At 35.7% G+C, this 72,089-nt stretch overlaps 1 protein-coding gene and 1 long non-coding RNA gene across 9 annotated transcripts; both read right to left on the bottom strand.

The window, feature by feature from the left end:
• Positions 1–2,682: 2,682 nt before the first annotated feature.
• On the bottom strand, positions 2,683–23,431 carry LOC131065676 (uncharacterized). Its single transcript, XR_009111455.2, has 4 exons — positions 23,268–23,431; positions 21,469–21,519; positions 21,310–21,386; positions 2,683–3,094 (listed from the first exon to the last, which is right to left on the bottom strand). It is a non-coding gene; the product is annotated as an uncharacterized LOC131065676 (long non-coding RNA).
• Positions 23,432–30,744: 7,313 nt separating this feature from the next.
• Positions 30,745–68,259, bottom strand: LOC131065703 (protein SWEETIE). 8 transcript variants are annotated; one of them, XM_059209267.1, is made up of 9 exons: positions 66,966–68,259; positions 66,727–66,868; positions 66,328–66,500; positions 59,061–59,109; positions 58,447–58,530; positions 34,907–35,115; positions 34,478–34,660; positions 32,809–32,916; positions 30,745–31,076 (listed from the first exon to the last, which is right to left on the bottom strand). In XM_059209267.1, exons 4-9 carry the CDS (start codon positions 59,061–59,063, stop codon positions 31,001–31,003), a joined length of 663 nt encoding a protein of 220 aa, XP_059065250.1. In that variant the 5' UTR covers positions 59,064–59,109; positions 66,328–66,500; positions 66,727–66,868; positions 66,966–68,259; the 3' UTR covers positions 30,745–31,000. The 8 variants fall into 8 exon arrangements, with proteins under 8 accessions (XP_059065250.1, XP_059065252.1, XP_057856273.1 ...); XM_059209269.1 differs by having other exon boundaries at positions 59,040–59,109; positions 66,727–68,259; XM_058000290.2 differs by having other exon boundaries at positions 32,816–32,916; positions 66,727–68,259.
• Positions 68,260–72,089: the final 3,830 nt, after the last annotated feature.

Below are 72,089 nucleotides of genomic sequence, written 5' to 3'. Positions count from 1 at the left end.
AATTGATCCACATAATCCACACAACAATTAACCACATGAGACTGTTGATGAACACTGTTCTACCAAAAACCAGTATACAAGACCTTCCAACTCACTCAATAATTATCATCAGAGGCCGCAAACTTGTAATATAGTAGATAGTATATACATGATGCTTCCCGAAGATCTACAACATAAAATATTTAACATAAATTAAACTTCAACCAAGATATTGTATACTACCAAATGTCTTGTTCTATCTCACCAAACCTTACCAAAGCTCAATCACACTTTCGGTATAAACAAATCATGAACTGCAAATGAGATTTATGACATCAAGTGCCATCAATGACAACATATAATCATCTATGCATTGTCTCTTGCCAACAATCTCCCCTTTTGGCATTGATGACAACACAGTGAAAAATGATTAAGTATCGAACCAAAACCAAAATACTATTCACTACAATACTTCCAAAATATAACAACCGGACTCCAAAAGACTCCCCCCAATCTTATTACAACTTTTTCCACTCTACTACACTCCCCATTTGACATTAATGGTAAATATGGGGTTCAAGATGTCAAAATTTAAGTCAAAATTCTATATACATATATACACACATTCCTTACAAAATTTTGAAGATGTCTACAAAAAAGTTCTTCAATGAATTCAGATGGTTATCCCAACCCTTCTTAAGACTCTCCAAAATAGTTATAAGGCTACTTTATACGTAAGATTGTGTTTCTATTGTTTTGAGATTTTTTGATTCACTGTTGGCGTGAGCATCTGTCAAGGCACTAAGCATAGTGTCCAACTTAGGAGAAATATGACTTAAGTTCACTAACTCTGCCAATTTTTCTTTCCTTGTCATAGCCCAAACTCCTAATATTTTTAAGTAAGGAAATTACTCAATCTTCATGACTGCTCATAGATACTGACAAGGGATCAACCGACTGAGATATGCGGGTTAACTCATCCTCATTCTCCTTAGACTTTTTCTCTATATCTTCAGTGAATTTTGACAGAGATAGGCATGATTTGTAGATGTTTCCTCCAGATAATACATCATGCATACCTTTGAACAAGTATCTAATGTGGCTCTGTCATCAACAATCATCCTCTTTAGTGTCCGAAGCCTTTTTGCATTGAACTCATTCTAAACCTTCACCTCAGCAGATTTCTCAAATGATTCAAAGTGAGTGTCCACTGAACTGATAAAAAAATTTAATTGTCTGGATGGGGTGTGTGAAGTATTTTTCTAAAATGTGGGCATAAGTTTTTCTAGAACACCGGATGTTAGGATAAGAATATCATTGTCTTCAATGTGAGACTTTAGGAGATCTTCACTGGCCTTAGCTTGAGTAAAAGATGCTAGATGAAGCTTATGAATGCAGGACAGAGAGGCAAGGTTGATTGGACCTTGTATAATTTCTAGATCATCAATAACTTGCTTGCCCTTCACTACCCTTGTAGTGTCTCTTTCTTTAGTATCAACTTAAACCTTAACCTCAACCTTCTACTTCTCTGCTACCTTTTATGTATCAACCTTAGCTAGGATTGTATCCTTCTCAATTGTCTCAATAGGATCAATAGTGTCAACCAGAGGATTCTGAACATCCTCAACCTAATTATCATCACCTACTTCTTCTTCACCCTTATCCACTACATCCTCATTTCTAACTTCTTTTAGATCATTCACCTTTGTTTGATCAGTTTGTCTACACTTTCAAAATATAGGAAGTGCCATCCTTTGTCTACTCACCTTGTGTTTCTAGATCATCTTGACCTTTTCCGAAATAACTTCATATTGTTTATGAAGTAATACCTTCCTCAAAATTGCCTCGGTATCATTTATAGCTTCATCTATTTTCTCAATCATGATCTTATTTACTCTAGTTTTTCTTTGGAACTCATTCTTTGCTAACTTAATAATTCTTGTAATTTCAATAGTACAAAAACAACAATATATGACTTTAAAAACTACCAAAAATTGTAGATAAATGACTAAATTTGATCACGTGACCACTGGTAGTTTATTGTCAATCATAAATCAATTTGGTCACATGACCCCTGGTTGTTTTGATTGATCAATTTGGTCATCGATTTGGTCATTGATTTGGTCATCGAATTGGTCACTAATTTAGTCATATATTTAGTCACAAATTTAGTCATATATATAATCACTAATTTAGTCACTAATTTAGTCATTAATTTAGTCATTGATTGTTGTTATTTGGTCATTTATTTAATCATAATAGTCACTAATTTAGTCATATATTTAATCATTAATTTAGTCATTGATTGTTATTCTCTGGTCATTTATTTAGTCATATTAGTGATTTATTTAGTCATTAATTTAGTTATATATTGAGTCATTAATTTAATCATTGATTGTTGTTAAATGGTCATTTATTTAGTCATCATAGACATTATTTTAGCCATATATTTAGTCCTTATTTTAGTCATATATTTACATGCATTGGTAGTATATTTAATCATTTTTATTTATTGGTAGTATATTTAATCATTTTATAATGCAAAAATAATATAACATTAAACTCGAACTAGATCATAAAAGCAAATAAAAATATTACATATATGAACAAGCTACATGTTAGAATTAAAAGATTCATTGAACATCATGACAAATAAGATAATATGCAATAAAAAAATATAATGCAAATATGTATATATAAATCAAGTTATAAGATGTCAAATTTGTCTAAGGGTATATATGTAAATATAATAAAAAATGTCAAAGTTGTCTAAGAGTTTCCAGCTCTTTCAAAATATTCAAAGTACTGCATAAAACAATAAGAAACATGATAAACATATTCAACTATATTATTTTCTACAAATATTTTAATGGCCACCTTGTGAAGGTTACCTCTTTCTCTTTTTCAGACGGATGACTCCATCTATTTTTTCTTCATAAGGAAGAGGTATGTTACTTTTGACCGTTAAAATGTTCACATTTGCGTTGCCTGTTCCTTTTAAGTTTACTCCATGTATAATAGATAGGGAGTGAATCCTCCCAATGCCAACAACAACAGTATCAAATGGATCCAACAACCTAACTTTATCACCTTCATTGAAATTATCAGTGCATTTCTACAAAAAGAAAAAATAACACGTTATATTAATACATATGTAATGATTTCCCTTATCTGCATAATAAAACAATCATTAATTTAATAATACGTGTTAAAATAACTACAAAAAGAAAATTTCAAAAAAATTGTGATGATTCTACAACTGAAAAAAAAAGGCATCTAGCAGACTAAAGTTATGAATTCACTGTAATAGTCATACAATTATAAGAAATGCGGCAATGTCAGTAAAAGTAGTTTTCAGCACACATTTTCTTATATTATTCTACATAACAGTCTGATTACAGACATTATTTCATGTCATAGACTTAGTGCCAGGTTCCGAAACCCATTAGGTTCGATGGAGGAATTAATGCACTTCATTTCGACTTTTGAATCACCCGATTCCATTAAGTATTGGCTGAGATATTTACATTTTAGTGGAAGGCTATCAAAACCCTCATTAGTGTAACCCGAGAGGCATTAAAATGTAACTAGAAAAGCCTTTCGATGAAAGAGCAATGTCGAGGAAATAAAAAAGGCGCCTAGCGACACTATGTTGGTATTTTGGATCTATTGCATTGGTTGTGTCATTGATGTCAACACTTGTCAACACTTATCAGCACTTGGAGATTCTTGATCATGTTCACCGACAAGTCAGTGATTTATGCACAGTCATCGGTATCTAGTTCACCAGCACTTGGAATGACTTGAAGACTACTTGGTTATGTCAAAGACATTATTTGACCAATTGTTTTTGGCAATTTGGTTATTGGTCTATTCGGGTTTACATATTTGTTGTTAGCGGCAAATAGGTCCAGGTTATGCATCGGCAAGCATATCTATTCCAGATCAGCACGACACGTTATGGAGATGATTTATTATTATTGTAAATGCATTGCACCGACATGATGCATCGCATAATGATTTTATTGTAAATGATTTTATTGTAATATCTTTAGTGAGCCGACCTACTCAATTGGTCTTAGGTTATGGTATAAATGTAAGATCTCATTTGTGAGATTGGTATGTGATTGAAAAAAGGATTTTAATAAGGTATATGCGAAAATAAGCAGAGCTATACATGTAGACATCATTTGAAGATTGAAGGAAGGTATTTGAAGAAGGCATATCAGAGCTAAACCGGTACTGAATCCAGCATATAAAGATGCTATTTTGTGTAGTACATTATCATTGGATTTAACCATCCAATTGTAGTCAGTGTGACTCCATCTTTGTGATTGAGCGGTGAGCTCTAGGCAGCTGGCCTTTCTGCATGTGCAGACTCCATATTGTACACACATATTATCTGTAGTAGTATCATCTGATTGTGGGTAAGGCTTCCCACCGTGGTTTTTCCCCTCATAAGGTTTCCACGTACAAGTATCTGTGTTCTGTGTTGTGGATGTTATAGTCTTTTTGTTTCATGCTTTAATCTTTACCGGTACTGCAATTAACTATTAAAATTGGCTACCGGCATAAAGTTTGGTTTACCAGCATTAAGCATTAAGTTTTGGCTAAGTTAATTTTGGTTTGAATTTATTGGACAATTGATTCACCTCCCCCCCCCCCGTCTCTCTCAGTTCTCTCTGAGACCTAACAATTGGTATTAGAGCCTAGCCCTCTTTTTGCATAAGTTTAACAACTTGAGGACGTCCAATGTCTTCTAACTATTTCAGAAAGGACAGTCTGAAACTTGATGGAACCAACTATGGCATATGGAAGATCAAGATGGAGACACATTTGAATTGCATTGGAAAGGACATATGGGATGTTACAAAGAATGGTTATACTGCTCCTACTCAAGGTCAACCTAATCCACCAACCTTGGCTAAAGATGAGGAAAATGATTGCAAAGCAAAAGAAGCACTTTTGAGCGTATTGTCATATCAGCAAATCATGGGATTATCAAATAGATCTACTGCTAAAACTATTTGGGACAAATTGGAAACATTGAATGAATGAGATTCCACAGTCAAAATTGCAAAACTAGAATCCTTCAGGGTCAGGTATGAAAATCTGAAAATGGAAGAAGATGAAAGGATTTCTGCTTTTATGGAAAGAGTAAATGAAATTGTTTTGGGTATACAATATTGTGGAGGAACCTTAAGTGAAGATGAGATTGTTTCTAAAGTTTTAAGAGCATTTCCACTGGCATATAAAATGAAAGTTACTGCTATAAATGAATTGAGAACAATGCCCAATGCATCAGTATCTAGAGACACTTTGGTTGGAAAACTTTCAGCTTTTGAACTTGAGGAATTTGGTCATGTTGCTACAATAAAGACGGATCTAGCTTCTAAAGCATCATCATCATCTGATAAATCTGATTGGAAAGCCTTTTATGCAAGAGAACTTGAAGAAATCAGAAAGGAGAATGAAGAACTGGAAGAGCTTGAAGCACTATTTGCAAGGAAAATGCCTGCAGGTCCAGTTGGAAGTAAGTATGAAGGTAAAGCACCATTTAAATGTTTTAACTGCAATAAAATTGGTCATATGGCTTCTAGGTGTCCTGATAGACATGCAAGATTGAGAGAAGAAGCTAAAAGAACATATAAGCCTAACCCTGATTATCAGAGATACAAATTTAAGAAGAATAGAGACAAATCTTGTTACTATGTTGATGAAGGAGTTACTAATGATTCTGATGAGGAACCGGGAGACAATGGATGGGCTTTTGTTGCTATAACAGAAGATCAATCGGCACCTACTGTTCAACCGATAGAGCAGGCCCTGGCAGCTAAAATTGAAGATAAGGATGAATGGATCATTGATTCTGGATGTTCACATCATATGACTGGTGATAAGAGTAAATTCTTAACCTTTCAGAAATACAATGGAGGTTTAGTAAGATTTGGAGATGATAAAGCTTGTATGATCAAAGGAAAAGGAACTATATCTTTTGATGGTAAGCACAATACTGATAATGTTTACTATGTTGAAGGTTTGAAGCATAATCTTTTAAGTGTTGGTCAATTAGTTGAAAAGGGATTTCAGTTACAATTCAACAATGGTAAATGCAAAATCCTAAATAGAACTGGTTTGGAAATTGCAATCAATAATCAAACTAGAGGTAATATCTTTCATTTGAATAACAATGAGAAAGCATGTTTGATTGCACATATTGATGAAAGTTGGTTATGGCATAAGAGACTTTGTCATGTAAAATTTGATTGCATTGAGAAAATCAGTACAACTAAAGCGGTAAGAGATTTACCTAAGATTATTAAACCTCACAATCCAGTATATAAGGAATATCAATTTGGAAAGTAAGTTAGAGCATCTTTTAAGAGTATACCAGATAAATCCAATAATGCTCTTGACTTAATTCATACTGATTTATGTGGTCCAGCAAGAACTAGAAGTATACAAGGAGATAGATATTTTATGCTAATCATTGATGACTATTCTAGAATGTGTTGGGTTACTTTTCTGAGGGAGAAATCTGAAGCATTTGGGAAATTCAAACTATTCAAAGTAATGGTAGAGAATGAAACCGGTAAGAAAATCAAATGTTTGAGATCAGATCAAGGAGGTGACTTCACATCTAAGGAATTTAATACATTCTGTCAAGTGAATGGGATCAAAAGACAGTTATTAGCACTTCGGACACCCCAACAGAATGGAGTTGTGGAAAGAAAAAATAGAACTATTTTGGATACAACTAGAAGCATGATATCAGAAGCAAATCTACCTCATATGTATTGGAGAGAAGCAGTGAATACAGTAATTTACATATTCAACAGTTCACATCAAAGGTGAAACCGGTAAGACCCCTCATGAACTATGGTTTGGTAATACTCCTACTCTTAAATATTTTAGAATATTTGGAAGTAAATGCTATATTAGAAGAGATGAGTATATTGGCAAATTTGATCCTAGAAGTGATGAAGGAATATTTCTTGGTTATTCATCTAAGAGAAAGGCATATCGATGTTTTAATAAGAGAATGCAGAAAATTGTTGAGAGTGCAAATGTGAAGATTGATGAACAGTTTAGAGGAAATTCAAGGTCAATGGACTCTGAACCAGCAATAGAAATAATCACAAATGAACCTACCATGAGTACACCAGTACAGAATGTTGATCCAGTTACACCGGCATCATCTGAGGATTCAACAGTCACTAAAGAACAGTAGCAATTAAAAACACCCATGTATGTAAGATTGAAACACTCTGAAAGTCAGATAATTGGAAATAAATTTCAAAGAGTTATGACTAGAGGAAGAATGGAAAATGAAGAGGTATGTATTATTTCTCAAATTGAACCTACATCTATTAATGAGGCATGTGAAGATAAATATTGGATTAAAGCTATGGAAGATGAATTGGAACAAATTGAAAGGAATAACACTTGGTCATTAGTTCCCCGGCCTAAAGACAAAAATGTAATTGGAACTAAATGGGTTTTCAGAAATAAACCTAATGAAGATGGCAGGGTAATCAGAAACAAAGCAAGATTAGTGTGTAAGGGATATTCACAGAAAGAAGGAATTGATTACAATGAAACCTTTGCACCGGTAGCTAGAATTGAGGCAGTCAAACTATTATTGGCTTTTGCAACTCACAAGAACTATAAAGTATATCAAATGGATGTTAAATGTACATTTCTGAATGGAGATCTTGAAGAAGAAGTTTATATTGAACAACCTGATGGATTTTCTTTGACAGATGACAAAGATATGGTTTGCAGGCTAAGGAAAGATTTATATGGATTAAAGCAAGCTCCTAGAGCTTGGTATGCTAGATTGGACAAATATCTTTTGAAGCTTGGATACACTAAAGGTAATGCTGACAGCAATCTATATTACAAAGTGACTAATGATGACATCTTGGTTATTGAAGTTTTTGTTGATGATATAATCTTTGGAGGAGAAGATGGATTATGTAAAGACTTTTCTAATAAAATGCAGCAAGAATTTGAAATGTATATGATTGGAGAGATAAAATTTATTTTAGGATTGCAGATTTCACAGACTAATAAAGGTATATTCTTATGTCAATCTAAGTACTTGAAGGAATTACTAAAGAAATTTGGCATGGAAAACTCTAAACCGGTAAGCACACTTATGACTGCAACTGATAAATTATCATTAAAGGATGAATCAGTACTTGTTAATCCGACTAGATACAATTCTATGATAGGAGGTTTACTGTATTTGACACAAACAAGACCTGATATTATGAATGCAGTATGTATTGTTTCAATATTTCAGAGTAATCCTAAAGAAAATCATGAATCAATAGTAAAAAGGATTTTCCGATACCTACAAGGCATTACAAATCTTGGCTTATGGTATCCTACAGATGAAAACTTTGATTTATGTTCATTCACATATGCAAATTGGGTAGGAGATGTAGATGACAGAAAAAGCACCACTGGCGGAGCATTTTTTCTTGGTAGCAGATTAATTTCTTGGCTGAGCAAGAAACAAAGTTGTACATCACTATCAACAACAGAATCGGAATATGTTGCAGTAGCAACTAATTGTACACAGGTATTATGGATCAAGCAAATGTTGAAGGACATAAAGGTAAAATGCAAGGAACCTATAACTATTTACCGTGATAATATTACAGCAATTGATATATCTAAAAATCTGGTATTTCACTCTAAGACTAAACATGTTTCTATCAAATTCAATTTTCTAAAAGAGAATGTTGAAGCAAAAGAAGCGAAATTGGTTTATGTGAATATTAAAGAGCAGATTGCAGATATTTTTACTAAGCCTTTGCCTAAGGAGACTTTTGAATATCTTAGAGAGCAGCTTGGAGTTCTACCCCCACCAGAAGACTTAGACAGTTGATGTTTGTCATCAACCGACAGAATTAACAGAGAAATATTTTTTCGGCTTTGATGAGGAGAGATACTTCTCAAGGGGAGTAGTTGGATAAATTGGTTAATTGGTATTTTGTAATAAGTTCTCTAAACTATTTGTATTTGGTTTTTGTATTACTTTGGCATTTGATGTCAAAGGGGGAGAGATATTATGGAAAAACACATTATCTTTTGAGGAGAGATTATTCCTAGGGGGGAGATATTATGTATTTTGATTTCTAGTTAATGATCTCTTTGGGAGATTGTTGGTTTTTGGTTTTTGGCATTTCTGTTTTGGCACTTTGATGGTTTTTCCAGCTTGTGTTGCCATCAATGCCAAAGGGGGATATTGTTGGTATTTTGGATGTGTTGCATTGGTTTTATCATTGATGTCAACACTTGTTAACACTTGTCAACACTTATCAGCACTTGGAGATTCTTGATTATATTCACAGGCAAGTCAGTGATTTATGCACAATCACCGGCAGGTTATATTATTCACCGAAACTTGGAATGACTTGGAGAATACTTGGTTATGTCGAAGACATTATTTGATCACTTGGTTTTGGCAATTTGGTTATTGGTCTATTCGGGTTTGCATATTTGTTGTTACCGGCAAATAGGTCCAGGTTATGCACCGGCAAGCATATCTATTCCAAATCAGCATGGCACGTTATGGAGATGATTTATTGTTATTGTAAATGCATTGAGCCGACATGATGCAGCGCATAATGATTTATTTGTAAATGATTTTATTGTAATATCTTTAGTGAGCCGACCTACTCAATTGGTCTTAGGTTATGGTATAAATGTAAGATCTCATTTGTGAGATTGGTACGCGATTGAAAAAAGGATTGTAATAAGGTATATGCGAAAATAAGTAGAGCTATACATGCAGACATCATTTGAAGATTGAAGGAAGGTATTTGAAGAAGGCATATCAGAGCTAAACCGGTATTGAATCCAACATATGAAGATGTTATTTTGTGCAATACATTACCATTGGATTTAACCATCCAATTGTAGTCAGTGTGACTCCCATTTTTGTGATTGAGCAGTGAGCTCTAGGCAGTTGGCCTTTCTGCATGTGCAGGATCCATATTGTACACACATACTATCTGTAGTAGTATCATCTGATTGTGGGTAAGGCTTCCATTGTGGTTTTTTTCCCTTACAGGGTTTCCACGTACAAATATCTATGTTATGTGTTGTGGATGTTATTGTCTTTCTGTTTCATGCATTAATCTTTACCGGTACTGCAAATAACTGTTAAAACTGTCTACCGGCATAAAGTTTGGTTTACCGGCATTAAGCATTAAGTTTTGGTTAAGTTAATTTTGGTTTGAATTTATTGGACAACTGATTCACCCCCCCACCCCCCCCTCTCAGTTGTCTCCGTAACCTAACACACTAAAGTTTCATCAAAAACCCAACATTGATAAAAATAACAACGGACTGAAAGGCTTTAAATATTTTATCAATTTGCACTCCTTTGGTGGAGGACAATAGGTGTTGTTTGTTGCATAGTTAACTTCAATAAATCAGACAATTATGGAACACTAGTCCTTGATTTATCCCCAATTCTATTTGACGTTGATCCTTACACCTCTTTCCATTCACTCATTTGTTTTATCCAGACAATGTCCAATATCAACAACTTCCCTCCAATGACATTACCAGAATCCAATGTGCTTTTTCTTTTAGGTTAAAGTTTCTCCCAAGGACATTTTATTTAGATGTCCTTTATCTAGCAACTATCTAACACTATCCTTAAGTAGACTACTTTCTGAATTGCTTCTTCATACTAAAGCATTCATTTTCCTTTACCTGTTTTTTGATGAAGGCATTCTGGTTTTGTTTTTATTTTCCTTATCTCTTTTGGAAAGCCTATTTAGAAGTTTCTACCTAACATTATGAGTGAACTATTGCATTCATCATCAGGAAAAACATTATTTGTCACTGATATTACTTCTCCACATTTCATTAAAACTAAGTAAGAAACACCGACTTTAAACATTGTACTCACCTTCTTATCTTGAGTGATATTAAACTAAATAAAATCTTGTTCTAGAGGAGAGTACTTCAAAGATGTATTGTTTGAAGAGCTAGATAACTGGAAAAACTATGCATTGGAATGGAATCCATCCCTTTCCTGTAGTTTGATGAAATTGATGGGAAATTGTTGCCATTTGTCGATGCTCTTCTAGATAACATGCATATAAGTTTTCATGTTATGTTTTTAGTGAACTATGAAATATGAATTGTTGTCACTATTTCTTTCCCACACTCCATTCAAGCAAAGTAAGAAACACTAACTTTAAACATCATTCTCATCTTTTCCTCATCTTGAATGAAGTTAAGCCAAATTAGTGCTCGCTATGGATGAGAGTACTCAAAAATATTTTGTTGGAAGCATTAGAGAATTGGAAAACATGCATTGGTATAGAATAAGTTTAGCCATACCATGGTCCTAGAATTACATGTTCATTTGTCAGACTATGTAGATCACTGGACTTGCTAGATTTGTTCCAATCTAGAGCAGATGATAGGTTTTGACAACAATAATTCCAAGGGTGATTTTCAACAATTGAACAGTTGTCGAGATAGTATTAAACTATTCATTGAACCATATTAAAACCAACTCTTAATCTTGATTTAATGATATGGAGGTTATTATATATTCACTCAAAGTTAAGCCTTCTCTTATGAAGACTTGGGAACATAGAATATGGTCTACATACTATATACTAGAGGTGATGGTTTTTGGAACTTGCCATGCACTCAAAGGGCTATTCCACACAAATAATTTATGCACATTTGGTGTAGCTCTTATATTATGCCTTTTTTAGTTGTATTATGCAGAACTTCTGAGATCTTGGAACTCAATTTTCAATTTTGTGTACATTTCCACTAGCTAGTTTTGAGTTTGTTATTTTGCCATTTATTGTTTTGCATGTAGCAGATGAAGGAACAAACAATCAAGAGGATGATGAAGACGCTCGCAGAGCAATTTTTGTCAAAACATTGATGAAAGCTGATCCATCTTGTTTGAAATCCAAAGATGAGAAGATGGAAGAGCCTGATCATAAGCAAGCTATTGTGGAGCAATTTTGACACATAGTTCACATTCAGTAGATGAGGAGAGTAAGTATTTCATTGTAAAATTAAAATATGTCACTAATAACTATTGAAAATGAAAGATGACCTTTTGTTGGTTTATTAAGGAGAGTGAGGAAATTCATTATATCAGTGTTTTGAAGAGTTATCAGCATTTTCTTTGTTTCTAAGTAAAATTTGTGGCTTTTGCAGGGGTCTTAGTCCAATCAAAATATCTTCAATACTACACATTTGAGTTATTCTTAGTGATAAAAAAATAGGTGTTGAAATATCAATTACTGTCAACCTCAAGTAATTACTATAAAACTCTCTGGACTGAACCAAAACCCTAGAGAGACTACTAGCAAGAGCAATAAAACATAACACGTCAATCCCAACCTGAAACACAAATTTATAAGACTATAACTCTAAACAAGTGACTTTTTGTCCTGTAATTTATAGTAGTTTGCTTGGATGAATTCTCAGAACTGTGTTGATTACACAAACTAAGATAGTTTGTACATGAATATATGCAGCCAAATGACAATAAATAGGTTTGAGATAGTGTTTCGAAAAGCCTAATAAATAGTGAGCATAGGGAAACATAATGAAATGCAATGGTAATTCTATGACACAGACATCATACAACCTCTAAAAGCAATCTATGAATAGAAAAATCAATCTTAAGAGATAAGTATTGATACAGTCAATGGAAGTGGCATAAAGATAGGTACCATGTAGGGATCAAGAATAGAGATCCAAGGTGCAAGAACGGGGACACATAAGTTTGGCAGTCCATTCAAATGGTGGTAAAGGAAAAATGAGTAGCCTTATGAGCATAAAAATTGACAAGCCTCAAGATCAATAAAAAATATATAGTCTCAGCGATAGAATAATTTGTGAGAGTATAGTCACAATACATACAATCAAGGGTATAGTCTTTACAAAACTCCAGGATAGTCCTTATTCATGAGAATAAAGTGGCAGCTATAAAAGATAGTGGATTGCAAAGATAATCACATGAACACTCAAATGAAAGCCAGTGTTAATATTAGAGCACCATGAAAGAAGCGAATAAGTGATTTGTTGCAGCTTATTTATAATAGTGAGCTAGAACAAAATCCCAAAAAGTCTTCTTAGTCACCAAAAAGTTATCATTATCAACCAATACCTTAGTCCATGGATGATATAGAGAGCACTAGCTCTTTGGAGAAATTAAATAAAGAATAGAGATATGGGTTCCTTGGAGCTTGATAGAAGCAAAAGATGAAGACAGCTTCTTAAAGAACAGTCATAGCAAAAACTCTAGCAAAGCTCTATGCAAATAAATAAAAGACTTATAATAGTCACAACATGAGGTAGAGATGGACAAAATATCATTTTAGTCATGAGCCAAACCATAGTAACAACAGTCCTCATGATCAAAACACAACCTAGTGCATAAAGCTTTCATGAGTAGCTTCTATTGATAGAATGATAGTCCATGATATAGTATTGGATCATTGGCAACCAACAAAAAAGGGCTAAAGCATGGTCATAGAAACATGATCTAAATTATAAAAAACACATGATTTCTATCAAAGTATTGATAGTGCTAGCAATAAGCCCTTGAACAATCTTCTAGAAAGTCACAAAGATGGGTTAAGGGTAGTGTTGAGCAAAGACAATCTTGCCAAGAAAATGGTCTATACATGAATATATGCAACCCCAAGAAGAGTGGGTTTCTCATGAACCAGTTGAAGAAAGTAATGTAAAGTTATAGTCAAGTGTTTAAGATAGAAGTCACAATCACCAAGAATACAATGATATGGTGATGCCCAAAACCAAAAGCTATCAAAAGGCAGTCAACAAGATTTAAGGGGATGGAGGTCTTAGGCCACTAAATGACCATATTAAATTTGTATGGTTTACATGGTCAAAACCAGAAACATTCAAGATCCAATTTAAATGGACATTTTACATCCTTGTTTTGGAAGCAAATAGACAAAAATTACACAATATAAAAGGACAAACAACAAAAAATAAGCTAAAATTGAGATATTAAACAAAGTAAACTCACCCATATGTATATACTTAATTAGGTTAATTCCTGGCAACCACCATTGCAAATAAATAAAATGACAGGACACCACAACCAAAAGTTAAATGAAAAACATCTAACACCAACCCTGTAAAACATGGTAAGAAAATTATCATCTCCACTCATACAAATAATGAAACTAAGCAATTTCATAACTCAAACAATGTACTTCTTTATGTTGTTTAATTTACATGAGACAAAACAAAGAAACAAAATCAAACAAAGTCTGTTAGCTAATTTCTAAGAGCATCCCTGATAAAGCAATATAGAATTTATTGTAAAATTGCTTGCAATATAGAATTTGTTGAAAAGTTTTGTGTCTTCTATTTCAATGAGATTACCAAGAGCATAGATGGTTCATTCCTAGAGATAAAGACAATTTTTTTTTCCTTATCAAATCTATTAAATGCAATCTAGAAATCATAATGATATTCAAAAGTCCATTGAAGGATCATAAAAGACAGTGATCATGTTTTTCTTGCCAGCATAACAGTCACGATAGACAAAGCACTCATCAATAAGGATGTCAATAGAACAACTAAGACAAATAAATAAGGGTTAACCACAACAAAGACTTAGTCTCAGTCATAGATCAATTCCTCACAACCTTTAAAAAAGATTTTAAAGAATTCATTAGCATGTTGAATAGGGCATAAAGGTTCAAGAACAAGTCACACATTCAAGACAATGAGAAATGATGCTTCAAAGAATCAAAGCACAGTAAAAAATGTAGGCATGTTTCTAGAGCATCCTATAACAACCCTCTGACAAACTTGAGAAGCAACTATAATTTTCATTGTTCAAGGCATTGAATTATTTCATCAAGGTCAAAAGCTTGAAGTCATAACAGTGAATCATCATCACAATCACAGATTGTTTGGAGCAGCAATATGTCAAAACAATGAAAGGCAAGAATGAAGGACAATGAATACATAGTAAGAATGGTAGAGAGAAGGAGGCATTCCAATAACATGGATAATTCAATAGCATAATTATAAATGGATAATGAAGATGACAAAGAATAGAGATAACAGTCTCAAGTACAAAGATCCTTCTTTGATAAATGACTTCAAAAGGTTCTCAAGCCTGCAATCACAAAGGAAGGTAGGAACAAAGATCAAAGGTAAGGTATTTTGAGAAACAATGTTGCAGCACTATGATATAGTTCTCAGAGCAGCATTAGGATAGAGCTTCATTAGGGTCATACCCCAAAGACACAATCATATCTAAACAAGTGCATTGATTACATTGAAGGTAATAAGCATTTGTGTTAAGCTTATGTTGTTGAATCTTTCATTCAAGTTTCAAAGTTGGAATTTTGTGTTGTAGAAAACAAGGTAAATTATGATCAAAATCAAACGTATGAGGATTAAACTTCAGAAAAATGCAGCAACAGATACAAAAACTCACTCAAACTTGATGTCCCCGATCTTATCTTATAGTACTTTTTTCACTTCTTCTGGGATACTTTCTATTCTTTGGATGATGATCTAAGAGACTATTTTAGTTTCCTATAAGTTATACAAAGCCCTTTATCTATTTAGTAACAAGCCTAGATTAGATGTATTGCCACTTCTTTCCTGAGAATGGATCTCCTTTTATAATATTTGGTCAAAAATTCCCTTGCCCTAGTAAATCTAGACCAGGGAATGTGATATTAAAAACAGTTGCATAGTTTTCTCCAAACCTTTGTTTGTCATCACAATCCAACCTTGGCTCGCATGCTAATGAAGCGAGAGATACAAGACTATAAGAATTTAAAAATATTAAAAATAGATTGAAGAATGGAGATGTGCATTACCTGAAGCCCTTTACCACGATGGATGAATATGCTTCCAAACACAATATCCAGAAGCACATAATTCAAGAAGGATTGAGAGGTAGGCACATTGATACATGCACAACATTTAAGATGATGAAGTTAAAAAGACATCAAATTTTAGAATAAAATATTAAAAAATTAATCTACTCAAAGGAAAATTGTTAGTCAGACCTCGTTGTGCAAGTTCAAAGGAGCAGAATCCAGTGGATGTTATCAACAAAGACACCACTTGCCCTAAAACCAGAGCTATAATAGTTCACCTCAAACACAAATCTCTTACACCCTTCATTCTACTTGCATTGATCAACCAATTGATTGTAGAAAGTAAATTACCTACTTCACTCCTCTTTGAAAATCAAATTGTTCCCCTTCATATCCACTTTATGAAGGATGACCTTTAAGAATGATATTAGAAGCCAAATGCCTCCAAACAGCCACTAGAAAATGTCATGATATTTGTTGTATCTTATAGGTATTTTATATCATATCTCAGAGTTTTACACTACAGTTTCAGAAACATACAAGAAATTACATCAAAGTTCCTCATGCAAGATCAACTTCATACAAGAAGATAAAGCTACTATGATCTTGAGAGATATCCAGATCAAGTCATAAGATCACCATTCCTTTCTTTAATAATAGGTGGTTTATAAAGTTGCTCATTGAAGATCTAAGCCCAAGATCCTATCTAAAGCCAAGGCAAAATCCTTTAGGGTTTAAGCCGATGAAAGAAACTATAGACATCATTATTCCTTTAACTTGTTCAATGTTTCTTGTCTTGTACATGTCCATGATGCAACATTGTACCTATATAGATGGCCAAGTATGGGGTTTTCCCAGAGATTGTGTGCAATCTACATCAGTGTTGAAACAAACTAAATTATTGTACTTAAGAGTTAGAGCTTATAACTCATCATTAGAGACCTAATAAAATACTGCTCCTTCGAATCCCCTATGGATCAACACTTACAAAACTGTTGTTATTGCTATTAACCAAACTCTCAAATTCCAGAATCAATCTCACATGAACTCCCATTGAACAAATACTAACTGCAATTGGATATTATTTTTCTCTTCATTGATGAGCAGCAGAGTTTTAGTCCAAGGTCTATCTCCTCTTTGTCACAACAATCCATATCCTTGAGATCCATAAAAAACATCGTGGTTTCAGTTTTGATTATCATCTCCATGAGCTAGAGTACATCGATAATTATGCAATGATTTATCCTTCACAACTTTACAATCGGGCACTTGAGAGCTAACCAAGAAGCATACCTTTATACTCTTCTTTATGTCTCTATATATAGTATCCCCATCTTGAAATAATGAATGGCTAATCCTGTGCACATCACTTATTCCAACATTTACAGCTAAATCCATGTTATCCTGTCTATGTTAAAATGGGTCTGTAAACATTTCTTCTGCCATTTAAGATAATTGCGTATCCCAAAGGTATTATTCACAATCTATCTTGGCTATCTAAAGGGAAATGTTCCCAACCTTCTTACCTCGTATCTTCCAAACTCCAAATTTTAGTTCCGTGTTGATATATCATAAATGTGACATTTCACTGCAATGTTGTATGATTCTATTTCGCCCCTCTTTGTTTCTATTTTTCTGTATATTAGTAGTAGATTTTGAAGATTTGGAGTTGCAATAACCAAAAAGCTTGAGTCCCGTGTTGTCCCAAGATATTGTCCAAAGCTCATAGGCATCAACACCCTCCCAATATACACACACATGGTGATTTGAGATAGTGGAGGGAACAAATGAGATAAAATGAAGACACATGTATGTGTATAAGTGTTGCTGATATTGAATCATTCCAGAGATATAGGAAGCGACCAACAAGCATTAATCCTCTGACAAGATTAGATTAATTGCGGAGATGGTCCCATCCACAGTATTGAATGTTATCATGGATACCTTTATTTGCCATACTGTCTGTGAGATAATTCACTTAACTGTAGCAGTGTGCAACCTCAAAGTGATCTAATAACTTAATTTAATCAAGAGCCTATTGTAAAAAGTAATTTAGTTGCCAAACCAAAGTAGATGACTGAGATAAAGTTTTGATAACCACCATTGAATCCCCTTCAATACACTGATTGATCACTATACATTTAATTGTCAGGGAGAGACCCATGATAAGAGCAAAGAATTATGCCATATTATTTATGGCATAAGGGATAATTTTACAGGCTACCTTGATGACATTCCCATAATGACCTCTTAAAATTGCCCCTGCCATATAATTTGTAGGAGGTGGTTGCCATCGAATAATCATTCTATCCACTTTTAGAGAAGGCTTTGTTGATCAATGGGGTGGAGGTGGCTTGATATATGGCCAATTATTAAGGATATAAACATCCCATGAAGAGAAAATTTTATTTGTATTTGGTGATCTAATCAAGAAATTCATTGCAACTTCTGAAATTAACTGTTCAATTTTAGAAAGAACTTGTTGCAACTCTAATTCCTTCCCATTAAAAATTTTATTGTTTCTCTCTAGCCACATATTGCAAATGACAATAGATGGAGTGTATGTCATGTATAGGCATAATAATAAGATTGTATATTGCTTCAGATAGCAGCCAAAACATTATGGTAAACCCATTCACTATTAGGATTAAAGATAGTTCATGAGAACCCAAGCCCATGAGTGTCACAAAAATTTGTAGAGCAGATTTGTGTGAGACAGTCACAGAGGAAGAATGGTCTCGGGTCTAGTATGCTACTACAGGCTCATTCATTGAAGGGAAATGTCAAGGGATCCAAACAAAAGATATTGTATTTGCATATCAAAATAGTAATACAGTCTCAGAGCAAATAAATTAAAGGAAAAAGACAAAACTCTTTAAGGCATGAATAATTCAGTATCAAGAACATAAAGCAGTACCTACAGAACAGTGTTGGGATATTACCTACAGAAGATGGATAATCATTTTTTCAAGCACAACCAATCCAAACATAACCAAATGAATTCAAAGGGAGTGTAGGCTCTATACACTAGTGACAGGGTATAAGTGCCTTCAAAGGTAAGTCGGGGATCAGTGTTCAAAGAAGTTTGTAGCCAAGTTCACGTGACATATTTGTAGCTACAAATTTATAGGAGACAACACAGTCATAGGGAAAGAGATAGTTTTTTTTTTTTCCGTTGGAAGTTTGTTTTGAAACCCTTGAAGGTGAGCTGTAATAAAAAAATTTAGTTCATAATGAAGGACAATCTTCAAAGTCAACGACTATGGCTTATTGCAGTCCAAAAAAATAGTACAAATGCCTTTTGATATTGCCTCAGCTCCATAATGAAGAATTGCAAACTTGTCACAATCTCAAAGGCTTGAAACAAAAAATGCACCAAAATAAGGGATTGTTAACCCTTTAGAGAAACACTCAAAGTTTGAATAACAGTGGTGGCTATATCAAAAGAGGACAACATAAATATGGCCAAGGAAACATCTACAAAACCCTAGACACAACCATGAGAGCCCAATATTTGAGACACAAGAATCTAGAACATTCAATGACAAATGACTTCCCAAAACAGAGAATCTGAGGGCAAAGTGTAGTCTACAAGAGATATAGAGCCTATAAAGATCATGCAATCATGTAATCCTTTGTCTCAAACCCTAGAGCAAGGTTTTGAAGATAGAGAGCAGTTAAAATTTTTAGGACAGCTGATGAAGATGAAGGCATCATTGTCAAAAAATAGTGAATAAGAGCAATCATAGAGAAGTTATGACAGTGAACAATCATAGCAATGAGAAAAAGACCAGCCATCCTCACTGTCAAAACATAGCTTGTAATTTGTAGTCAAGAAAAAAGATCAATAAATTATCCATACATAGGCATATATGCAACAACAATGCATGAGCAGATCAAGAGGAGATGTAGCCCAAATAACCCAAATGGTACCAATAAAAGAATAGTTTGGAGGTTTTTAAAACATTCATAACATCTGTCATCAAAGAAGTAGATAGCCATATCAGTATCAAGTAGACTCAATCCATGAGGTAAAATAAAGGATACAAAGGACAAAGCTATGAATAATTGATCGTCACAGAGAGTACAGTCAAGAGTCTTCCAAATACAAGTTTTGAAGCACACATATTTGTAATATCTTACCAATAAGGGTATAACAAAGAAAACATTAATGCAAAATCAAATTTAAGGGTTGTCACAGTCCTTCCACTAATAAGAGAGCAATATTCAAATCTAAACAAAGAAAGAGAGAGAAACTATAGATAGAGACTGTAAGAAGGGAAACAAGAAGATACTATATCTCAGTCAATCATGATTGCCCAGTCAAGGCAAATGATAGAGGAGCTAAACAGTCTTAATGCATTTCTAGCAAGTCATCAATTGCATCATTTCCATGGTCAGTACTTTCAATGAGTAGAATAGAAAATAGATTTATAAAAGAGGATAGATAGATTGAGATTTATGAAGTTCAGTGACTATATACAGTCAAGTAATAGTGTAAAAGGGTTATTTACAAAAGAGATGACAAAAGGAAAAGACTCGATGAATCTCACCTAGCATCCATCTAAAGCAATGATAGGAGGTTGCATCAATATAAGAGATCTCAAGTGGCCTCTACTTGTTGAGAAAATAATCAAAATTATGAGACAGAGGCATGAGACTGTCATAAAGATTCTAAAGCAAGAATATACCATTAATGACAGTTATAAGAGTCATAATTTAGACTTAGAGACATCCATCCTATATGAACTTTGAAGCAACTCTCATAAGCTTTATGACTGTTAAAGGAGGTGACTTCTTAATTTTAAATATTAAAAGACCTTATCATGCAAATAAAGGAAATGCAAATATCATCATCAATGCAAATAATTTCTTCATTACCAGTTCAAAGGTGGATTTATTTTACTTTTGCATGTTCAAGGCCTAAAAGGGAGGAATAGAATCAAAGACATGATAGAAATCCCAAAGAGTCAAATATTTGTGATTATTTAAAAGATAGAGATAAGAGCATAAAATGATGATTTGGTAATCAAATGGGCACAAGCTTTTCATGATCAACGGGTAGGTGGCGTCCTCTTCTTCTACTCCTATCATTGTCATACAGGTAGGTTAAAATGAAAGAAAATTAAAAGAAAAAAATTCTTGTGACTTAGGATTTATGGTTGTAGCTAAATGGCATGGCCCATGTGACCCTTATGATCAGGTAGGGACTTTTGTTAACTAGTATTTCAGTATTATCAAGTTTTGAAATAGCAACCCAAATATGTGTACCAATTATACATAGACATAATCAAAATTATTGAAGTTATTTTCATCTCAATTACTATTAGCTATACATTCACATTGCCCAGATCAACACTAACATTGGTACAAAAATAAAAACTTATGCACCCAATTTGCAAAACTAGAAATAAAAATTGTGAGGGATCATTGCACTTACTGTATGTCCCTAGGTAAAGGTATTTGTTACCAAATACTATACCAATTATAGCCTCCCAATGGCCATTCTGATGGTGTCTGCTACACAATAATGCATGTATTACTATAACGAAGCTTCATCTATAGAAAATTTATTAATCTTGCCTTATAAAATGGTTACCTAGAAACACAACGATATTTTGAGACTCCTCTTGAAAAACAACTACTCCTCCTGCACAAGAAAATTGAAGTTATTCATGAGCAACATGTGTTCCTAGCCCATATAAGTGATTAGTAGATTTTAATATTGTTTTGGTGTACAATATGCCTAACTCGTAAGAGAATCAAGATACTCCTCTTTTGAGATGTTTTGCATTTCCTCTAGCTCTTTGGTATATGTGCTCAACCACGGAGACATTGAAAGAGGGATTTCTTAGAGAAAAATATAATAGAAAGAAAAGAAACATCTTATTAAAGAGAAGGATTTTCTCACAAGAAATTTTAATGTTTTTTTTAACCCCAATACTTGAGAACAACCAGATCGTATGCATGTGTTGCAGTCTCTTCGCAATAACAAGAATGAAGTCCAAAGAAACAAGTATTGCCAAGCCCTATGAGGAATACATGAATGTAGTCATGAAGCAATCATGAAGCAACAGTCCATTATTTGGACAACAAACAAACAATGAAACACTAACCAAATAGTGAATAGGGAGCAGTGAAGAATCACATAAAAAGACAGTAAAAAGGTTAAGTGACAGTTATGAGCAACATCCACTGTTAAGATAGATCTAATGACCATATTCACAAACTAGTATAAGAACAACAAAGCATGGCCAATCAAGGAGACAACCCACTTTTAAAGGAGTTATGACTGTCTAAACAGAGAATTCACAATCATCCTAAGGGAAAACAAAAGGCAACACAGTTTTGAGCTTCTATAAAAATAATGTTGGGGTATACTTAATCAAGCAAAACTATGGCAGTGTATTCATCAATACATAGTCCTATAACATAGAGGAAAGATCATTACCTAAACTAGCCATATTAGAGGTCTAAGACAAGTTTGATAACATCACAATGGCCTTAGTTAGACAATGAAGGGCAAAGAGAAGAAGCAACAGTATAGGATGTCTTCAACACAACATAGAGAGTATCACTGTCTCTAAGAAGTCAATGGGCACAAAAGAATTATAGCTTTTAGGAATCCAATGCATCAAGGACAACAACAATGAATCACAAACCATAGTCCTCTATAGAAGAAAGGATAGTCGCATATTAAGTTGTAGAAATCAGTTATAACAACATCATAATGACTGATAAAAAATCAATAAAGTTAATGACTGTCAAACATGGGCAATACTTTCAAGGTAGACAATATAACAGTCACTACCTAAAGGATCGAAATAGTAAGGTTGTAGTTTGTTTGTAAGATAATAGTCCCAACATTTGAAGGTCAACACAACTTTAAGAGTAATAAGAAATATTTTGCAAATACAAAGAGATCAAGAATATGGTGAAATACAAATTTGAAACAAGGACGATATCTGGAGATCTCAAGCAAGGTCAAAGAATAAATTCGCAGAGAAATGGATGAAATCATATGGATAGATGCACAAGATATAAACACAAATCAGAATAAATTTGTAAGAAGTCATGGGAATGCACATGAGATCTTCAATGAACCAAATGCTGAGAGGACCTAACAACAAAGACACCAGTTACAAGCCTATGCATGGAGCAATGGCTTGAATCATGCCATAACGTAGATGTACAAGAATGGAGAACAAGGAGAGAACAAAATTAATATTTTTATAGCTTAAACAATTCTATAGGCTAGCTAGGGTTTGAAATTCCCTAAACACAAATAAAGCAGTGGAAGTTTACTAATCAAAATTTTTAAAAAAAAAAAGAACAATTCATAAGATTTACAAAGATATTTTTCTGGACAACCATAGTTTAGGGTAAAATTATAAGTACCACTAATTTTGCATTGGCCCTTCCTTCACAAATCGGCCCCTCCCACTGATTTTGATTGAGTCTTGTTGCTCTGAAGGATCCATTGAATGAAGTTGAATGAAGTACCATAATCCTTCCCGCCATTGAAAATTAAAAAATGACGCCACCACGGGAGAAAAAATTGACAGCTGACTTGAGCGGGAGGAAAAGAAAAGGAAAAACTCACAGATGAAAGGAAATAAACTTATTTTATTCTATTGTCTTAATTTTAGATAATTAAATAATTAAAAATATAAGTTAAACATATATATATATATATAAAATATGTATTTCACATATATGTATACATATATATTCATTGTGTGTATGTGTATGTAATACATATATATTTCTCTTAAAGTTATATTTATTAAAAAAAGGGAACCCTAAATAGGGTTCACCCACGTCTTTTTAAAAATAAGAATAATATATTAAAAGGGATTTTGTATTTTTAATATAGTTAATGGAGTTAAATAGGAGAAACCCCATTCCAAATAAGGGGTTATTATAATGTTTGTATTTTAGGTTGTGGATTTAATTTTAATGGAGTGTTAATTTAAAGGGTTTATACTTTTATTTTGGGGTAAATGATTATTTAAATGTATGAGAGGAAATTAGTTATCAAATGTAGAAGATTTATTTCCTAGGCAACTTTATTTATGAATTAGCTAGATTAATGATGTATGGTACTTTACTTTTATTTGCTTATTATTAAATATTTAAACAATGAATTTGTATTAAATATTAATTTAATGGATTAGTTAATTTAAAGATGATTTGGAAACTTTATGTTCATTTGCTTAGTTAAATAATTAATATTAATACAATTAATTTATAATAATATTAATTTAAAGAGTTTTGGAATTATTTAAATACTATAAGGAAATAATAATTAACTCATAATATAATTAAAATTAAAGATTGATTTGGGCGAATTAATTAATTATAAAAGTTGTGATGACTTTATAGGGTTAAAATGTTTAGATAATGGTAATTATTGTAATTGTTAAGCGAATTAAAATCTAAGTTGATTATTAAATCGCTTAGGGGTTTAAGATAAGACCCTAGTCTCCTAGTTAAATTTAATAAATTATCGTTCAATTTAGAATCTAAGGTGGTTGTGATTTGTTAATATAGTTATTATACTTTGTAGCTAGAATCTACTTGTAGTATTCAAATCTTATATGTGATTGATGTGTTATTGAACTCTATAAATCTATTTAACAAAATTGGGATTTTGGTTGTCTTTAAAAATCATCATCATGTCCTATTTATACAATTTGTTTATGTCAATCTTTCACCTCGAACTTGAGTCCTATGTCCTAAATTTTTATCAAGATGGTATTAATTATGATCACCGTTAATGAACATGTTGTGCCATGTTATATTACTTTTATTCTTATTATATTTTTAATATAAATAAATAATAATAATATAATATATCTGCTAATAAAATAATTTATTATTTATAAATAATAAATAATTTACAAACAAAAATATTGGGATCAATTTTTAATATCATTTCCACAAGTACCTAATTTCTTTAAGTGAAGAGCTAGACAATTATCTAGTCATTTATTTAGTCATTTATGTAAAGTTTCTCTATCATCTATCAGATTAGTCATTTATTTAGTCATTTTTATTTGTGTGCTCTCACCCGATGACCAAATTAGTCATTTATTTAGTCATTCATAATTTTTTTTTTAAAATTGCTAAAATTTGGTCTCGTGACTAAAACTTATGGTCACGTAGTCATTTATTAGTCATATTTCTACTAGTGTTTCCTCCTTTGATATCATAGAGCATAAATTTACTAACACATATTCTCTTAATCTCTCTTCTTCTACTTTTGCATTCTCTCTCCTCATATCCAAAACTTATACAGACCCTTTGGTATTTCAGACATTAATTCTATTAAAGCTTTTTTTATATACATTCAAATATTCAATAGTAGCTTCTTCTAGAGTCCTTTTACCATTCTCATCAAAATTGTCATACCACTTTGATAATGGTTTCAAATTTCTATTCTTTACCACCTCATTCACTATTTTATTTAGGGACATAGGAGGTATAATAATAAATCTTACTTGCTTTATTACCTCATATATTTCGGATGTCTTTGGTTTCTTGTCGGGCTTTGCTCCATCAGATGGTTTCTCCTTTGCAACTTTAGAGGCCTTAGCTACTTTTTTCTTTACCTCCTTAACAACTTCATCTGACTCTACCTCTTCATCATCCACAATGAAAAATCTTATTGTCTTCTTTCTCTTCTCACCACCACTTGATGAATTTACTGAAGATCTTTCAGGCTGCTATGGACTAGAGGAGGGAGCAGTGCTTTTTGTTTGCTTAGGCTTAGGAGCAGCAACTTCCAGTTTGACCTTCTTAACAATCTACTTTTCAAAGAGGATGTTCCTTTCTCTTTCCTTTTGAACTGACTCTTTAGAAATACCTATACTCTCGGCATAAGCTTGAACCTCCTTCCTTACCTTCTTCTGGATTTATGGCCTTTTGAAATGTTGGTGTAGTTTTAGGCTCTTCTCTACACAGGTTTTGATCCTTTCCTCAGAGGGATCCATCGGTTTTCTTAACAAATGTTGAGCATACAGTTCCAAAATCTTCTCATCAACCTCATACCCCATGGGCATGATCCAAACAGTCAGGGGATCAAAAGGCCTCCATCAAGAATTGATATGTATCCACCATGAAACAAAGGGCATCTTGGTACTTCTCAACTACAAACTTAGGGATTCTCTCCCTCTCATGCTTTTCCTTCTGAAAATTCTTAAAGTAACCCAAAAGATTGGCATTCTAGACCTTTGAGTCACTGGATTTATACAAGTATTCTTTGATTTGCACACCTACAGATCTGTCAAAAGGCCATTGAAATTGGTCCTACTCCTGGAACTTCATTAATGAAGTAGAAAAACAAACATAGGATCAAGGTTCCATATTTGAACTAATGTTTCTTATTTTCTTTGATCTTCTTGAAGTTCTTTATTATCTCACTCAAGAGCAGTTCACATAGGTCACACTTCTTGTTTTCTTTAACCATCTCATAAGTAGCATAGATAGTTGTTCCAGAAATATAATTCTCCCTGCTGGAGTAGTAAACCTTGTACCCAACCACCATTGAAGCTAATTTGACATCATACTCTAAGATATCATTGATAGTCTTTTCTCTTCGATCAAATTTTGATCTGGTTGTGTTTGTAACAATCTTGTTCTTCACGGCCTTCAGTGAGGGCAGTTCTTTGGATGAACATAAACTAGTAACAAACCTAATAGCATTCTTCGTGATCATGAATGGTTTATTCAGCCACATGAATTCATCATGCATTTTTCTCATAACATACCAGAACCATTCGGGTTCATCAAACATCAAAAATATGACAAACTATGTGAAACCCTTGTCCTCCACAACTTTGAATTCAGGTTTCAAATTACCAACCTCATTTGCCATCTGCTTGGTGTATAAATTCAGCATTTGTGCGCTTCCAAGATCCTCAATATTGCAATGTGTGGAAAACCTAAAATCCTCAATATGCAAAACGTCATGCGGAATGGATGAGAATGTGTTCTTCAGGTCATCGTCCTCCATGGAAATGAATGGATGTTTCTTGAAATCTAATTGAGCCCTCTTTGTGATGTCTACGACTAGAGGAGTTGCAATTCTAGAGGCAACCATTTCAAAAAATTTAAACTTCAAACTTGAAAGCGTTTCGCCAAGAAATACCTTCTCCACTAAATTAGGGTTTCTTGCCGAATCGCCTAAGAAATCTTCTTTCACACTTCGGTCTCTGAAAATTCTGCTTGCAGAGCTCTTCTCTTCGAATGCAAAGTAAGAAATGAAGTGATTAATTCACATTTTATTTTCCACATACCTAACTTTTCATTGTAATAAATGCACTTTACCCTAACACTTTTGGATATTTTGTATTGCACAAAAATATTATGTGGATCTTCAAATATGCTCATACTCTTCTAAAAATCCTTCTAATAGATTAGCAATCACCAAATACAACTTCTGCAACATGCTGGAATCAAGCATAAATCTCAAACAGGGGGTTTATAAGATTGTCATGAAAACTACCCCAAGGATGGGTGCCTTATCTTAGTTACCAGATGAAGTTCCAACACTAGAATCAGGTGCAGACCCACTCCCTGCATCATCATTGCTCTTCTTCACCCATATCTTCTTCATTTGATCTCTGATCTCTTCAACTTTTGTTTTGCCCTTATCATCTGCCTTCACATTCTTGTTCTTTTCTACTGGACCATTCTTATTCACATTTCTTCTTCTGCAGTATTTTACAATGTGACCGGATTTGTAGCAAGCATAGAAAACAACATTTCCTTATCTAGGTTTGGAGTTCATATGATTTGCTCTTGATCTGCATTGATTAGCAATATGTCCAAACCTACCACATGCATTACATATGACATTTCTTCTATTTTGAAAGTTATTCATCATACTTCTGCATTCATTTGCCTTATACCCATAATTGTTGCATTTAAAACATTGACCGAGGAAAGATGGATCATTATTATTCATCCTATTTCTGCATTGACTAGCCATATGACCAAATTTATTGCAAACAAAATAGTTACCATTGAGCTTATGAGCATTAGGTTGCCTTACCGGAGGTCTTCTAGAATTGTTCTTTTGATGTTGAGACCTTGTTGTAATCGATTTCAGCAAGGCCTAAATCATGAAGCAGCCCTACGAAACTTGTTTGTTTTGTACCTCACGTGCTCCGAGAAAGGCTAGTCTACCTTCACTAGTACAAAAACAACAATATATGACTAAAAAAAACTACCAAAAATTGTAGATAAATGACTAAATTTGATCACGTGACCACTGGTAGTTTATTGTCGGTCTTAAATCATTTTGGTCATGTGACCATTGGTTATTTTGATTGATCGATTTGGTCATGGATTTGGTCATGGATTTAGTCATTGATTTAGTCACTAATTTAGTCATTAATTTAGTCATTGATTGTTTTTATCTGATCATTTATTTAGTCATGATAGTCACTAATTTAGTCATATATTTAGTCACTAATTTAGTTATATATTTAATTATTAGTTCCTGCCCATGACAGGAATACTTATGCATCCACCATGGTCTTAAATGGTTATTAGTTATTGTCCTTGACAACCAATCAAGTCTTTAAATTTTTCAATCTAAAATAAATTTTTAACTTTTCAAAAGTCATGTAAAATTTTTAACAAAACATATTTACAAAAATATTTATTTATCATTTGATTGGTCTATGCTAATTTCTCTGTAGCCATAAAATTTAATTTTCTTCAACAAAAAATATAGAATTTCTATGCACAATCAAATTATTGCAAACATTAATTACTACTGATAAAATGACATAAGCATCTTTTACAGGGGACTTAAAATCTGTCGAATATCATCCATCCATCGCACATATATATTAAGATACAACTGCCACTGCCGATTCAGTGGTACAAAATCATTATGATCTTCAAGAGCAAGTATTAAATTTATTAAACACACATACTACCAATTCAATATTTTGATAATGTTCCGGTAATTTAATATATACATCGGTTTCAATATTTCATTTGGTTTTCTATATTTAATTTTTTATATATTTTTGTTTAATGTAAGATTTAAATATTAATGTAGGTAATTTAATATTAAATATTATTTATTTCTTTTATTCTAAATTAAAACAATTTCATTAAAAATATAAAACGAAAGTAGGTTATTAAATAATAATGTTCTATCATTTAACGGGGACTATTTGTTGTCTAAATATTTTATATATTGTATTCATTTCATGGTTAAAAAATGAATGTAATTTTTTTTTCAAATAATTGGAATGTTATGTAAATATTTTATATATTTATTAATTTTATGGTAAAAAATGAATGTAAGTAATAATTTTTTTAATAATTAGAATATTATGTAAATATTTAAATATTGTATTAATTTCATGGTAAAAAATGAATGTAAGTAATAATTTTTTTAATAATTAGAATATTGTATAAATATTTTAATATTGTATTAATTTCATGGTAAAAAATGAATGCAAGTAATAATTATTTCTAATAATTGTAATGGATTACACTTTTCAAATATTAGCACTTTAATTTTACAAATCAAAATATTTGAAAATGAATTTCTTTTAAAAGTTAATATTAGCACTATTTACCATTTGTTTGACTATTTTGGGTCAATTTTTCTCCATGTTTAGTTTATGATTTGGTTAATTTTTAAATGTATAAATTATTGGACATATTCACTCATACTTATCCACTATTCATTTTAATTGTAATTATTACCTATAAAATGTATAATAAGTTTTAGCAATACGTTTTGAAGTAAAAGATAGTCATGAGTGTCCTTAATGAAAGTGAATGTATGTGGTCTATGTTAATTTTATGTGTATTTTTTAATATTTTATTTAATTTCTAAATATATTTTATCATTTTTTTTCATTCTCATGATGGTGGATTGTAGTGTATCTAAGATCCTAAACTCTCATGAGAAAAAAAACTAATCCAGATGCAGTTTGGTCAATTTTTTTTATTTTATATTATTTATAAAAGTGTTTTAATAAATTAAATATTTTTATGTATGACTTTAGTATATAATTTGATTATTTCAATGTACTTATTTTGTTTTTAATAATTTGTAAAAGTATTTTATACTTGTTACTAGTCAATTTCACACCAAAAGTTTGAATTGTGCATATGGGATTTATGTATAGATACATGTATATAAAAATAAAATGGATTTTGGAGGTCACCAAATATTATATAGTAGTTACTATTAGTTGGGTGCATATGTTTTGTAAGTTATCCCACTAGTTAGTTAGAATAAAGTTTGTATCTCATATGTATGGGATACTGGCAACATTGTCTTTAAAATTAGAACAAATAAAAATTGAAATTGTATTTAAAAACTTATTATTCTAATTTAACATCTACCTTTCCAACTAATTTGATGAATTTATTAGTTGATCCCACTCCCTATATACTCATCTTTTTCTCTATTTCTCTACCTTTATCTCTCCCTCTACCTCTTCCTCTCTATCTATCTATCTATCTCCTTATCTCTCTTTCTATTTGTATCTTTTCCTCTACCTTTCTCTATCTCTCTATGTATTTCTCTACATCTTCTTCTCCCTCTATCTTTATCTCTATTTTTATTTACTCTAAACTAATCATACTAATGGCAAGAACGTCCTTGTTAATTTAATCATTGATTGTTGTTATCTGGTCATTTATTTAATCATATTAGTGATTTATTTAGTCATATATTTAGTCATTAATTTAGTTATATATTGAGTCATTAATTTAATCATTGATTGTTGTTGAATGGTCATGTTACCTATTTTCGCTACTAGCTCAATCAAGTAGAGCTAAGGTACATTTTTATTCTGCCAAATTGCATTCATGAGTATCTGAACCAATAATATAAATAAATAAATAAAATAAATAAATAAAAAAGATTACAATATCATGTTTCATTATTCAGATGCATATGAAATAGAGTGAACACAATTTTTTGAGAAAGTAATCTTTTATTGATGAATGTACAATGTCTCACACAAGCCATGAGACTAACTGATATGGTGCAAAGGAAAGGAAAAACTATATATTTGCAGATTCAAAACATAAAATTAAATGTAGATAAGGAAAGGTGACTCGACATTGCCTGAATGATGAGTCCTCTATGTAATGCCTTCTATCATTTGTAGTCTTTCGCCCATCCTGCATTTGGTTGTCTTCCTCGTTGCCCCTGAGTACCTGCATTTGAGTAAAATAGTGCATTAGAGAAATGAAGGGTCATCATTCCATATATGCACACGCACCTACAAACATACAATCTAACCCTCATGTGCATCACAATAGCTAGTTCAACATATAAACTCAGGAAACAAACGTTAGATCAAATCATCAAAAAAAAATCATCATATGTTGTTTTATCTAACTTGTTTGCTTCATTGGCAGATACAAAGAAAGTAACTTATTATTCATCGAATTATGGCATGTGGGGTACAATGTGGCTCCCACAAGGGTTGAGCCCAACGTGCTAAGTTACAGGCATACATGTTAAGAGTACGATGGATTGCTTCAAAAAACAGTAATTGCTAAAGTGCCATTATACTGGGAGCAGCATATAATGATCCATGGTCAAATTTCATGAGACAATTATCATTAAGGATTGTCACAGGGTCATATGAAAAGTGTAGTCCCTAATCTCACAATGACAATCATTTGTCCAAGAAACAGAGCATAATACCCAATAACAGTGATCTTATCACTATAAAGAGATAGGAGAATATGTTATAACAGTCATAGGACAATATAAGTCAGTATACCAAATGAAGGTCTCTTTAGTAGTGCAAAACAATAGTGAAAGGAAGCTTGAATAACCTCCAATAAACAGTGACATAGAAGCATTTACCCAAACACTTCACAGTTTTCACCAGATGGAAGGATGTTGCAGTCAAAACATGAGATGTGTCATAGAGATCAATACCAAAAGTGGTTGAAACTGCCAAGATAGTCAAAGCACTATCTAATCAAAAGATAGTGGCAAGTTATGATACAAGTTCAATGAGAAACCTGACTATCAAGGCAATCCACAAAGGGTAAAAGATCGAATTCCAATGCAATCAAGTATCATATATGGATACAGTGGTATCTTTGTTGGTTTGAGCAGAAAATTCAATTTATCAAGCAAAGTGTTCCATTTGGATAGAGTCTCATGGTCAAAAACAATCATTATGCTTCTGAGAGCAGCCATTAATGGTCACAAATAGTCACTATTACAAAGGGACTCATTCATTATAAGGATAATGAACAACAGATTCATAAGAGAATGACTAAGACTAGTGAAACTAAGATAAACAGAGATGACTAGTATTACAGTACTTCAATCAGTCCTAAAGATACACATAAATAGGGCACTCCAAGAGGCTTAGACACAGCTCAAGATTTTATTATCTCAAAAGTCGGAGAAGAATGAGTTGAGAGTTGTCTAAAGAAGAGCACAACACATAATGATATATTTAGCAACATATTCAAGGTTTCTAAAACCCAACAAACAGCCTTCAAAGACATGTATAGTCTGCTGCAATAAGACCTCTTACACCTACAACAATAGAGGTAATCAGTATTATAATGCAGAAAAAGACAATCACATCCTTGGCACTTAGCACTGTCAAAAGATAAAAGTCTCTGAAGAAGTTATTTACAATCACATCCTTAGTGCTGATCTATTATTTACAATCGTTTAAATAAGTGCAAGTTCAAATTCATACAATATAAGGATTTCTATAGGGACCACATGCATTTATTTATAATTATATGCTAAATAAAACAAGAGTTTCAATTAGACTAAAAATATAATCAATCAATTGCATTTACAACCCAAACGATCTAATGAATTATTGAAAATAGTAAATTTATCTCTAATGTTTGCCACAAAACTTGGTATGCAAGAGCAACCAGCTCTGCAAGATGAAGAACAAACCAATCACCAAGAGTTTGCACACCATGAATCATTTTGCCTTTTCGTGCTTGTAATATGTCAAAGTGAGTTTGTTCCTTTCCAACTGCATTAGGTAGCCGACTCAAACATCTGGAAAAAGAAACATTTGTGAGGCATTGCAACATCTGCATTGGAAAATAAATGCTAAAAATTAACATACTATCTGTAATGCAAAAAAAAATTCATCAATAATTTTAAAATTCTTAAGTCAAATATGTAAAATGCATTGATCCATGAAAGAAAATATTATTTAGCAATGTTCCTGTGGATATTTTCTCATCAATTAAATACATATTTTTGGAGCCTTGGAGATTTATATTTTTGGTAGATAAAACTGTATACTTATCCTGATATTAAAACAATCTAGAATATCCCAATGGTCCAAATTACTGCCCAGTTAGTTGTTCCACTTTCAAGAGCACTCATAGCCAAGACAAGATTATTCTATGGTCTGAGCAAAATGGTAACAAGGACAATATGGTAGATGCCACTCAACATCAAAAGTAGCCTTATAATTGTTGTAAACAATTTTGTGTAGAAATGGTAGAACTGCTATAGGCAACTTCTTGCAACAACTTAATTACTATCATAAAGGACTTTCTGCAGCAACAAGAAGGCTGCTACAAAATTAAATCATACAACAATAACTACTGTGAAACCATCTCACTCTTGGTCATTTACAAAGTCTAGTAATGACTATCCTTGAGACTCGCCAATCATTTATACAACTTTTATCCAAGGAGGCTCTTGCATCTAACATCTAAACTAAGACATGCCAAGAGAATTTATTGAGACATTAAATAAACTAAGACAACTGACCAGACATTCATGGTGCATAAGGAATTAATTCAAAAACTTGTCAATAAAGGCAAATAGGCGCAGTCCTCAAAAGAATTTACAAGCTACAATGACATGCAACATTTTAGATGGACAGAGGAGCCGAACAGAGTTCTAAGAAATAGTATCCCAGACAAGTTAGATATGGTTAAGGCCAGACCATATGGAGGCAACATATAGGATGATTCTTCACAAGAGTAAGCGTTGTCTAATACATGCCCAACAGACAGCTGAGCAGATAAAACTCTGAATTAGAAAATCTGATACAGGAATGTTCCTATTTTGCATATTCGACCCACAAGAATGCATCCTTGTGACATTGGTAAAATATAAAAACAAGAAAGTCACATAAAACTATAACTCAAAAATGGGAGCAGACTTAAACATCATTGAGGAAGAGTATAATGATACGAAAAAAACCATTAACTATTTTCTCAACAAAGCTAGAACGAAGATATATAGCTGTAGACAGAAGGCATAATCAGACTAACAATAAATAAATATTCATCCTTGGTTACTGGGACATTTAACAAATCTATTTGAAAAAGAAGATCTTCCAAGCCGATTCAATATGCTCTTATAGCCTGCAAGCTAAGGGATTTATGAAGATGCATTAAACAGATCCAGATTAGTAGGTTATATCTCTATCCTCTGTGTAGCAATGAGACGAGGAAACAAATGGGCATACATTGCCATCAAAGAATATAAGCAAACCTTTTGGAAAGTACCAAAAATCATAGGTAATAACAAGAAAACACACACGAATACTTGAGCCCTTTTTGCATGAAGAAAATGTTAAAAGAGGGGCCCTTACCTGAAGACGAAGGGCAGGAGCTTGTCCCTTCCAGCCAAGAGAAAGACAACTTGTCCCTCGTCCCTTTGGCCCTTCCTTCCAATAAGACAACTTGTTCTCACTCTGCTTTCTCTCTCTCTGCTAACCGGCTCAACTGGCGAAGGGTAAAGAAAGGATGGCCCAGATAAAAATATTAAGATTACCCTAAAATAGTAAAATAACAACCCCATTATCTTTACAAATTTCAGAAGCTACTTCATACACTTGATAGTGTGGTTTACTTTGGTAGATATATTTGTTTTCTACACTTGATTCATCTTTTATTATGAGAATATATTTAGTTCTTGTTAAAATAAAGTCACATTGTGATGGCTTTAAATACTTAAAATTGGTTCTCACTTATCATGTGCAGTCACTAAATTCCTACAAATAAATAATAACAAAACTTACTTTGCAGCAAATACTCGAGCCCTGTATCGTGGGAGTTGATCACCTTTATCAACTTTGTGTAAACAACTGGAAATGAATTCTGAACCTTCTACTTTTTTAGAGTTCACAATCATACCTTCATCATCTTCTCCAAAGGAATCGTTATTATGAGTTTTTTCTGATTCTAGAGAACCATTATCATCACTTTTTTTGGTTGATGTTGCAAGCACCTAAATAATGTCAAAACGGTAAATTAAATGTAAGTGCATATGACCTCATTTCTTAAATCAATAAAAAAGAAAATAAATGAGAGGAAGAACCTTTCAATTATGCTTAACAAAATGAAGATAGAAGTTATATCTATATTTCTTGTTCTTTAATATTCTTCCGCAAAGATCATGTATTATACATATTTGGTTGGTGTTTGAGCATCCTCCATATGTAAAATTGAGAAACAAATCATTGGAAAGATATAATAAAAGTCATAATACTGTAATAACACTTTCCCTTATGATGAAGGTTTTACAAGATCATTTCACAATACTAACTTAGTTCTTGCATAACCTTAGTGCTTGAGCAAGAAACCATCCAAGCTTTGTGAGACATTCAAATTATGATTTCTGGTACTAATATAGTAATAATGATGGAATGAAATCTACCCACAATTTGGCCAACAACAATGCACTTGAGGTTCATGGAGATTGGTTGCCATATAATCATGTTGGGTTTGCAATCAATAATTACCATATACACATATACTCATATATCATCCATCCAGATACTCTTCTCAAATAAACCTTCAACATTTTTCACAAAGATCAGTCTCTCCAAGATTTCAGTTTAATGATGCAGTGCATAGTAAATATAGGACAGTCTTTTGGAACAATATATGGGGATCAAAGAAAAAGAAAGTCCTTTTGACATAACAACAAAAGAATGTGTTCATTTGGCTTTAAGGGCATCTTAAATAGCACCAAGGTCATCATGCCACATCAAAAAGAGGTTTATTATCAATATTCAAAGATAGAGCAATCAAGCCCAGTGAAGACCAAATCACAGTCATATTGACTAAAATAAAGGTTATTTTTTACAAGGTTGTGGGTATTGAAGTGTAAAGAAGGACCGAGGTCAAATAGTAGAGTACACTGTCACTGTAATTTATGATAGTCATAGCACCAATACACAGTCAAAGGACATAAATAAGGTTGTGATAAGGTAGACAATGATTGTCTATAAGATAACACAGTCTCTTTAAAGGATACAAGACATTCAATGTGAAAGGAAAATAGGGCTAGCAAGATGAAGAACAGTCATAAGGGATTATTGAAGCATTTAAAAGATTGAGATCAAAAGCCAAAATCATTTTTAGAATAATAGTACAGAGAGCAAGCCTTTAGGAACCCCAAAAGAGACATGATTACTGTTAAGACAGTAAGCAAAGGATGGAGGCTTCCAAACACATTCAAAATCACGATGAACAGTTTAGGGCATTCAATAGCAAGATTCAGTGACCCTGCTATAACACAGAAAAGCTCAAAAGTATGATACAATGGTATCGTTTCAAGCTTTAGCATTCCACAATGGAGGCACAGTCCAATCAAGACCTCATAGTAGCCTAAGATCAACCAGAGAAAGGTCATTGTTCATACATAAAAGGAGCTCATTGATATCAACAAAAAGATTGTCATGAGTCATGGCAGTGACAAGCATCATGTCTGATTGCAGACCTTCAGGTAGAAAAAGTTACAATGATTTACAAAGGAGTGAATCAAAGGAGTTTCCTTTAGATCTCCAAAAGGTGACTTGGCAATCAAAGCAAAGACTAACCTATTGTCAAGGTGTTCAAGAGACAGCGAATAAGAATGGGCAAAAAGACAATCCTCTCAAAACAGTGAACAATGGCAAGCCTAGAAGTTCCTTGTCATAAGAATACAGAGAGTCCTAGTCATTGTTTTTGGAGACATCCAAGTCAAAAGATAAACGATTTTTATAGTTCTCAAAGCATTAAAAGAAAATGTATGAAGAAGGACATCACCAAATGGCAGTTCACTGACAACAGAGAAGCCTAAGTATTATTGCAGAACTATGATGGAGCAATCACACCAAAGTACCAGAACAAGAGGACAATCATAGAGTCAGGGGCTTAATGAATAAAGGCATCATAGGTAGATGTAAGATGAGCACCAAAATGATAGGTAACAAAGCTATAAAATCCCTATCATAGTCATGTTGTAGGTAGGTAAATGGCACACAGTCATAGGTAGGTGACAGTCATGGGTTCATTTGTCAAATAAAATCCTAGAGCACAGTCATGACTGAGATTGCAGTCACTCGAAGGTTTTCTAATGCAGAGGTAAGGGCAAGTAGTTGTTTGAGAGCTAAGAAACTAATTCCAACACACTTCACATAAGTTGATCATTGAGATCATATCATAGCTTGAGGCACAGTCATGACTGCGATTGCAGTCACTCAAAGTTTTGTTGATGCAGAGGTAAGGACAAGTAGTTGTTTGAGAGCTAAGAAACTAATTCCAACACACTTCACATAAGCTGATCATTGAGATCATATCATAGATTGAGGCTTCAACTCTGCTCATAATGGCTTCATAACAATGCTCTCAGCCACTTTTCAATATTGTCTTTGACTGCAAAAAGATTTTAGGCAAAATACTTTACAAGGTTCCAACTATATGTGGATCTTCCACAATAAGGCAGGGTATTAGGAACTAGGCCAAGTTAACATCATAGGTTCACTAGTGTTATTTGTGAAAGAGGACAGCCTTGAAGTCTTGTTGCAAGTATGAAGATTTCAGTTAACAATACAGTCATGATAGCTGAGAACAATGAAAATATTATGACAATCCATAGGCAATAGAAGGCATACCACAATCATAGCCAGTGAGAGCAGGGTATAGAAAGAGTGTAGTTTCTTAGTTCTTAACACCAAAAGGGCAGACCCAACATGATGAAGTTACCCCTCACTAAGCAAGAACAAATTACTTCTCATAGCAGTCATGTCAAATGCACATTCAGAGCAAAAGATACGAGTATAAATAGTCACAGCCCTGATGCAGATCAAAGAAATTCACAAAATGTATTAGAGCAGCATATCAAAGACAATAGATACAACCATCAAATGCACCATTCACAGTCCAAAACTTCCATATCAAATCAGAACAATCCATTCAAGAAGTTATAGTGATGTGAATGAAGGGGGCACAATCATACAATCAGACCAAGTCATCAATAGCAGTACACTATCAACAATGATATTCTACGATGGTAAAGGCTATTTTAGCTTATGGATCTCTTGATAGGGTTCCAATAGCAGTTAAAGGTATTCACTGTCAAACAAAGAAATGACAGTGTCATGAGTAGTTTGTGTCAAAAAAGCAGTCCAAGATCAAACAATGGCTTCATACTTGACAATCCTAAACAACACATTTTGTTCTCATAATCCTCTCTCTAGTTCACTAAAAATATCCTTGGACTGAATGGATGCCAATACTGGTATTTCAAAAACCAAGTACTCAATAGTTACAGATATTAAATATAAACTATAGGCACGGGGCAAGGTTCAGTTGTCTATGTTGGAAACCAATAACACTGAGAGGGGGGTTGAATCGGTGTTATACCGGAATAGTAGATTTTAGCTTTAACAAAACATTCATACACCAACCGGTATACCGGTATAAACAAAATTGAAAGAAGTAATGCAACCAATAATCCAAACACATAAATGAGAACCATAACACACAGATTTATACATGGAAAACCTCAATGACGAAAAACCATGGTGGGATTTGTGGCCCATATAATCAATCTGTTGGCCATATGAAGAGATATTACAATATATGATGGGCCTGCACTTGCAGGAAGGCTTACATCCTAGAGCACACTACTCAATCACAATAGGAGCCTCACTAACTACATAACATACCAGACAACAATCTGGAGAATAGTGAACTGCTAGGATAGCATCTTTTATGCCAGAATATAGTTATGGTTTAAGCTCTGTCTGTTCAGGTTAAAACCCTAAACCTCTGTACCGGAATAACCCTTACAATGAATTCCTCACATACATAGTCTCTCAGAATGATTTCGCATCATATTAAATTTACATGTCCATTACATTACATTCCTATCATCTCCAAATGATCTTAATCAATCTGCCCTATATACCCTATACAAAATTTATGCCTTATGTCGGCTTACAAGGATATATACAATATCAGATTACATGTCGGCCATATAACATAAATGAATAAACATTAAAACAAGTTGTCGATGCCGGATCCAAGATGTGTCGGCCTCCAATACCGATGACCTTTACTATACCATGTCGGCTTGCATTGTCGATGACCAAAGAAATCTTCTATCATGTCAGTGCCGGTGCCGATGACGGTGTAGAGTCTGTGAAGTGCCTGTCGGTACACCATATGAAGCCAGAACCCCAAATCATGTTGCCATCAATGACAACATAGTGAAACCAACCAATAGAGTATCAATTGCCAACAATCTCCCCCTTTGGCATTGATGGCAACGCTCATGTGAAAAATGGTCATGGTTTCAACTGTCGGTTTCATCTTGCCCTGCTCCCCCTGAGCTGAATATGCAAAGTACTGCAATACTCCAAAATCTCTATAACTCCCCCTAATGTATGCAACTCTTCATTCTTTTTCACATGTATACTACTCCCCCTTTGACATCAATGCCCAACAAAATTGTAAAAAAGAATGTCAAAGAATAAGTACTGTACACTGAATACCTCCAAAAATGTCTTACCGGAGCTTGACCAATTTCAAGATTTCCAGATAAACTTTCTCAAGTAACTCCACATAAGTATCCCATCCAATTTTGAATGTGCCAGAGATAGATACAAGTCCACTCAATAAACATGCAAGTGATTCTTTCTCATTAACTTCTGTCGGTGTGGGCTTTCCCAGCATATCCATGTATTCCTTCTTATGTACACAAAGTGAATCCAATCTTGGACTCACCAAACCTCTGAGACTTCTGGCTCTCTGAATGATCTTATCTCTTTCCTTTTCAAGAGCAGAAATTTGGTTCTCCAAAGTCAAAATTTGTCCATCAATAGATGTTGTCAGTGAAATTAGTCCATCAAAAGAGTTAGCAATATTAGCAATTTTCGCCTATCTCTCTTTTATCTTGTTATCTACATTTGTTGTAAGTATCTCAGTATTGCAACATACCTTGTATATATTACATTGTTTCAAAGAATTTTATATCAAAACTAGCTTCTCCTTAATCTTTTTCTTCTCTCTCTCAAAGATCTGATCAAATGCGGCTCTTTTAGCCTGAGTGAATATTTCAAGTGCTTGTTGGTTAGAGATTTGCTGTAAGGATTGAAAGTCTTTTGATATGTGCTCAGTTAATACCTTAAGATTGTCGGAAGGGCTCGCTTCATTTTCAATCTTACACTCCGGGACCAATCTATGCAAAATAGTTATGGATTGATCTATAATCCCTTTGTTTGTGGTTCCCTCCTTCATCAGTTTCTGAGCAGCCATCATCATTAGTTCTGTGGGACTCATCTTTGTGATGGTTTTCTTTTCGACTAGAGAAGTGTCAATTTTCAATAATGATGTGCCAGCAACTAGTTCCCTACCGGATTCCCCTGTTTTCTCTGATGATTTATCCTTTATTACCTCCTCACTTGCATTGGTGGCTTTGCCACTTGGTGCAGTCTGTGCAACTGTCGGTTTGTCTCTAGGAACAATATCCTCAACCTGTACATTAGTATCCAGAGGACAATTGTCCTCCATGTTAGTATCATGTACAATGTTCTCAGTATTAACCGGTGTTTTAGTATTTGTCTATACATTTACCGGTGGCTCAATTTCCACTATCTTGATATTCTTCAAAACTAAGGGTGGAGTACCCATGATCCCTTTACCTTTCCCTTCAATCGATGAAGTTAATAATCCTCTGTGTTCTCCCAAAAATTTGATCCAAGCCTTCTGTGTTTCTTTTATTACCTCATTCATCCTTCCTAACATCAGGCCAGTTATCCTGTGTTTGCTATTGAAAACCTTCCTATCTGCAGCCTCAATTGTCTTATCAATTTCATCTGGAGTTATGCTAACACAAATAGCTAAAAGTTCTTGCATCTTAATGTGTTTGTCTTCTTGCATTGCAGATAACCTTCTAGCATCCAACATGTTATATAACTCTGACAGTATTTGATTTTCTATCTCTATTAATGCTTTCTTATAGATATCCAAATACAATAGAATTGCTTCCTCTACCTCTCTTTGTTCATCAACTTCTAATGTATCATAATAAGACTTAATATTTTTCAGTGTCCCATCCTTAGTAATTTCATCAACAATTTCAGCACAAGTCATAGGTGGTATAATAGCCACATTACCAATTTCTAGTGCCAAATCAATGTCACTCTTCTTTCTCCTTTTGGCAGTACCGGATGCAGTTGTTGATATGGCCTTAGGTGCCTTCTTTTGTGCCGGTAACTTGATGGTGACCTTCCTAACCAGTTGTTTCTTTGCTTCCACTTTAGGTTCTTTCGGTTTCTTCCTCACAACCCTTTTGAAAGCTAATGGTGTGTTATCTTCAGACTCAGAATTTGCAGTCACAGGTTCAATGTGAACTACCGGATCCTTCCTCTTTCTTCCTTTCTCTGGGATAGCATCAATGAGTCCCTTAATGTCCTTTGAAACCTCCTATATAAACTTACTTGCCTTTCCTTCTTGTTTTTCCCTTTTCTTTCGGTTGAACTCAGTTTCAACCTCAAGAATCTTCTATTGAGCAGTTCCACAGGGCTTCTCTGTCTCATCTATTTCTGCATCTAGTAGATTTTTTGCATATGCATCAAGAATTAATGCATCTACCTGTTGTGACCATTTCACACATCGCCCCATTAGAATGGGGACCCCCTCTTTTCGCTTTTTGTTTTGCATGTTCTTCTCTCTACTTTTAGGGTTTTGAGTGAGTGAGTTGTCTGCCTGGGCTAGGGCTAAGCCTTAGGGGTTTCTTTTGGATATTTTTCAAGCTGAGTCCAATCAAATTTTGAAAGTTATTAAGTGTCCTTCCGAGGGTTGATTATTGAAGTAAGATAAGTCTGTCAGGAAGTCAGATATGTCTCAGGTTAGGTCTAGTCAGGGCTTTTTGAGGAAAAATTCAAATTTTGTCTAAGTGTTAGCATTTTGAAGATGAAATTGTGTATTCTTGCCTAGGTAAATTTTGATCAAATTTCGGAGGCAAGATGATGCCTAAAACAGAAAAAGTGCTCCTGTCCTTCACTGGAGGCCCAGGGCAAATTTCATTCTAAGTGCAATTTCTTGTTTTGCGAGGGCTTGCTAACTGATTCTTGGCCTTGAAGATGACCTAATTCTGCCTTGTGAAATGATTGGAGATCTAAATTTTGAATATTTTAGCCAAAAAGGACAAAAGTGCTCCTGTCCCTCTCCAAGGGACCAGGGCGCAAATGTTATTTAATGCATATTTGTCACTGACTTTTCTATTTTGTTTTGTGCAGGGTCTTCCGAAATGATAATTGGACGTGACTTGATACTTCTGAAGATTTTGAAGGCACAAAAATGGTGAATTTTGAAGGTTGAAGGAAAAAGTGCTCCTGTCCCTCACCAAGGGACCAGGGCGAAATTTTGGATTCCCTCATCTTGCAGTGAAAATAGGCTGGATTCCCTCATCTTGCAGTGAAAATAGGCCAAGTGTTGGATATGAATGGAAAAATAGTGATTTCCTCCACCCACCTGAAGAGGTTTTAGCTTGGAAAGGTGAAGGATTTTGTTTGAATCATCAAAAGTGCTCCCGTCCCTCACTGAGGGACTAGGGCGAAAAGACTTATTTAAGTCATTCCTGGCCTTGTTTGGTCAAATTGAAACATCAAAGGCATGGTGGAGGACGAAATGAACATGATAGTGCATCCAGACTTGATCAAAAAACGGTCAAATGATTAAGTTTTTGCCTAGAAGGTCAAAAGTGCTCCTGTCCCTCACTAAAGGATCAGAGCACTTTTCTTTATATGCAGAATTTTAGACCTTTATTGGGCATTAACTCTTATTCGTAGCGTGAAGTAAGATGAAATCTTCCCTAGCAAAGGAATTTCGAGATTAAAAGTGAGACAATTTGGCTTAGAAGGCAAAAAGTGCTCTCGTCCCTCACTGAAGGACCGGAGCTTGAATTTCAAATTTACACTGCCTTTGCAAGATTAAAGTGATGTCCATTGAATATAATTTAAGCGGTCCGCAAAGGAGTAAATCAACCCAAATGACAAAAAGTGCTCCTGTCCCTCACTGAAGGACCATGACACTTTTTCAAGTTTCTCCTCTTTGTTTGATATTTTATGGCAAAACTTGACTTGGATGGGAAGGACGAATGATGTTTTAAGCCTTAGACACAATTGAGAGGTTTAAAGAACAAACAAGTATGCCAAGATAAAAAAGTGCTCCTGTCCCTCTCCAAGGGTCCAGAGCGATTTTCCAAAAATTGTAAATTTCCTGCAGGGCCAAGGCAAGTTTGTGATTGAAATGAATGGAAGAGGACATGATTAGCCCATTGAAGATAATTTGGAAAGCTAGCAAAGGACGGATAAGCTTGAAGTTGAAAAAGTGCTCCTGTCCCTCACTTAAGGACCAAAGCGCTTAACATGTTATCTAGCCTTTCTCGCCAATTTTGGACAAATTGAGGCCAAGGCGCAAGTTTGAAAAAGTGTTTAAAATGCCTTGAAGTGGAATTGAGATGCAAGAGTTGCAAATTTTGACGACAACTGGCAAAAGTGCTCCCGTCCCTCACCAAGGGACCAAGGCGCAATTTCCAAATATGACCATTTACCTTGCATTTTGAAATGATATTTTTATTACCAAGGCTCAAGATGGAGTGAAATGTGATATTCTACGCCTTGAGGGTAATTTGAAGATTAATGTGATCAAGAATTTGCACAAGGACTCAAAAGTGCTCCTGTCCCTCACTGAAGGACCAGGGCGCTTTTTATGAAAACAACAAATTCCCTCCGAGATTATGCTAAGGCAAGGTTGGGCGAGATGGGAAGGATCCTCTAAAGCATGGTGAACAAAGGTTTGACTTCAAAAAATTGAGAATCCTAGCCTAAAAAATGAAAAGTGCTCCTGTCCCTCTCCCAGGGACCAGAGCGAAGTTATTGACATTCTTTATTTTTGCCATATCCCAACGTTGATATCCTCCAAATCACATGAAATGCCAAAATCGCCAATTTCAAAATATTTGAAAAAAAGAATTAATTAAATTGGCATTTAATAAAGGGCACATAGCATTTAATAAATTAATTTTGAGCCTCAAAAAATCGATTTTTTATTATTAAGGCATTTAAAATTATTTTTTATTAAATTAAAATTGAAAATGGGGCGCTTGAGGTATCATGTTTTATTATTTTATTAGGTTGGCCTCTTGTTTTTGCAAATTTATTTATTTTTTGGCCTATTTTGCCAAGTTGGCCTATGGGGAGGTGAAGTGGTGAGCGCCCTATATAATAAGGGTGTTTTGAGCAATTTTCATCATCATTCATTCATTACTTCAAGTGCGATTTGAGGAGCAAGGAAAGAGGTGCAAAATTTGGTCTAGTTGGAGCGAATTACCCTAAGTGTTAGAGGCTTAAGGTGGTGGAGTTGATGCTTGTGAAGACTAAAGGAGGCGCATTTTGCTAAAGGAAGGACTTTGATCTATATTTCGCCTAGCAAATTCACCTTATTTTTGCATCTTTTTTTAGAATTAATTCTTGAGTGGAGGTATGGCGAGATCATCCTGGTCCCAATGTTGAAATTTTGAATTTTGGACTTCAAGTTTTTGAAAATTGCATAGTTAATTAGGAAATGATAACTCAAGATTTATCATGAAGTTTCCTAATTAAAATCTTAAATCTTCCTTTCTACTCTATATTTCTACGTTGCAAAATATATTACTCATTATAAAATGTTGTGTAGGTGTCAAGATGGCGACCCCAAAGGCAGGAGCATCCACTAGTCGTCCAGTTCTCATGAAGGAAGATCAAAGGAATGAAGAATTGGAGACCAAGATCGTGTCAAAGTGGAGCAACATTGGAGATACCAACTTGGGAAACTTCAGTATGAAGAAGTTTCGAGAGGTCCCTTACATTGGAAAGCCATCACCTGTCGCAAAGAGAATAATTGAAAATGGCATCATCAAGGCAGCTGGTTTCCCTCCAACAGTCCAGTGCCATGAGCTGATGATCGAGTGTGCTCGCCATTATGACCCACAATCAAGATCGATCGTGTCCAAGGAAGGGAACACTTTGGCTTACCTTTCGGAGGAGGCTATAAGTGAAGCTCTCCATCTTCCAGAGCATAAAGATACGATTTACAAAAGCCTAGAAGGAGCCAGGTCGATGTATGAAGATGATCTAGACTCTTGCTTGAGCATCATCAATAAGAATTGGTTACTCAAAAGTCGTCCTCGCCTGAGCAAGATTCCCAACACACCACATAGGATCGACTTCCAGGAGGAGTACAGAGATTCGATAACTTTGCTCAATCGAGTTACAGGGGCTCCTCAGGCCTTCTATTTTGAGATGTGGATGTTCTACTTCATCCAAGTGATAGTTCAAGGAAAAGGAACAATTCATTGGGCTAGAATTATTAGCCACTGCTTGGACGTGCAGTTAAGAAGACTAAAGCCTACCAAGTCATTTCACATGAGCTCATACATCATATATGCCTTGATCAGGAGTTTCGAATATGCAAGACTACCTCATAGAGGAGTGATCGGAAGAGGACCCGGAGAAGTCTGAGTTTGTGATTCTTATGTTCATTTGCATCATCCACCAGGAAGTGACTACAAGTTAGTCAATGATACCTTCACGATGAACATCACTAGGAAATTGCAAGGCGGGATTCACAATCGACTATCTCTAGATGCACAAGAGCTTGTAAAGAGGTATGGTGCTTGGTTCATCCAGTTTCCAAAGTTTACATATATCAGAGTCCATGGATGTCCTTCACCCCCCTACATGTTGCCGAGGTATCCGACAGACAAGATAGTGCTACTCGAGGTGACTAGGCAGTTGGCAGACTATGCGAAGGCATTTAGACACAGGCATAGAAATGGAGCTCCCGTGCCCATCATATTGGGGAATTCAGTTGAGGTATGTCCTAATGCTCTAGCCTTGGATGATGCAGAGAGGGAGTTGGCCTCATATTCATTCACATTCTTTTCCTTAAGGGAGAATTTTGATCCTTATGGGTATATAGAGGAGACATATGGTAGGAAGTACAAGCACGAATTTCAGGTAGAAGACTTTTGGATGAATCTCTCAAGTGATTTAGAAGTGAAAAGAAAGATGCATTCCAGATTGCCTTTAGATTTCATCAGAAAATGTAAAGTTTACAGAGTGACCGATCAAGCTCAGGACAGTGGCAGACATCTTCAGTCATCCTATGATAGAGAAGACAAAGCAGTGAAGATAGATTGGAACGAGCCTGAGATTACAGACTTGAGAGCTTTGATGGCTCCAGTTTTGTCATGTACTCGCAGATGGGTGGATGTACAACATCAAAAGTTAAGAGAACAGAACGTACCAATGACTTATACTTTGGAGGAAAGACTAGAAGAAGGAGGAGCAAGCGCAAGTGAAGACAATTCTCATCCTAGAGGCGCGAAGAGGAAAGAAAGACTCGAGAAAAGGGAACCCTCCAAGAAGAAGCAAGAGGCTAATTGAGATCGCTCATCAGGTACATCATCTCGACATGAGAAAAGGACAAGTCAAGTTGAAGGACAAGAGATGACGATGCCTGAGGTTGATGAATCTATGGAGTCAATAGTACAGAATGATAGACCTGAAAAAGGGAAGGCACCTCAGCATTCGTCAAGTCGATCTCCCCAAGTCAATGAGCTACATGAAGACAAGAATGATGATGAAGTGACATCTCCTCTCCGGGAAGACGAACCATTGCCTAAAGAAATACAAGTTAGAGAGACGAGATCCGCCATTCCAGATTGGTTGAAGGAGAGACTGACAAGGGTGATTGTGATCGAGGATGAAGATAATGTGATTGACTTAGAGAGCCTTGTAGGAAATTCTCAGGAAGTAACGGAGAAGAAGAAGGCCACCAAGATGTCCAAGATGATCAGAGATGAGACAAGATCCAAGAAGTTGCAGATAGCTACACCAACAGTGGACAAGTATGAAGGTGAAATCATTGCAGAAGAGTATGATGTAGAAACATTTGAACTTGGTCCACTCACTGCTAAGCAGGCACCGGATGAGGCAACCGATTCATTTGAAGTACTTAAAGACAAGCTTAAGGAAGAAATGGAAAAGAATAGAAAGCTTGAAAGAGAGGTGGGTGCTTGGAGAGGCTACTTTAGCCATCTCAATCAGCCCTTGGGACGTCAAAATCCAGCAGTGTCTCCTGTGCAAGCACTTCCCCTTGAATCAGTTGGCAAGGCAGAAAGAGTCAAGAGCTTGGTTCAGCTTATGAGTTCTTGGATTGACAAATCCCACACAGTTGTCGTTGAATTTGCAACAAGAATGATGCAGACAATCCACCGAGCTATCCAAGTCCTTGAGATCGTCCACAACCTAATGATAACGGTAGACGCTTTCGCTCACACTAGAGATGTTATCATTCTTGTCCTACAAGTAATCAGGCAAACACCAAGGAAGATCCTAGCAAAAGAAAAGATAATGGATGGAGGAGCTCATAATTTACTCCAGTGGTCAACTCTACTCCAGATGAAGGAGGTTCTTTTCGAGGACATCAGCACCAAATGCAATCAAGTTGAAGGCGTCATCCATCCAATTCAGGACAAGGTGTTTGAACTGTTATGTACCATTCTCGGCAGGAGGATCGAAGTTGAGACAGATGTGGACCTTCAAGAGTTGGAAGAAAGAGTCAAGGTCATCTTTTGCAAAGATGAGAATGTCATCACAAATGAACAACGGGATCAAATGTTCGCTAATATGCCCCTGATTGAGAAGATCAAAGAACTCGAACCTGGATGGGATGCGACTCTTCTCAAGGCCTTTGATCAGGTTATTCACTTGGAGGAACGAATGAGGAATCTTCTTGAGATTCCTATTGCTAAGATTGAAGGAATTGTGTCCAGATTCATTGCATATGCTAAGAAAGAACATTGGAAAGGGAATAAGGTTCTAGAAGAGAGGTTGTTGTAGATGATGTGGTGCCTTAATTATCATTGGTCTATGTTTCCTAGATTTTTGTGCCAATTAAACATTTGGCTATGCATTTAATATTGTTCAATAAAAGGGGAACTTTTGTAACAAACCCTAATTAGGGTTTAGGTGTCAGAATCTCAGCCGTTGATCTTCTTTTGATTTGGGCCGTTCATTGTAATTGAGGATGCTATATATGCCCTCACTCATTTTCATTTTGTCATTAGATAGTCAGATAATTAGAAGATTAGAGCTTTTGGAGAGAAGAAAGTTATTTTGTAGCAAGATTGAGCATTGAAGAAAGAATTTCAAGCAATTGTTGTCTATTTTGGCTTTGAGATCAATAAAATATTGAAGTTATGGTGTTTTATTGCAATTCTTGTGGCTACTTTCATGGTTGTTTACTTTCTTGAATCATTCTCAGTCGAAGTAGTATTTAAGTTTGAAGGACTAAGTGTTGGGCTTGATCTTTGGTGAGATTCACGTTCCAAACCACTAGCTTCTTACTGATTGTAAGAACGCCTTGTGTGGTCAACTGGAGATATTTGGATTGCTTGAACCTTCAATCATTATTGAACTATTGACATGTACCTTCATGGTAGTGTCTATGATTCTTGATGATTTGAAAAATCACTAATCACCTTAGAAGATCGCATCAATTCCAGTAGAGTTGTAATTCCTTGGCAATACTAAAATTGGTAGAATCCTACCAAGTCTAGCCTGCATTGAGTCATTCTTAGGGTTAGATTAGAATTCATCTCTTGCAAACCCTACCTTTTGATCTTTTTGAGAACTTGTTAGTTTTAGGAAATTTAGTTCCTACAATTCGGAAACGTAAGGCCCCTTGATGAAACAGCATTCACAACGACCACTGGTGCTTATCCACACGTAGAGACCCTACATCGAAGAACCTTGGAGTCATCCTGATTGATCCTTTTTCGCGACATCTTCAGCAATCAGAGGCTTTATTCAAGAGAGGATAAGGTACCCTTGGGTATTTTATTCTGTGTTTGATAGTGTACAAAATACACGTCAACACTACCTCATAACCCATTTTTGCTATCCAAATCTTCCGAGGCTTGACTACCTCCATGAGGGTCTCATCTTTCTTAACCATAAAGCATATGTCGGTAGAGTATTTCTCTACTATATGCTCAAGTACTCTTATTCTAGACCTCATAGATTTTTGAAAAGCTTTAAAGTAACTTAGTAACCCCATACCTTATCATCTCTCAAACTTCCCAATGCAACAATTGATTGCTTTAGTTGTCTTCCTACCAGGATGTCAAAAGCCCATTGCTTCCTACTAGAACCGGGAGTATCATTCAAAAAGTATAGCATTAAGCAGACTAACAGGTTTCCATATCAGAAGGTGCCCTTCTTCTCACCTTTAATTTTCCCTAAGTTGATCAATAATTCTTCAATCATCCAACCACAAAGATCTAACTTTACATTTTCTCTCATCGTCCTATATGCAGCCAAAATACATGAATTGGAAACTGAATTCAGTCGGTTAGACTGAGTTACCTTGTAGCCTATAACCATGCTGCCAAACTTGATGTTAGTGTCGGTGATAGTGCTCACCTTCATCGATCTCTTGTCTGATGTGGCGTCGGTGATATTCCTCACGAAGTCATTAGATACTTTCTTGTTCGTATGTTGCCCTGTTGATGACAAGCCATTAATTGCTCGAATGGCTTCCTTAGTAATTTTATAGGGTTTCTCCAACCATATGAATTGCCCATGTACAATGCTTAGTACATCTCTGACTATTTCATCCTCAAACTCCGGAATATCCAGAATATCTGTGAACCCTAGATCTTTGATGTGTTGATATGCCAGTTTGATCTTACCAGATTCTCCCATGAGTTCATTCATATACATCCGTTTGATCTATGAAATGCCTAAGTCGTCTATATGACAATGGATGTATGCCCTAACATCCTCTACATATACCACTCCCTCTAGAACGCGAGAAAACGCTCCAACTGAATCTTCATGTGGCTACCACTTGAAAATTGGCCTGGGGTGGTCCTTAACCTCTACTACAGTTGGATTTGCAACAAAAATAGGAACAAAAGATGATCCCACTTCCATGATTCAAGAAAAATACCTTTAGATCGCTGCTGGTGAAAACTTTCAACAAATCCTTCCAGACGTCGGTGTGATCGCTCAAGAAGAAATCCGATTGCCTCTGAATAGCCTCTGATTGCACTAAGTCGCTCTGAATCGCTCTGAAATCCCTCTGAATGTTGGGTGAATAATAATGAAGCATATTCGACCTTTTATCCATCGAGGGAAAACCCTAATCTTCCATTGACATAAATGACTGCCGGTGAAAGATACTGGATCTCACTCTGAACATATCAATGCCAAATAATCCTTTCCAATATCTAGAACATCTTCTAGAATCTCCTCCAAGGGAATATGCATCATCTTCCATGAAATTTTGCCTACCCCTAAGGCATCTTCCTTAGTTACCGAATGAGCTCATTGTCGGTGCAAGAGAAACCTCTTTTGTCGGATAGGTAATCGAGACATTCCCATCTGATGATTGCTCTTCAGTCTTCCTCACCCATCTCTAAGTATGATCTTGTTGGATTTCATTAACCTTCTATTTTCCTTTTTCATTTGATCCTCCATTGCTAACCGATGGATTTCTGCTTCTGCAAAACTTAGCAATATGTCCAACTTCATTGCATGCATAACATGTAACATTGTTCTTTTGAATTGCCTTGCTAAAACCAATGAAATTGCTTGACTTGCACTGATTAGCCATATGTCCAAATTTTCCACAAGCACAGCATTTTACATTCATTCTACAGTCTTTTGTCTTATGACCAATTTTATTGCATTTAGAATATTTACCAAGAGAAGAATCAGGGTTCTGATTTGTTCTGTTTCTACATTGCCTAGCCATGTGTCCAAATCTATTGCAAACAAAACATCTACCATTGAATTTATAAGCATTGAATTTCCTTACCGGTGCCTTATGGTTTTGATCTTCATTAGCAGTACCAGAACTCTGTCCTTTCTCAAATACAAGTCCATTGGAATCTCCAATCTACCTCTGTCTCTTCAGTAACTTATCAAGCTGTGCTGAGCTGATCTTGAATTTTTCTTTGCACTCATGTGCAGCAGGTAAATCATCTCTTAGTATTATCATTTGTCTCGCAAGCTCTTGCTTATTTCTCTAGGATTGTACTAAATCAGTTCTCAATATATCATTTTCATGAACCAGCCTACCACATTCTTCAAATTTGTTCTTCAGGGATACAACAATATTTTCTTCCTTTTTTTTTAGACATCCTCATAGTTATAGCTGGCATTTCATTCTTCATAACCATGTTCTCCTGACTCAATTTCTGACATTATTCCTTAAGTGCATTTTTCTCTTCATCATCCTAATTTTGCAAAAGTTCCTCCCTCCTAGCTTGAACAAATGATAGCCTCTTGTAGGACAAGAATAAATTCTTTAGCAGAATTCAACTCATCTTGTAGCTTTAAGTTCTTCAATCTTTCAGCATCATAATCTTCAAGTGTCGTCTCAAGATGCTTCTTCAAAGCCATATTCAATTATTCCGGTTTCAAGATCTTCCTCAAGCTGTTAAACTTCCTCCGAGACACAAGGCTCTGATACCAATTGTTGGAAACCAATAACATTGAGAGGGGGGGTGAATCAGTGTTATACCGGAATAGTAGATTTTAGCCTTAACAAAACATCCATACACCAACCGATATACCAATATAAATAGAATTGAAAGAAGTAATGCAACCAATAAGCCAAACACATAAATGAGAACCATAACACACAGATTTATACATGGAAAACCTCAATGAGGAAAAACCATGGTGGGATTTGTGACCCACAATATCAATCCACTGGCCATATGAAGAGATATTACAATATATGATGGGTCTGCACTTGCAGGAAGGCTTACAGTCTAGAGCACACTGCTCAATCACAATAGGAGCCTTAATGACTACATAACATACTAGACAACAATCCAGAGAATAGTGAACTACTAGGATAGCATATTTTATGCCAAAATATAGTTTCAGTTTAAGCTTTGTTTGTTCCGGTTAAAACCCTAAACCTCTGTACCAGAATAACCCTTACAATGAATTTCTCACATACATAGTCTCTCAGAATGATTTCGCATCATATTACATTTCCATGTCCATTACATTACATTCCTATCATCTCCAAATTATCTTAATACCCTATACAAAATTTATGTCGGCTTACAAGGATATATACAATATCAGATTACATGTCGGTCATATAACATAAATGAATAAACATTAAAACAAGTTGCCGATGTCGGATCCAAAATGTGTTGGCCTCCAATACTAATGACCTTTACTATACCATGTCAGTCTGCATTGTTGGTGACCAAAGAAATCTTCTATCCTGTCAGTGCCAGTGTAGAGTCTGTGAAGTGCCTGCTGATACACCATATGAAGCCAGAACCCAAAATCATGTTGCCATCAATGACAACATAGTGAAATCAACCAATAGAGTGTCAATTGCCAACAGCCTATGACTAGATCATCATCCAAAGGCATTTTGAAAGTGCCAAGGTTGGGCCAAACCAAGCATAGGAGTTATTGGAAAAGGTTAAAAAAAGGACTTTTATCTTACTGAGGATAACTGAAGGAGTGAGGTGCTCAGGTCAGGAGGGCTACTTTACTGTTCAATGTTATGGTTGCCATCTTATCATGATTGTATTTAATATTTTCCTTTGATCTGATTTTGCTGCCACCTCTTAAGGATCCTGCGACTATCCGAAAAAAAACTTCATGAACCTTCTTTATGACTGTTGTGTGGAGTATGTGACCTGATTTTACTAGTCAACTACTCTTTATTATGACTGGTTGATGATGATCTCAGACATTTATTTTCCTGTAACTTCTTATGTTTGAAAGTTCTTTATAACATATGACTTTGATCTACAATTATAAAGGCTTAATGAGCATTTTCACTCTTGACAGGAATCACTACTCTAATCTCCTTGTGGGAATGCACGACATATCACTAATGACTGTTAAAAGGGCTACTATATCTCAGTTTTTGTATATCATGGCTTGATCTTGGTCTCTTCTATATTAATGCTCTTGACATGGGTGTTCATAAAAACCCCTTCATTATGACTATGGAATGCATCTTTGGGCTCAAAGTATATGTATTCACCATCTATGAAAGGCTGCAAACCTTTCATTTTGCCCTGTATGTATTATGCTAAAGAAATGATATACCCTTTCGGTCTCTATTGGCACTGTGATTTAATCTTTATCAATCATTTACTGAGTTTGGATGCTCTCTGGTAATTAACTATTCTTTTGAAGGGCTGCATTAATGACCTTTTAGGCCACTGTGTTTATCTTGTACTTGTGTCTTATCTTTCAATGAAGACTGCCCTTATTGACCTTGGTTTGGAGTTGGAATGAGGTCTATAAGGCATGTGTATTAGATATCTTCTCTTGATGACTCGTAACCATCAACAACCCATAGACTCATTATTTTGTGCATTTTCAGTAACGGCTGGTAATGAAGTTCTTCATTAAAGCCTCTTAATGGATATCTCTATATGACTTTTGAGAGTCATATTTATGACCATGACATCTTTATCATACACTGTCCTAAGCCTTTATAGTTTGTCCATGATATTGTGTATAAAAGATGTATTCTTCTTTAAGATTAATGTCTCCCTGAGACCCTTTTGCTGCTCTGAGATAGGGCTTCTCTTCATTGTAGTGGTGGCTTTCATTGGCTGTGTATACTCTTCTTGGACAATGTGACTGATTTAACTGGTAAATTTGATAGTAAGAGTCTAAACATGCTTTGTGAATTCCTTAATATTTTTCCCAAGATCTTAAGCCCTATCCGAACATTTTACCAGGCTATCATAAGGGTATCCTCTTCAAAATAGATCTTTGTCTCAGATCTGCCCTATGAGAAGTACTGTTTTTAAATGCAATCCCTATGATTATCATTTTTTGAGGTTTGAATCTGACTGTCTATGGGCTACACTTTGCTATCATAGGCCTGCTATAAAGGGTGAACAAACCATGTCATGCCTTTGACTGTTTTGACAGTATAAACCTCTACTTTGTAGTAGATTTGACAAATGTTGCTTTGATCATGGTTTGTAAGAATGTCTTTTTTGGAAACAAGTCTTGGAACTATGCTTTGATTTGGCTCTTCAAAGATCTATAATCTCTATCCTTTGAGTTATAATATCCTACTGAATAGACGACTGCTATTATTTCTTGGATCTGGGACAGAGGAATTTTATGACAGCATAAAAGCCCTTTCAACAATAATAAAACTCTTTCATGGTGCTCACTGGTTACTAGAATCTTCAGAATTTGCTACTTAACCCTTTCTAAGAACTGCTTTAGATCTTAACATAACAATATTGAATATTCTCCAAATATCCAAACAAGAAGATTTAAACATGCAAAGGACATTCTTCCTCACGTGTAGGGTTTTGAAAACCCTACCTCTTCTTGAGTTATTAGTTGTAACTGCTCTTTTTAATCTTCTCTTTTCTACCTTTTGAAACCTTCACAATGCTCTGTGTGATTGCTAAACTTTGCATGGATCTAAAGACTAACACTTGATGGTTTAATAGTGTAATAAGCTCAAAGAAATCTCTACATGAATCTTTTAACAAAAGACTCAATCTCTTTAATGAGAACAAAAGATTAGAAGGAGAAAGTTCCATGTAAACTTAAAGAGAAACCTAAAATCATGCAATGCAATCTTGCTTTTCCTCCAAAATAATTAAAAAGAAAGGTTTGACCTCTCTTTTCCACGTGGAAAGTGTCTTTGAGGAAGCCTTTTTAGAGCATTTGAGATATTTTTAGCCACAATTATATATTCCTTTTTTCCTTCTTGTGTTTAAGATGAACTTAAATACAAGAAAGGAATTTGTCATTTTTCCCTTACACTTGAAAATATAGACTTGTTAATAATCATGAAATCTCTCCCTTTAGAAACTATAGGCTCTTTTTTGGCAAGGCATAGAGCATTTTTTGACTTGAAGTCAAAAATAGGCAACAAAGTCTTGAGTCAAGTTTTGTCAAAGATGTCATTAGTTGCAATAAAAAAAGTGTCAATGTAGTGTTGAGCAGCAATGGTGATTAGGCCATTTTGTTAGTGTAAATTCAGAATGCAGTTGAAACCGTTGCAAGAGACTTGAAAAAAATTTAAATAGCCTATCCTCGGTCAATGTGGGGGTTAGGTGTGTATGTTGATGTATGCATTGAGAAAGGAGATCAATAAAATTTCAAAACTTTCTTAACTGTCACTGTTTTTCCTGAACGTTACAGTATGATATCTCTCATTTTTTATTGTGAAATATGTCTTGTTATAATTGAAACCTTACTTTCTATGAAAGAGGCGTGAATCCTCTGCAAGTTGGCTTTGGTCTTATTCAAATTCATCTGGTTTTGACAAAATTATAAGAACTTGTATAAAAATTGTCCATACCCTAAACTAGGGTAACCCGAGACAGTAGAATAATGGATTTTGGGTCATTTCAATGTTAAAAATTTATACCAAAGAGTGGAATGACCCCTTTTAAATGTTTTTCTTTGTTCTCCTTCCTTTGCAGGGCTCTGAGATGATCTTGGCACGTGTAAAATGGAATGAGAAGTCTGAGTTTCTGAGTCTCAGTCTGATGAGACAGTGAGGTGAGGGTGTGAAGAAGGTGTAAGTGCAAAGTTGAACTCTGGAAGGTTGAAGAAGGCAAAGAGGAGTGTGTAGTGATATTCTAAACATGTTCCCAGGGTTGGTATCCCCATGAACAAGTCAAATGACATATGCTTACAACTGTCCTCATAAAAAAACTTATGACTATCACAGTAAAACCAGTGACCTTGTGATTTTCCTTAGCAAGTCCTTTTTTAGGTGGATGAAAGGGGTGAAGTCCATAAGGTTTCCTCTTTTTATGATGGGTGAAGTCCATAAGGAATAGAAATGGTTAAAGATCACACCACATCTGGTAATAATTTTGTGAGCAAATGCATAAATATGAATTCTTGAATTCTTGTACCATATTACCTAAAATTTAGAATAGATTGAGATTCTTCATTTAGAATGGAATTACCTAAAAATTAAGATTGGGTGAGATCAGACATTTCTTAATCTTTCTCAAACAAATTGAGATGAGATTGGATGTCTCTTTTTATAAGATTTATTAAGATTGGATATACCTTTCAATATTCAATTTCTAAGATATTTATAGTATAATTCAAAATTGTTCCTTAATCTGTAAATCTGTGTTCCCGAATTGATGGGTTATATGCATGCCTTGAATTTGAGATGAAGGAGAAAATGATGGAGAATGGAAGTGAAACGGAAGTTCCTGACCAGTCACCCATTGAACAAGTGGCACTGACTGTGCCAGTAACAGACAATCCAACGCTACCGGTGCTGACATTTCAAACATGGGTCTTGGGAATTATATGTTGTGCGTCCTTGGCATTTTTGAACGAGTTTTTTGGGTACAAAACTATTGCATTGACGATTAGTTCAGTTGCTACTCAGATAGCAGTGCTGCCAGTGGGTCGTTTTATGGCTGCAGTTCTGCCCACCAAGAATCTCTATATCCCTAAAACAAATTGGATATTCTTGTTAAATCCAGGCCCATTCAACATGAAAGAGCACGTGCTTATAACTATATTTGCTTCAGCAGGAAGTGGGGGAGTCTATGCAGTCGGTATTTTCACCATCATGAAAGCCTTCTATCACATAAATATCAATCCCCTAGCAACATGGTTGTTGATTATTACTACTCAGGTGAGGTGACAAATTCAACTTTAAATGTTGATAACCAGTACACTACTTGTTATTTGGGAGTCAAGCTTCCATGAGAAAACTATTTTAAGGTTTAGGATTGTATCTTACATCTTGTTTTGGTTGGCATTAATGGAGTTTGCAATTTGCCAGATGCTTGGCTTTGGATGGGCCGGGTTATTCCTAAAATTTCTGCTGGAGGGTGCTTACATGTGGTGGCCTGCGAATCTTGTGCAAGTTTTACTATTTAGGTGATTATAGCAATTATCCAAACCTCTTAAAATTTTGGAAAATGGTATTGTTATTTATGTTTGAATTTGTTAGATGGATCAATTTAAATCATATTGATTGATAGATTGTACTAAAATAAAACTACCTAAACAATTCAAAATAAAAAAATGTGCTACTTGAAGTCGACCCAACACAAGATGGTGGTTATTTGTATTTCAAATGAATGGCGATTTTCTTTTTGGAAGGGCCTTACACGAGAAAGAAAGGAAACCCAGAGGTGGTTTGACAAGAATGCAATATGCCATCTGGAAAGTTCTAGAAAGAACTAAATCAAGATTTATAGACTCAGTCTTGGAGAAGAATGACACCCTCCTAGCAATGCATAAAGCTTATTAAAAATACATAATTCCTTTTAATCTTTTAGACAATACAAAAGGTATAATCCACTAATGAAGACTCCAAAGCATAGTAACAATGCATTTACATGGCAAAGGCCACAACTAACTCAAGATTTATAGACTCAATCTTGGAGAAGAAATGACACCCTCCTAGCAATGCATAAAGCATACTAACAATACATAATTCCTTTTAATCTTGTAGACAAAATGGAAGGTATAATCCACTTATGAAGACTCCAGAGCATAGTAGCATTGTATTTAAATGGCAAAGGCACTGCAAACTGAGAGTGTAACACGGATTTAAAATAGGAAAAATAGGGCTAATTTAAACATGCTAAAATACTCATAAAAAAATGATTAAAAAAACAACAATTATTATTTCATGTCAAAACTGAAAGACCCAGGATAGACCCACTCTTTTTTCAATCATTCGTGTTTATAGTTTTTTTACCCTGGTTTGACCAGGTGTTGACTAGTTTTTGAATGAACCACACATGCCACAAACAACCAGCATGGGAGGATTGACAGGAGTTGGATATTCATGCTTAACCATGAGTTTGTCCTGGTTATTGCTACTATGCTCCAGAGTATAGGCAATATTTTTCAATTCAAAGTTGCAAGAACTTCTGCAGGTGTATAAGTACAAACACACAATAGATAATTGCCCTTTACACTCATGCTAGAGAACTGACAAAAATGATAAGTGGAAGTGTGCTTATTAAAAGGAAAATAAAGAAAACAATATTTATGTGTGCTGCAATATGATAAAAAAACTACATATACCAAATAAATCATCAAAATAATAAAAGGATATATGCTTCTCATTCAAATAAGAAAATAGAGGATTGCTCTTTAAATTCAAGTTGCCATATGATTAAAAAATAAAAATGTCATACAAATACCAAAAATAATAATTGTGCATGTACATCTCATTAAAAAGCAAATAAGATCAAGTACAGAACCTGGCCCATGTCAAATAGATTGCAAATATAAATGCCAAAATCACGTTGCAGCCATATTATGTCTCTATCTGCTCCATGCATCAACTGTCAAACAAAAACATATGCCCAAAGTGATCAATTCATGAGGCCTATCCAAAATATTTGAAGATTGGGATCTATTCCAAATAAGATTGTATATTACACTAGCAGATTGTCATTCTGGCAAACCAGTCATCTGTAAGTCATGCCCTGGTTTGAAGAGCAAGAGAAAACCAAGAATGGCTTCTAAAAATTATTGACAGGAGTAAATAAAAGGAAGCATTTCCCCTGCCATGCATTGAGGGCATGTCATTTACAATGCATAGAATGAATAATTATCCTTAAAGATCCAATACACACAAGCTAACATGTATGGGGAACAAACTCATGCCAACCAATAGAATATTCTCAACTCTGAATTCTTATTGAATTTTTTTGTACAAGATACCCTTTATTTAGAATACAAAGACCCATATAACCCCTCAGTCTAAAATGCATGCAAACAATTGGTAAGTATCAGTAAACAAAACTTAGTATTAAATACTGGTGGGGAGACAAAAGGTACAGACGCTTACAACGAATCAAGAAAAGATTACCATTCCAGAAAACTTATTTGAAATTACTCTTCGTACAAAAATATAATCCCTGTCAAACAAAAGAGACATGTGTTAAAATCCCCGTGAGACATGTTACATACTAATACGTACAAATGTTAAATGTTTGAACAGAATATCTGATAAACTATCACATCAATTTCTGAGTGTGGAATAGGTGCAAGTCTTTGGTGAATTTGACAGAAGAGATGCCCCCACTCATGGCATTGAAGGCAGGGGATCCCATTAAGGGAAATTTATCAAAAAAAAAAGAAAAAAATTCCGCTTTAAGGGATGAAAATAATTTAACTTCACACATTAGCATACATTGTCAAACCCTTTAGAACATTTCATCATATACCTGCACATCCTCCTACACATAGCCCTTCTTAAAGTAGCCATCAAGGAATTCAATATAGGCAGAAATATTATGGCCACTGCTTTTTCTTGATTTCCTTTGAGATAAAGCCTACCTTCTAATAGAATATTAAAATATGTTAATTTTAGTATTAATGCTCATTCAGTGTACATTCTATTTTAGAAAGATCGTCTTCGATCTTCTCAGCAGTTTCTTTTTAGAAACTTGCTATTCTTGTAAATAACTTGTATTATTTATGAGCGTTTTGCTCATTCTGTTCACTCAATCAATTCTTTGAAATCCATTGCGTGTTTTCGCATTGTTTTATGGTATCAGAGCCACAGGAATTTTTTTCGAAAATTTTTTAATCCTAATTTCCAATTAGTGGAAATTTTCGAAATTATTTTTTTGAAAAATTTCTCACTGTTTTTCTTGGCTGGGGCGAAATCGTCGATTTTTTTTCCGGCATTCGCACTGTTTCTGGTGGTGTTCACGGCGACATCGTCGGTTTTTTTCCGGCGTCCACACTGTTTCTGGTGGTGTTCGCAGGCTCTGTGCAAAAACTGGGCGCGTTTCTGACCTCGGCGCCGCGCCCTCCGCCTGCAACGTCACCCGCGACCTCCGCCTACAACGTCACCCGCGTCTGTTCGCACGATCTGGTCGCGTCGTGACTGGTTGCAGGGAAACGAACTCGTTTTTTTTCTGCTCGGCTCGGTGACTGCTCGGCTCAGTGACCTGCAACTCGTCCTTTTTGCATTATACCTTCTGTCTGCAAACAATGGCATCGCCGTCTGCAAACTTCGATTGAAGTTCTTACCTTCAGTTTTCATCGCAGTTAAGTTTTTCTTGCAGAATCGTGGTGGGTTTTTCAAACTCTCATCTGGGTTGTTGTCCATTTTTTCTGGGTGCCTCAATTTTCGTGCCTCGATTTTCGAGCCCGCGAATCCAGATTTTGACAGGAGAATCCTTCTGGGTTTTTTGCACATTTTTCTAGGTTGTTGTTGGATTTTTCTGGGTCAGCCAAGAATTTTTCTTGGGAAACGTGCAAATGGCTTCTCTCACCAATTTGATGTTAGAAGGCAGTCAACGCTTTAATGGTCACAACTACAACATCTGGAAACAGCGTATGTTGACCATTTTTGAATATAGGCGTCTTGACCAGCTTGTTTTGGGCAAAGAACTCAGTCCTGGTACACCTGGTGCAGATCAAGATAAGTTTGATGAACGCAATCGGGAGGCAGTCATGCTTCTCAAACTCTCAGTAACTGATGATCAGTTACCGCAGATTCCTTCCGGCAAGACAGCTTCTGACATCTGGAAGCATCTGAAGGAATTGCATGAGACATCCGACAAGAGCCGAGCATTCTTTCTGAAGAATCAGTTGTTCTCCATTATGATGGACGAACGTATGTCCTTACAGGAGCACCTCACGAGGATTAAGGACATTCGCGATCAACTCGAAGCTATTGGTCGAACTATGGAGGAAGAAGACATGGTTGTAATCACTTTAAAAAGTCTTCCGAAATCGTATGAACACTTCATTGAAACTCTCAATATTACTTCCACTAATGTTGATCTGAAGTTTTCAGAACTGTGCACCAAACTTCTACAGCAGGATCGCTAGAAACAGCAATTTGGTAGTAGTACTACATCAGCCTCCTCGGAAAATGCCTTCACAGCTCAATCCTTTCAGAAGGATAAAGGCAAATTTCAGTCCTCTCAGTCTTCTCAGCAGAAAGGCTCTTCTCAGGATGGAGCTAAGAAGAAAAATGTGCAGTGCAATTACTGTCACAAGTACGGCCATATGAAGAAAGATTGCCGTCAGAGGCTCGCTTCTGAACAAAAGAAGCAGGGAGGGTCACACCAGAAGGCGCATGTTGCGGAACATTCCGAGCAGAAGGAGTCCGCCTTTTATGCTTTTATGGCTAAGAGGTCTTCAGATCATGCCAGGTCTTCTGCTTGGTACATCGATTCTGGTGCATCACGTCACTTTTCTCATCGGCGTGACTGGTTTACAGACTTCTCACCTTTCAGTGATTCCGTTGTATTTGGCGGAGGTGAGGAGTATACTGTTGTTGGCAGAGGCACTGTTCAGATACAGTCTGGTGGCAGGACTCTCCTTTTTCTGAATGTGTATTATGTTCCTGGAATGGAACTTAATCTGCTCTCTGTCAGCCAGATTATGAGGAATTCTCCTCAACTAGATGTGGTGTTCAGTGCTCACAAGTGCTCCATCATTGATAGGGAGACTCGTCTTACTGTTGTTGTTGGTCTAGAGGATCATGGCCTATATAGGCTCCTTGACACTGGTGATTCTCCTGAAGTGGCTCTGGCAGCTCGTGTTTCTCCTCTTAGCACTTTGTGGCATCAGAGATATGGACATCTCAACATTCAGTATCTCTCTCAGCTGTCTCGGGAGGGACTTGTTTCAGGGTTACCTGATATTCAGACTCAGCATCTTGGAGTATGCGGCGCCTGTCAAGCTGGCAAACAGCATCGGACTTCATTCCCACATGGAAAGTCTTGGCGCGCATCTAAGGTACTTCAATTACTTCATGCTGATATTTGTGGTCCTATGAATACATCTTCTGTTACTGGTTGCAAATATTTTTTGCTTATTGTAGATGATTTTAGTAGAAAGATGTGGGTGTACTTTCTTAAACATAAATCAGATGTATTTAGTATCTTTCAGAAGTTTAAGTCCTTTGTTGAAAAAGAGTCTGGACAAAGTATCATTACTCTTAGGATAGATAACGGGGGGGAATTTTGTTCTTCTGCATTCTCCAACTTCTGTGATACCCATGGCATCAAACGCCAGTTGACTACACCCTACACTCCTCAGCAAAACAGTGTTGTCGAGCGTCGCAATCGTACGGTTGTTGAGATGGCCCGTTCTATGTTACAACACAGGAGTGTTCCGAATAAGTATTGGGCTGAAGCAGTATTTACTGCTGTCTACCTTCTTAACCACTCTCCTACTCAGGCTGTTAAGGGGAAGACTCCAGAAGAGGTTTGGTCTGGTCGGAAGCCTCAGATCAGCCACCTGAAGGTTTTTGGCTCTGTTGCCTATGTTTGGATTCCAGATGCTAAGCGCTCCAAGTTGGATTCCAAAAGTCAGAAACTCATGATGACAGGATACAGTGATCACCATAAGGCCTACAGACTGATAGATATAGACACTGAACGTCTTATCTTCAATCGTGATGTTGTATTTGATGAAGACAGAGGATTCTTTCAGTCCCCTTCTTCTGAGCAGAATTCTGAGGGTCAGCCTCACAGTGTTCTTATTCCATTAGGTTCGCCTGATGGGAGGGATGATGCAGAATCTATTTTCGATGATGCACTACCTGAGTTCCCTCCGGAGAATAATCCTCCTCTTGCTGCTCCTGTTCCTGATCCTGAGCCTCTTCCAGCTCCTCCAGATGTTAGCACTTCTACTCTCCGGCCTAAATGGTGGGCCAAAACCATTGGTGATCTCAGGGAAACTGAGCTCATTGAGGGTAGAACCTCCCGTAATAAGAGCAAACAGCAGCATACAGTCAATTTTGCTCTCATGGCTAACATACACAGTGTTTTTGAACCTCAGACATATTCAAAGGCTAAAGGTATACCTGAGTGGGAACAGGCTATGGAAGCTGAGTTCCAGAGTCTTCAGAAGAATCACACTTGGGCCCTTTCTGATCTTCCTTCAGGGAAGAAGCCCATTAGCTGCAAATGGGTGTACAAAGTAAAATACAAAGCTGATGGAACCCTAGACAAGTATAAGGCTCGTCTTGTTGCTCGTGGGTTTTCACAGAAAGAAGGCATTGACTACGAGGAGACTTTTGCTCCTACAGCCAAAATGAGTACCATACGGCTCATTCTTGCCTTGGCAGCCCAGTTCAGTTGGAAAGTCCATCAGATGGATGTAAAGAGTGCTTTTTTGAATGGTGACTTACAGGAAGAAGTCTACATGACGCAAGCCCCAGGATTCAAGGTTGCTGGTCAAGAACAGAAGGTTTGTAGACTAGTCAAAGCACTCTATGGTCTGAAACAAGCTCCTCGAGCTTGGTACATGAAAATTGATAAGTACCTGACAGATCATGGCTTTCAGCGGAGTCCATCTGATGCAAACCTGTATATCAAGCATACTAGTAATGATATTCTGTTTGTGGTTGTCTATGTGGATGACTTAATCATTACTGGCAGTTCAGCACATTTGATCACTGGGATCAAACAGGATTTGTGCCGCACTTTTGATATGACAGATTTGGGACTTCTACATTACTGCTTAGGAGTTGAAGTTTGGCAGACTGAGACCAGTATCTTTCTCTCTCAGTCCAAGTATGCCAGAAGTCTTGTGGACAGGTTCAGAATGCAGGATTGCAAACCTGCCTCTACTCCTATGGAACCCGGGCTCAAACTTTCAGCTCAGTCATCCTCACCAGTTGTGGATGAATCTCTGTTCAGGCAACTAGTGGGCAATCTCATCTATCTTACTGCTACTAGACCTGACATCAGTTTTGCAGTGAGCTACATTTCATGCTTCATGACAGCTCCCAAGGCTGATCATTGGTTAGCAGCGAAGCGTGTGCTGCGTTATGTGAGTGGCACTTTTGATTATGGACTTCTGTACACTCGGAGTTCTGATCCTATACTCAGTGGTTACACAGATTCTGACTGGGCAGGTTCGGTTGATGACCGTAAGTCTACAGCAGGGTATGTGTTTAGTTTGGGATCTGGTGCTGTCACATGGACTAGTAAGAAGCAGCAGGCAGTGGCTCTCTCCTCGACGGAAGCAGAGTATCGGGGAGCAGTTAAGGCATCTTGTGAGGCGGTTTGGCTTCGGCGAATGCTTGCGGATATGCATGTCTCCCAGGCAGGTCCTACTCCCTTGTTCTGTGATAATCAGGGAGTGCTCAAACTCGCCAAAAATCCAGTCTTCCATGAAAGAACCAAGCATGTGGAAACGCATTGTCACTATATTCGACAGCTGGTTGAAGACGGATCCATCCAGTTGCTGTATGTTCCTACCTCGGAGCAGCCAGCAGACATATTCACCAAGCCCCTTGGTCCTGATAAATTTGTAAAATTCAGGGGGACTATAGGTGTAGTTAATAGATTGAGCATTAAGGGAGGGTAATAGAATATTAAAATATGTTAATTTTAGTATTAATGCTCATTCAGTGTACATTCTATTTTAGAAAGATCGTCTTCGATCTTCTCAGCAGTTTCTTTTTAGAAACTTGCTATTCTTGTAAATAACTTGTATTATTTATGAGCGTTTTGCTCATTCTGTTCACTCAATCAATTCTTTGAAATCCATTGCGTGTTTTCGCATTGTTTTACCTTCCACTCGTTTAATTTCTCCCACTGGCCATTAACAATAGGACTGTAAATGATTAGCTAAAACAGGAAGCCCATATGAACCACTGCACCACACAATTAAGAAGCATCTCGAAGAGTTTTCCTACCCTATATCAATCCTCAAATATATTTAGCATTTCTTCGAGTACAGTTAAAGCTGCCCTTATCAGACCTCAAGTCACCATCTAATTCTTCATTAGATACTTTCAAATATGCCTATGAATTACCTCGCTTTTAGCATTCCTTAGCTAATAAGTGATAGCAACTGACATCAGTAAGAAAACCTTATTGCTCCAGTTTTTTTAGAAGGTTGTCTGCTTCCTAGAAATTTTCCTTGTTTCTCCAGTTTATTTAGAAGGTTGTCTGCTTCCTAGAATTTTTCTTCCTTGCTATATAACCTAACAATAGATTTATAAGTATCAAGTGTAGACAAGCATTTTTCATCCATTACATCATGAACTTCCAGAGCATCAACCATATTGCTATTTTCAGACAAAAAGCTGACTACTGCAGAACATGTACTATTTGTGGTAACTAAATCTCTGCTAAGCATTTCCTTGAAAATAAACTGGAGAAACATAAAACCATGAAAAGTACCTCGAATGTAGAGAAAATTATGGGCTTCTCTAATTTGGTATCAAAGGCTGAGAAAATTATGGGGTGCTCTATTATCTGTGCATTCGATGGAACCACATTTACTAAAGAAAGTTATACCATGAAAAGTTCCTTCTACTTGAGTATGCCAATTCGTCTAAGGCATTCGATGGAACCGGTTCACTAGAGAATGGGCTCTAGTTCCATTGCCGATTGACCCGAGAGCCCAATAACAGAAGATTAAAGGGCTATCTGACGGGTCTGTTGGGCCATAGTCTATCGAAGCGGTTTGAAGAGAACTGTTCGGAATAAGTGATGGGATGCCGATGGGTCTGCTGGGCCATAGTCATGATGCGTAAAGTCCTTGCCATAGTGATGTCATGACACCACCAAACAATATGGATCTATTTTCTCCAGTAGAAAGACTTCACATGTGAGATAGAGTGGGTCACATATCAATAAGGGTTAAAGCACCTACAAAGAAACAAAGAATCCAACCAAATGGGAAAGAAGAGCATTGCCCATTCTCATCAAATCAAAGATGGTAACAGAGACGGGATACGGTAACAGAGCATTGCCCATTCTCATCAAATCAAAGAAGGCCTCCCAAAGAACACCATTTTGCACATATTTTGCATCCATTGCAGTCAATGAGATCACATTTTTGCATATGTATCTTCCAGGGCATTTACAACCACATCTAACTGAAAACATCATATCTGTTAGGCTTCATGGATGTCCATACTCACTTCTAGATCTCTTAATTTAGTGCAAGTTAAATGAGCAGAATGGCAAGCTAACAGAAAACATGAGGAAATAAAATTACAAAGAGCATTGTCTTTGAAGATACATCAATAAACAAACAAAATAATATGTAACATTTCCCTATTCGACTACAGAGAGGGCTACAAAGTACAAGATTTACAGAGATAATGTTTTCCTGCACAGACATAGTTACGGCAAAAAAAGTACCTGGTCCAGTCCTGCAACTCGATTGCCCCTACCTTCACACACTGGCCTCTCCCATTGATTCTTGGTAATGAAGTATGAGAAGGCACGGATCCTTCCCGCCATTGGAAACTGAATGCTGATGCCGCCGTGGGAGCAGAGAAGAGGGAGACGAGTGCGTGACGAGGGAAAAAAACCTGGCGACAAAGAAGAGGGAGTCAATCAGTGGGTGAAGCGGGAAAAAAGGGTTTTAATATTAGAGAAAGTGTTTTTTATATTGTCTTAATGTGAGACATTTAAATAATTAAAAATATAAATTAAACGTAAAATATGTATATGTGTTTATGATGAAATTAAAGTTTTCTCTTTAATTAACGTCTTAAAACACCGTCCTATGTAGTAGTGATACTATACTAAGCTCACACACTCAATGCTCGTTTAGTTTTGCATCACGAGAAATCTCCAAATTCTGCCTCTGGAATAATACACAGGTTTGTCTTGGCATCTTGCTTCATAAACTGGCAGCTTCGAATGCATTATCCACTATGCGTACATCCAACAATCACTGCACCACCCCACAGAGGAACATGAAGAATGTGGAGACTTTTGTTGCACATTCAAAAACATCGCATCTTACAATTTACATTTGATGCACACTTCACCTTTCAGCGTCATTTTAACAATGAAATTTCTGCATTTTTAAAACCTATGACCAAAAAGGGTATGGGGCGTTAATCTGGCACAAGGAAGAATTTTCATTCTATAACTTCGATCCAAACCAACTCTCATCTTCGAGCCAACACAAACCCCTTTCAACAAATGTGCACTGTGTAGACTGTGAGGCATCACTGGCAAACAGTTCACGCCCTGTGCTTTGCCATTGTGCCATTCGCTTAGTCTGCATTCATACAAAACTATTTTGTGCATACCCAATAGTCTATGCAGTCATGAGATCACACTTACTCTGCGACATTTTGCTCAAGCCATTCACATGTTATATGCCATCGCACCTTACATTTGTGCCCATACCGCACTGTATCTTGAAATATTATTGACCTGGATCATGTCCATTTGGTGCGTATTCTGCTAGAACACTCTCAAAGCATAGATTAATCCATCGCCTGGTGGAACAAAATAGTTCACTTTAGCACTAGCATCGTCAAGAGAATGTCATATGCGTGCATTGTGCTTCCTTCAGCGTTCTGCCTTTGCCACTTCTCCATTCACCCTTTGTTATGCCCCTTGTGAGAGATATAAAAAATTTGAACTCCCTGCGTGCGACATCAAACGCGAGAAGCTTCATTATGCTATCAGATTTTGCTTTGATGGGTGTTGCTCCACTGTTCTAGGCTCATCTTCCTCATTCTGCATTGTCAATATGCTTTGTTACTTGTTTTGAGAAACATTAGAGCTTGATCCAGAACAAACTCGTTGTGCCCTAATTTTCATTCTCCCGCGCTCTATACTTGGTTCGCTTTAGTCCACTATAATTTTATCCCGCACAAGATTTTGTGGAGCTCACTACCCCTGCGGGATAACACCTTTGTTTCCTCGTGCTGTGTTTGGGAGACATCTTTGGGTGTGCGGAATGAGCACACCACAAGGCATTCCCTGTCGGCCCTTGTCCCACATGAGTTTTGATTCGCCTCGACTCCGCGCGGGATAAGCAAGTCATGTCTCCCACCCACTGTTCTGCTTAGCCCGCAGTGAATTTTTACCCCCCACCAGAGCCTACGGGACAACACACCCCGCCTCCTCCCATGTTACTTCTTCCCCCGCGCGCTCCTTCAACTGCTCCAAGGAAGGCACGGGGCAGGAAGAACACCCTTCGTTGGGATCCACTTATCCTGCGGTGATCAACATATGTTGTTGGGCCTGCGGGGTAGTTCGATCCCTCCCCGCTCACTGCTCAAGCATGTCCCGCACAATGCCTAGGGTTCTCATTTTAAAATTTTGAAGGCACCACCAACACTTTTGAGTATTTCACTCTTCTATATGCTTGTAAAGGGAGGTGGATCCCAATACTCTTTCCCGCTCGAAGAGATATAACTTTCATTTTATTTCATCCACCCTATTCATTGGTGGGCCCCCATTTAAATCATTATTTAAATGATTTAAGGCATTTGTTAATTTTAATAATCCCTTTGATTTTAAAACCCAAAACGATTTTAAAACAATTTTGATTTTCTTTATTCTAATCAAATTAAAATCCCCTCATTTCCCCCTTTTTTTATTTAAATACAATATTATTTTCATTGAAATGATTAAAATAATACATATTTAACCTTTGAAACCTCAATAGTCATATTGTGCATCAGCCTTGGTCGGGCCCCAAGGTGGCCCGGCTAAAAAAATATTTCATTTCCAAACAATTGATCTTGGAGAAAAGCTCTAAAACACCGCTTGGATGAATCCTAGATTCGAGAAACTGAGCTCGGAATCTCCAGTCCGATCATTTTGGCAAATTTTACACAACCCAAAATACTTGAGTAGCTCTAGAAACGAGCATTAAAAACTGAGCAAAACATCTGACCAAGGCCTGAAACCTAGCATGCTGATAGATTGTAAAACTGAGAACCCAGGGCATCTGATGGATTGTCAATTCGACACCCGAGTCAAAAGATATTAACAGTCAAAATTGCCTACTCAGGCTTTTCTGAAACTGAAACTGCTGAGTCAACCTGAGTAGCCTCCAAACCTTGATTTGAAAAAATATCAGATCGTCACCTCGGGAGCCACCACTTGGCCCAGTGGCACATCAATATACCCTGAATGAGTGTGCAAGAGGGTTTGACCTGATTAGATCACATGTGGAAATTATCAACCCTCAAAGTCGACTCTTCTGAAAAATCTGAACATGCTGATGTTGAAACCCTGAAATATTACATTTGGAATGGGCTTCAAAAAGTGATCACGTGAAGATCCGGGAGGCTACAATCTTGGGATCTTATAAACAATCCTATAGAGAATCATGGAGCACAATTGATTTGAAGTGCAGGTCAACTGGGCATGAAATATGAATTTTCGAAGTGGGCTTCAAACTTCTGTTTGACAGTGTTCAGTTGCAAAAATGAACCTTTTGCAAATGGAATCAACTTTGAAAATTGAGCAAACGGATTGATGGGGCTAAGCCACTTAGCATGGGGCATCAAAAAATTATAGGGAAACACAAGAAACTCTTTGTTTGGCTTGATGATAAACAGGCACAAAGATACAAGGCCTCAAATAGGGCTACTCAAAAAAGTGCAAAAAGGTGCAAAATGCAGACCTAACCTCAAGACCTTCAAAGGAGACTTCACAATCTTGTCAAATCTGGTCCAAGGAAGCTGTAAAAAATCACATGGCATCCTTATAATGTGTATAACAATCCCCCAAAGGGATTTCTCCTGACAATTCTCCAGTGGAAAGATACGAGCTCACCAAATGAGCTACTCAATCTTGCTTAAAAAGGCGATTTTGAATGCAACTTACAAAATTTTGAACCCGGGTCTTCAAAATTAGGCAAAAATTTTGAAGTCCCAACATACACCTTACATCAAAAGAACATTTATGCTACATTCATAAACAAACATGGGGGTATCATTAAAAATAACAGTGAACAATATCTTCACCAAGACATAGCCATAATAGACAAATCTAAATGTGAGCAAGTTTGTGAAGAAAATCATAGTTTTAAAGGATTGTCACATTATGCAGTCAAAGTATCTTAAATGTCAATATTCATATTGAATATGGATAGTGACCACCAAATGGGTGAGATATTTGATAATATTAACAAAGCAATGATCAATAAAGACTACATTTATGAGAACTATCAAGAAACAATCACATGAAAGTACCTAATTTCTTTAAGAGAAGAGCCAAGACAATTATCTAGTCATTTATTTAGAATTTCTCTATCATCTATCAAATTAGTCATTTATTTAGTCATTTTTATTTGTGTGATCTCACCCGATGACCAAATTAGTCATTTATTTAGTCATTTATAGCTTTCTTGTAAAGAATGACTAAAATTTGGTGTCGTGACTAAAAATTTTGGTCACGTAGTCATTTATTGGCCATATTTCTACTAGTGCTTGTCGGTTAGTTGCTTTTTGCGTCTTTTTGTTTTGTTTTATTGTTATTAAGTTGTCTTTATTTTTGCAATCTTTCATGCAGATTGGACTTTAAAGTCCAACCTGCAAAGGCTTGTAGGTTAATGATTTAAGCACATCGGGTTTTAAAGTCTGATGTGCTGAGTTGCAAGATTCTAGTTAACTTGCAAGTCGGATTTTAAAACCTGACCTACAGGGTTGGTCTTGCATGTTAAGTGTAGGATGAACTTTAAAGTCCGACCTGCGGGTCTTTGTCACTGCACATTGGGTTTTAAAGTTCGATGTGTAGGTGTCTTTGGTATGCATGTCGGGGTTTTTTCCCCAACGTGCAATTTTATTGTTGCGTAAGTTAATTGCACGCTAGAGTTTTTTCTCTAACCTATGGATTATACCGACTGCAAGTCGGGTTTTTTCCCCGACCTGCATGGCGTGCTTTATGCATTAATTACACTTTAAACTCCATTTAACGCATTTTTAGGTTTTTATTTTTCATTTTAGTATGTTTATTTGTCTTCCTGAGCTCTGTGACTACGAATTTTTCTTGTGCAGGCGCATTTAAGGTTTTGGAAGTTGATTTCCTCCATCTTTTCGTGATTTGAGGTCAATCTTGTATCATTCTTGATTTTGCATTCGTTATTTTCTAATTTAGGGTTTTGTTTTTATTTTAGATTAATTTGTGGCAGGTCGGGGTTTGTAATCCGACATGCCTTGCTCAAATGCAAGGCGAATTTTAGGTTTTGTTTGATCCATTTTTTGTGCATGGAAGTCAAACATTAAAATTCGACTTACATGTTGGCTTTCTCGTCTTCCTGCATGTCGGGTTTGAAAACCCTACATGAGGATAAGCCATGTACATGCCTTCGCATATCAGACTTTAAATTCTGGTATGCGAAGGGATGTTTGATTTCATTGTGGTTTAAAAGTCAGAATTTAAGGTCGACTCGCAGACAACCTATCAATGTCCCTACATGTCAGGTTTTAAAACCCGACATGTAGGGACCTTTGTCACACCTTGGATGCATATCGGACTTTAAAGTCCGATGCACATGATCCTTTGCACTTTGTTCAGTGCAGGTCAGATTTTTTTCTCCAATCTGCAAAGTTGTTCTTCTTGCCTAGCACATCGGACTTTAAAGTTTGATATGCAACCCGTGATTTTTTTCCCCTATACATTAGACTTTAAAGTCCGATGTGCGAATATTGGTTTTCTTACTTGCAAATCGAACTTTAAAGTCCAACCTACAAGTTTTTGTCCAGTTTTTTCCTAAATCATTTTTTACTCATGAAACTTGTTTTGTTTAACAAGCTTTCTCATTTGATGGTGATGATTTTCAAAACACTAATCCTTAGTGTTGAATGCAGAACTTCATAAATGTCTAAGCATGCTCAAGGAAAATCAAAGCCTTCTTCAAGTCAGTTAGAGCCTTCACCAAGCAAGCTGCCTATGAAAAAAATGATGTACAAGTATGATAAATAATTGAATATGTTCCCAAAAAACTTAGTTGAATCAAATGTCAAGGAAATCAGGGACACTGAGATTGGCCACATAAACATGCAAGAATTTATTGATCGAGTTAAAAGGGCCCCATCTCATATGATGCGCTTGATCAATTCAGAGTTGCATAAGTATTCTTCTTTCGCAGTAGCAGCTCATGATCCAGACTTTGTACTTGCAGTGGCAGATGATTTTGA

Source organism: Cryptomeria japonica, chromosome 7 (assembly GCF_030272615.1).
Source record: "Cryptomeria japonica chromosome 7, Sugi_1.0, whole genome shotgun sequence".
Classification (NCBI taxonomy): domain Eukaryota; kingdom Viridiplantae; phylum Streptophyta; class Pinopsida; order Cupressales; family Cupressaceae; genus Cryptomeria; species Cryptomeria japonica.
This window is presented reverse-complemented; position numbering and strand designations above follow the sequence as displayed.

Coding starts and splice junctions, on each gene's coding strand:
- LOC131065703 (XM_059209268.1), bottom strand. Junction 35,116..58,446: donor ATCTATTTGACATGGGCCAG/GTTCTGTACTTG, acceptor GACATTATTTAG/GTGCTTGCAACATCAACCAA. Junction 32,917..34,477: donor CTCCTGCCCTTCGTCTTCAG/GTAAGGGCCCCT, acceptor TTCTTTTTCCAG/ATGTTTGAGTCGGCTACCTA.